Below are 68,530 nucleotides of genomic sequence, written 5' to 3'. Positions count from 1 at the left end.
TAGTGGTATTGGTTATCCGAGTCAAGAGCTAATTTGTCTCCTTGTGTAGGATTTTGGCCATGTAATACCTGTTATGCTGCTCTTTGGTTCAGAAGAGCTGCAAAAAATATGGCAAAAAGTGGGAGATGAAGAACAGAATTCACTAAAAGCCTGCATAGTCTGAATCACTAGGAAAGAGGTTCATGAGAAGAGGCAGAAGTGAATACTTCGGTTAAATTGTGAAAGTGAAGAGTGATTTGTAGGTAATTTGCAAATGTAAACATAAGGCAAAGAAATACTGAGAGGTTATAGTAAGGCTGAATGAGAAGAAATTAAGGGAATGGAATCTTGGTAAGAATATCAGAAACATCTTCCTAACATGGAAGTCTAAGACCCTCAAGGAGGCAAAGGAGCCATTGCAACCTGCTTTGGACATCTACAACTTGTTGGGCCCATGGAAATCATACAGCAGAAAGCTCTCTTGAACCATGCCCATGGGAATGGGAAAGGGCCTGGTGTTCTGTTACTATTAGGACATAATATATGATAATTGGGAAATGTAATAGCAGCAGGATGTGATCAGAGATCTGGGATTTGCTGGTAGGATGCTAATCTGACAGGGAGTCTCCCTGCCTGCAGCCCATAGCATCGTTTCTTTTAGCTCTCCTTGATTTTTAGTCTGCCATCTTGAAATTGTGATGTGCCATGAAGAGTCTGATGCTTTCAGGCTTCTGTTGGTGGTGCTGCTGTTGCCAGCTGATGTGAATTCTGCATCAATGTGTTTGGCAGGGCAGATGAAGGAGAGGTGGGTCAGAGCTGGGCAGTAAGTGGGGAAAGGCAGTAACTTGTCCTTTCAGGGACTACTCTGAACTTCAATTGCTTGCTTTCTCTTTTTTAATGTATTGTTTATATATATATATATATATATATATATATATATATATATATATATATATATATATATATAAAATGCTGAGCAGGACAATCTCACGTGATTTGATATACAGGCTATAAATGTTTACATATCCCAAGAAACACTTACAGGTAAAAAAAGTAGGGACTGCTAGCCTATCTTACTGATTCACTTTTCAGAGAGTATTAAATGGTGGTGATAAAAAATAATCATCTCTGCTTAAGCCTAGATATGCCAGTGAAGTTCTTAGATGGAAGAGCAACTTAATTTTGTGAGTGCCTGTCCAGTTTAAGTGAAGAGTGCTGAGGGAGAGCTGTAGTGATTCATCGGATCTCTTAGAAAATTTGAGTATTCCCAGTAGTACCTGAGCAGAGTAACTGCTGCCATTAACTAAGATGAACCTCTCTTGTCTTTCTCACTCATAATTACAGGAGGAAACCTCTACGATAAGATTCTGCGGCAGAAAGACAAGTTATTTGAAGAAGAGGTAATTTGGGCTGGTTTGAGGGAGTGGTGGGGCTGGCCTAATGTTCCGGGGATCTGTCTGGTTTCTGAGTATTTATACAACATTTTTTCCATGGTGCTGGTGGGGAATTTTTGTGTATATCTGGGGACTGATATGCTTCCTCTCCTGTTGAATACTGCAAGCATTTATGGACTATCAGGAACTTTTTATTTTCATTTTTGACTGTCTATAGGCAGTATAAACTTCCAAGGGAGAAATAATGAAAGAGAGCGCTCAACTGACATTGGTAGTCTTATTCGTCTTATCACCTTATCATTTGATCATTAACTTTAAAACTTCTTTCTGTGTTTCTTCCTGGTGGGTATTCAATTCCCCTCCCTTCTTAACCACTTTGTACGTTCTTTTCTGAGTAATTACCTTGAACCTGTCTCATCATAGTTTGTTTTTTTTTCTTGTTCCTTTTTCTTTATTTTTTCTGTCTTTTATTTTTTTTTCCACTTATTTTCTGCTGTTTGCCTCTACCTTATGCTGAGGTGGTTAATGATTACACTTATTTATCTTATATAATGACTGTTAAGGCCTTCTGGCTTATGGTGAATATTACATGGTCACAGTTCATATTCCAGAGAGCCCAACCGTAGGTCTTTCCCAGATGGCTATTAGCTGTCATTCCTAAGTCTTTTCACTTATTGAGTTCTGTGATACTTGTCAGGACAGACACCATGAATGGCACTAGAACAACCTACCTTTTGGAATATCTTTGCAGAGATTTCCAAAACAGGAAATTCTACATTTTCATACTCCCAAAAGAGCAACTAAATGGTATGGTCAGGCCCTCTTGCTGTGCCTCTGTGTGACCGGGATGTATGAGGTTTTGTGGGGTTTTTTTGAGCTTCGCATAATGTTTTTACTCCTACCTTTGCAGATGGTGGTTTGGTATCTTTTTCAAATTGCATCAGCTGTGAGCTGCATTCATCGAGCAGGAATTCTTCACAGGTAAGCATGGCATGAAGTAAAGCTGAGATAACCAGTGCAGTTCATGGATTTGAGTGCAGAACTCCTTTGAGTAGCCTTTGCTTTTGCGTTTAAAGCAAGCACTGAGCTTCTCTCCAAAGTGTAGCTGGACTGCCTTCATGTTAAATACCCCTTCTGTTAAGGGCTAGAAAGTGATAAATGTGCAAGAAATTTTGTATATGAAAATGGAATTGCTGTCTTTGTTGCAGTTTTGTGAACAAAGAGTTAATCCATGTAGGAAGGAAGTAAATTGGCCCTTTATTGCCAAAGCACGTAAGTAATGTTTGCTAAAGTGGGTAGGAAGAGCAGTTACCACAGGCCAAAGGTACTTCCTACCCACTCCACAATTAATAGCTTCAAACCAACACGTACATCCTTCTGTAATTCCTGGAGGCTAACAGTGATGAAAACTTTGCATTGGTGCATTGCTGTAATATAACCTGTGCAAAGATTTGTCCTGCACTTGCCTGAATCTCATTTCTTCAGCCTGTTATTTCAAGTAGTAATACAGCTTGTTAACTGATAGTGGTAATTTTGACATTGACTCTGAGATTTTAATGAGTAGCTAATTACCTTTTTCTGTTGGCCTTCTCTGTTTGGGAAGGATAAATTTAATGGCTTATGTGCTTCAAGGAGGCCATGGTGTTCTGGGGTGTACTGCACATGTAGACAGCTGTTTCCGGCATGGTTGGGTTGTGTGCTGTACAGCATCATTCTCTAACTAATGAGCACAGATATGTCAGGATGTTTCCTGTGGGATAGCATCCTGGTTGCTGCCATTCTGAATCTTTGGTAATTGGCAAGCCTTGCTAACGAAGGGTTGGTACCCTATACTCAATGAAGTAGTGCCTAAGTTTTTGACCTAAAGTAGATGTCGTGTCTGTCCTGCTTTGCAGTGATTTCCTGCTTGCCCATCTTCAGGGCAGGGTTCATAGTCTGGGAAGATGTGTGGCCCCAGATCGTTCCACAATAATGAATTGAACAGTTATTTAAATGTTTGCAGTGGTTTCCTTTTGCTGCAGACATTGTCAGAGTGACCCAGGACTTTGCGATGCCCCAAGTGGATGAATGCAAAGTGCTGCTTTACTTGATGTTGTCCTGATCTGCACTGGGAAGTTGTTAATGGTACGTTAGGAAAAGGGGATGTTATGAAGTGTTGGCCACGGGAAGCATATCGTATTGTGGGGGCGTCCTCTCTATTTACGGCCTCATATTGATCTGTGAAATGAGTTAAAATGATTTTGTCTGGAAGAAAGTGTTTTCAGTGAGTTTCATAATTCAGCATTTTTGTGGCCTTTTGATCTTCTGGGCATAGTAAGTCCTGTTACAAAGAGTTGTTCTTGAGCCATAAGGTAGAGGGATGTTATGTTTAAGTTCTAGAGTGGCATCTGTTTCACACCCTCTGTGTTTGTTTATATTTGCATACATACATATTCATGCATACGTTTATGTTTTTAGTGAGCTCAGTGACTCCTGGCTTGGTTCTATTTATAAAACAGGAAAAATAAGACCTGCTCAATGACCTTCATACGAGAAGAGACTGAGAGGGAGAAGTGAACTATCTTTGATCTGTGGCCTTTACATAGGTGTCTGGAGCCTGAACTTTTTAGACTGTGTTGTGCTTGTGTGGGGATGTGATAAAACTAACTGCAGTTACTGCCCCAGTGCTTGGGGTCAGATTGCCTGTGAAGAGCTCTGTGTGTGTGAGACAGTGCTGGCAGAGTAGCAAGTACCTCATTTTGGGGGGGAGGTATAGTAGTGTGTTGAAAACTGTGAAATCCAGAAATACATTTGAGTGTCTGTGTTTCTTCTTCTCCTTTCAGAGATATAAAGACATTAAATATCTTTCTAACCAAGGCAAACCTGATTAAATTGGGAGACTATGGGTTGGCAAAGAAGCTGAACTCTGAGTACTCTATGGCTGAGACTGTGAGTATCTGCCTTCTTTGTGTGCAAACCAAATGTGTTTTTCTTTCATCTCTGCATGCCTTGCAGAAGACCAGGGATGCTGTACATTCTTGCTGCTTGTTTTCTGTGGTTTTCCTTTCCCTTTTCCCTTGATTTCTCTCAACGTTACCTCACTAACATTGACATAGTTGCTGGTGTGTTGCAGCCTGCAATTATCCTTGCTCCCAGGTTACCTTTTGGATGTCTGTGTCTCTGCAAAGCAGCAGTAGACTAAAGATAAGTGCCACTGTGGGCATGGAATTGTGCCAGAGCCAGTGTAGCTGTATTAGAGAGCACTACTCTTCTTTCCCTGGTACCTAGGCATGATACTTCCAGAGGTGAACCTATGTAATATTAAGGCAGTGCTGTACTAAGGTACAGAGACAGCAGTATAGTCACATCAGTACAGTGTTCTCCCTCAGGACTAGCTAAGCCCAGCTTAGCAAGTTAAATTCATTTGGTCATGCTGCTGTGCTAACAGGGGCATTTTGACTCAGCTGGATCTGAGATAGCTTGGATGTGCCTGCCTGACATGGCACTGTGCCGTAGATACGTTCCCTTACCCTTTAATACTCAGGCTCTGAACTGAATTACAAAGAAGCAAGAAAGGCACTTGTGCTTCTTACGGTAACCAGGTGGATGGATTATTGGTAATGCTTTTGGAGGGGAGAAAAGTTTTGTAGGCTAGATTAATTCTACCAGAAGGCTGTCAAGCTTGGCTTTCTTCATTTCAGACCCTTCCAGAAGGCAGTTTCTCAGCCAGAGTTATGATACAGGGTAAGCTGTATTGCAGGTACCTGAAAGGCTCAGCTTGGATTTCCCAGCTCCATTAACTTCTGTGGTGAGCACTAGGCTTGGAAAGATAGACATTATCTAGAGCTCCTTTCTGCTAAAGGCCTTTATTATTGTTTGGGATGCAAGCCAGCTTGCAGTTCCCCTTACCAGGCCATATTATTAGATTTAATGCAAGCTGTTGGTGTTCTGTTAGGATGTGTCATAAGTACTTGCCAACCTCCTTCCAGAACATGAGCGCTGTTGTACAGTTGCACAGTAAGTGAGAACTGAAGGCTACTGCATAAAGCCCTTGCTAAGATGGGCTGCAGCAAAACCACTTCTGGTTCATCACCTTTTTCATGGCCTTCTGGCTTTCAGAGAAAGTGCAGGCTGTGCTGTGAATTTCCAGGTTTCTATTTACCTGTGTAGTGTGTCTTCGTCTACACCTGTGAGCTTTTTTTTTTCCTTTCTCACTTGTGAAAAATTTTCAACTACATACCTTCAACTGTATTTCATTCTGTATATGCTGGCTGTGTTCTGAGCTAGTTGTTCAATTTGTGCTCTAATGACCGGTGGTCTGGAAGGAATTTTTTTGTGAAACAAGTGCAAAACATGTTATTGTCAGTATTTGTAATTGTAACAGTCAAATTACAATTTTTTTAAAAAGTTTACCTTGCTTACTAAACGCTGATGTCTTTCTTTATCATTCTTTCTCCCATTTGCCAAGTAAGATATATAAAATATGTCTGTGTCTTTCTTACAGAAAGCTTACACTATCCTTTGCTTCAAGGACCTTTAGGTCCAGTATCCTAGTTTTCCATGTGATTCTCCAACTAGGTGGGCTTCTAAACCTTCCCGTGGCTAGGATTCGTGTAGCTCTGTAGCTGTCACGCTCTGTAACGGGAAGTGACAGGGAGATGGCAGATTCTGAATGTGCCCATGAGGTATCTAGTGTACTAGCAGAGCCTAATGAAAGGCAAGCTTTGTAATCCTAAGAGCTTTGCTAAGAGAGTTGAAAAGAAAGCACCTATGAGTATTTCCTCTTCATCTGAATTCTGTCTTTTTCATTTTATTTTGCTGTCTAGTTCCTTGCTAGGGAACAAGCTCCCTTCATCTAGAAGCTTCATTCTTGCACCTTTTATCATGTTTGTTCTGTGTCTTGTTGTGACTGAGCTGCACCACTATTTCTGTTGTAGCTGGGAGGGGCCTCTGTATTTAAATGCTGGGGTTTGGGATTTTGGGTGTGGTGGGGAGTGTTTGTTTTAAACCAATTGTTCAGGAAAGCCTACTTCTGAAGTGAAAGTCTTTCAGGTGGGATTCATGCCAGCTTTCTACTTACTGACCCAAAAGTAACCCCTCTTTCATTGGAGACAGAGTAGTCTTTGTCCTGGCAGTACCTTGTGATCAGACAGAGTGGCTCCACAGCCATGGGCTGGCATCTGTTTGGAAGTTTTGCCAGATCCCTTTTCCTTCAACCTCTTTGAGGATTTCCTATGCCTGGTTAGTACATAAGCCCTTGATTACATCTAAATGTAGTATATTTGAGAGGGGCAAGTCCTTGCTGTGCTCTCATGACTACTACTCTATTGCGAAGTACGTACCACATCAGGATGTGAGCAGACAGGTGTCCAGGGTCTTCGAAGAAATGCAGGCACAGGCTTGTGGATGAGAAGGAAAGAAATGTGCTTATTGTTGTTCCTCCAGAATGTTGGTGGGGTGTGTCATCTGTGTCACTTCAGTGCTGTGTCAGAGCTATGTCTAGCTCTGGTGCTTATGGGCCTCTGTGACCATGATGGATGCAGAGCTCCTGAATTGAAGGCTGATGATGGATCATTTCTGATTTTTAAATGTTATTTTTCCTAGCTGGTGGGAACTCCCTATTACATGTCCCCAGAACTCTGCCAGGGTGTGAAATACAACTTCAAATCAGATATTTGGGCCGTAGGCTGTGTCATCTTCGAGCTGCTTACTCTGAAGAGGACCTTTGATGCTACTGTAAGTCTGCAAACCAGATGGACTGAGTAACCTTATTTTTAATCACCCTGAGATTTGCCCTTGGCTCATAGCTTTCTTAACTCATGTTTTTCTTTCATTGTTTAAATCTACTGATGAAGAAAACAGTGGCCTGGCAGTGCCAACTATAGCCAGAGAAAATGTCTGCATGATTTTACTTACCCTGCACTGCAGGTTCCTCTCTGGCATCTGCCAAACTCCATCCTCCTTGTCTGCCGCCCTGGGTTTACCAGATGCAGAATACAAGCTTGTGCTAATTTGTATCATGGTTGTGAATGTAAAATCCTTTTCTCTATGAGGGGGAAGTTTGTGATTGTGTAGTCTTTTTGGTTTTTTCAGCATTACTAGATGTGAATTTTCTGTGCAGCATTCTGTAGCGAAAACTTCCAGCCTTTGGATTTCATAGGATTTAATACTGTTACCCTTTCTTAAAGTTTGGATGCAAGAGAAGTGTGGTCAAGCTGGCATGGAGAGGGTGAAAGGGAGCATTGCTGGCTGGCATATGTGACTTGCCAGCTTGTGCCATGAGATGGGAAAAGCTGCTAGCTGCCATGGGGCAAGATTTTGTAATCCTTAAAGAGGCACTGTGAAAATACCATCCTTTCCTGATGCCCTCTCATCATGGCTACTGAGTCCCCAGTAACTTTGCTGCAGTGCAATGTTTCAATGGCAATGTGCTACATAGGAGATTCCATGCAGAGAGAAACCTATCCTCTCTTCATTGTTAGGGAATTTGGTGAAAAGCTGGGTGTTGCGATCAAGTCCTAGCTATCAGAGGTACTGTTTCTGCAGGAATTATTACTAGATTTCTGGAGAACCTGCTAGGCAGGGAAGGAGGATGATGTGTCCTGATCAGAGGAGGAGGAAGAAAACAATTATGGCCTGTAGCATCTCTCCCCATTGGACTCATTGTCCAGTTCAGTTCCCTTACAGCTGTTTTCTGGTTTCTGCCTAGAATCCCCTGAACCTGTGTGTGAAGATTGTACAGGGAAATCGTGCCATGGAGGTTGATTCCACTGTTTACTCCCGGGAGCTGATCCAGATGGTGAATTCCTGCCTTGATCAGGTTGGTGAAATACTTTTTAATTTTCAGACATCCCTTCCCATCTGCCTAAACCAGGAATTCAGGGGTGAAGGGGAATGACATGATGCAGGGCAATTTCTGTGATGTCCGAGGCATGACTAAGATTGGGCTTCCTCTAGTCCTCTGAAAGCATTCTCTTAAACTGTTCAGTCCTGCAGGCTCTGGAGGGGTGCTGGGTTTACTCTGACAACAATTATTTAATGGCCTGGCAGAAGCAGTTATTTTCTAATGCTGTGCTGTGGAGGTAGAAGCATCCTCTCCATACAGTCTCTTAAAGTTCTGGCTCTCTGACTGTGACTCTGTCTTTCTGTAGGGAATTAATTTCTGGAAAGCAAACCTAGTTTCAGAGCATGGAAGTCCTCCTTCACATCCCTGGCATTTATCCCTATTCGTTTCAAATATTTGAATTAATTCCTTTCCCTTCTGAAGGGAGTCAGTGAAGGAGGTCTGTGCAGACTTGAATGAGGTCTTCTGGCCTAAGATTCTGTTGTAGATGATGAACACTTCCCAAATGACTTTTTACTCAATCCTTTCAGGATCCAGAGAAGAGACCCACTGCAGATGAATTGCTTGAACATCCCCTTCTCAGCAAACGCAGGAGGTAATCAGATGGTCTTGCCTGAAACCTGGACAGGTGTCAGGGAGTATAGGAGGGTTTGTGCAGACTAGTGGTGTTTATGCTTTTGTGGCAAAGTCCTTAAGTTTATTTGGCCTGACATGAAGATAGAGTGTACTTCAGTAACTGCCACTTTAGGAAAGAAGTGCATTCTTGCTGTCTTGTTTTCTGATCTGATGTTCCATTGGTGCATGTGTATGGTGAGAAGATAATCTGCTTCCTTTGTCTTAGAAGCTGTTGTATTGAGAACCTTGAGGCATCCTTTTCTGAGGCTCCTTTGAGGAATGCTGGTTCCTGCTCTTCAAATCTCTGTGAACAAAGGGTCACAGACATCCTCCTATGGTCACTGGGAAAGGCCTTTCAAAATATACATATCATGCAGTATAGAGGTCCCTGCTTTCTCCCTTTGTTGCCTCCCTCTTCTGGAGAGAGTTGCATTGAAAGTGCTCCATTTTAGCTTAGTTTGACCATCAGCCGGAACACTGTCTTTTTATGAAAGGTGGACCATAATTCTGGACTGTTTGGGGACAACAGACTTAGTCCTTCATACCAAAGTTCTATTACTTGGTGATCAGGAAAGTTTGAGTTTTGTCTTGTTGTATGCACTGGTAAAAGCCAAAATCCTGATAATATTTAGCTGTTTAAGGTCATTCTTGTGCAATATGGGTATTGGTTGGCCACATTCTGGTATATATGTAGTTTGTTGTCTTTGACTCTCCAGGAAGTTTGTTAGCTATATGGTACATTACTTCTGCCCTGCTTACTATGTATTGCTGTGAGCTGGTAAACAGCTGCCACATTTCCTCCAAGAGGGAGCAGCATTCTATTGGAAGGGAAAGCAGTCTCTGTGTGCTGCTTGTCAGTAAATTGCTTTGGGCGATATTACTGTTTCCTAAAATGCTTTTTCTCCTTTGGCAGGGAGATGGAAGAGAAAGTTACACTGCTTAATGGGCCAAATAAGCGACCAAGGTAATTATTTGGGCATGTGTTTGAAAGGAAGTCTGGAGAGAAAAAGCTCCCCAGAGAGGAACTTTGCTGAGAGTTAGTCTGTGACAACCCTAATGGAATAGTGTAGTTTAGAAGATCCCTAAATGCTAAGAATTGGACATAGTTGTTACATGGCTAGTGTCCCATGTTTTACTCTGCCTTCTATATCCTGCTTATATGTATGGCTGGAGCCTTAACTCAGCAGGTCCCATGCAGCTCTATCTGTCCTGTTGAGGATGTAGTCTTTACAGTCTACATATCTGAGGATGTAATGTAGATCCCTGCTTTCACACAGATTCCCTTGAGCAGGAGGAATATGACTGTTTGAATGTCGAATATTAAATAAATATAAATACCTTTCATAAAGCTGGATATATGCAGAGGTTCTCTACAGACCCCAGCAAGCCTGTAAGCAGGGTTGCTCTGTGAAGCAGATAGCTTCCTTGACACACATAGCTGCGTTTCTGTTGATTTGTCACATAGAATTTGACCTTTTATTCCTCATAAACCTGGAGGAACTATCTGAGCACTTTATGTGAAGTTGTTCCAGTTCATAAATTGCTTGCAAACAGTTTGATTACAACTTCCATTTTGCAATCTGCTTGTGAATTGATGTTTACCTACATCAAAGAGTTATATTTTTTCCCTCAGATGGAAGCCTGTTATTTAAATAGAAGAGAGAGGAAAGTTAGAAGCTTTTGGATACTTCTGTATTTTGAGGGAGATTTCATGACCATTTGTAAGGCTTTCATTTTTCACAAATTAGAACAGCTCCATGGCCGTTCAGTGAAAGCCTGGTCTTTGACATCAAATTGGATTGTAGGCTTTTTAAAATGTTTCCGGGAGGCTACTTTCTCTGCTGCTTTGGGACAGGTTTGTTATTCCGTGTCTATAGGCAATTGAGGCCTCGCAACCACTCAATTGTGGTTCAAAGAACAGTTCAAAGAACAATTCAAAGAACAGTTTGTGAAAATAAAAACCATGAATGGTTATGAAGGGGAAAATGATAGACAACAGTAGGAAAATGAGTGATGACAGTGAATGCAAACTCATTATTAAAAGCATGTGTGTTTTGTGCAGGTCCAGTACCATGAATGAAGCTCCCATTGCAGTGGTGACTTCACGCACTAGTGAGGTGTATGTCTGGGGGGGTGGGAAGTCCACCCCCCAGAAGCTGGATGCCATCAAAAGTGGCTGCAGTGCACGCCAGGTGTGTGCGGGTAACACTCACTTTGCTGTGGTGACAGTGGAGAAAGAGCTCTACACCTGGGTGGTAAGTGAGAGAAAAATCAGGAAGAGGGTAAGGGTGGGAAAGGAGCGTCCAGTCCACCGCTGACCATTCACAAGCCTGTTAGAATCAGATGGGCAAGCAGCTTGGGAAAGGGGAAATCTGATTGTAGTGGACACTGAGTCTATCTGCTTTGGGGCTGACTCAAGTTTCCCAAGGCAAGTGTGGTTTTCAGAGGAGTTTTCTATCATGACAGGAGGGGTATTGGAGACTTGCTCTGCACCTGAGGACTGTAGGTGGACTTGTAGGCCCAGACATTGTGTCAAACATCTCTTCCTTCCTTTTCTGACTACTGGAAATGCACCGGAGGCTTTGTGATGCTCTGTTGGCTTTGTGTGTTTTTTGAGGAAGGTTTTCTGAGATCAGAATGGGTGGGATGAGTGACCTTGTTGTAATACAGATGTCATTTGTGGGGCAACTTCTGGATGAAACCAGAGATTATACTAAACAACTCTGCTTTTTAGGATGAGTGGAAATTCTGTAATAGTTCAAAGTGAATAAAAAAAATGTTGGCGTATAACACATTTAAACAATTGAACCCAGTTTTCTCAGGCTTAGATGGTCAGTGATGTGGAGGTATTCTGTATCTCCAAGCTTCCACAGGCTTTTGTACTGATGATACAGAATCTATTAAAACAGATTAGAAAATAAGGGTACGTGGGTGATAGAAGAAAGTGATCCAAATGGAAGGAGAGCAAGTTGAAGTCATTTGCTGGATGTTCTTGCAAGAATGGCCACTGAAAACTTTCAGCTGACTAGTAATATTTTAGTTGTAGCTTCAACACTACTCAGAATTGTTTTGTTTTTCCTGTAGAACTGGTAGGTCTGGCCACTTCAGTGACATTTGTTTCATGTTATGGGTTTCTTTGCAGCCATTAGCATTTAGAAAAGTAGGTCAAAAAGCTGAAGGATGAAATTCAGTCCTGCAGCAGGGAGCGGGTTCTGTAGTCTGGCAGATGAGAGAGGAGCAGGGATTCCTCACCAGCTGGTGGCCTGAGACTGGATCACTCCTCATTAGTGTGTAACTGCCTGAAAGCTTGCGCTGCCATTCAGAATGTTGCCTGCTGTTACGCCACGTAGCAGGTAGCAGTCTCTTCCCTAAGGTGGCTAACACACTTTCTCTTGCTCTTTGCTGTCTTCTGTTGTTCATTTGAGGTGCTGTAATTACTGGCACCATCTCTGGAGTTACGCATACATAACCGTACCAGATGTTCTGTCTTGCAGAATATGCAGGGGGGTACCAAGTTGCACGGGCAGCTGGGACATGGAGACAGAGCCTCCTATCGACAGCCAAAGCATGTTGAGAAGCTTCAGGGAAAAGCCATTCGCCAGGTGTCCTGTGGAGATGATTTCACAGTGTGCATCACAGGTGAGAACTGGAAGGGCACCACTGTCCCTTACTTTGCTGTGCTGTGGAGATATTTGCCTTCGCAGTAAGATTAGCAGAGCAGCTTTGTGCACAAAGGAGAAAGTCCCATATGTTACCCCTCAGTTTTGAGGATGGTAGATACAGTAGTGGAGATAGATCAACATTATCAAATAGAGAAAGATCCTGGCTCCCAAGAAGGCTGGGTGTTTTGCTAAGGATGCTTTTTGGTGATGAAGCTGGGTGTTGAGCACAACTCCTTGTGGCTGTGCAGAGTTGCAGAGTCCCTGCTCTTACCAGCGCATGTGTTGCCTCCATACCAGTCTGTATTAAAGATGGAGTCTGAAGAACGTAAACATGTTTGAAACTGGTTTTGGACTGTGTGGGGAAAGAGTCACCCAGTGATAAAAGACAATGTGTATCTGAGATTTGCTATTTAATTCAGAAAGCTTGAGACATGGTAGCTGTCTCTAGTTCTAACCCTGCTCATAGATTTGTTAACTGTGGTGTTGTGTGTTACAGAAGAATTTGAATCGTGCTTTACCCATGAAAACCTAATTTTCAACAAGGTAGTTTCCAGATTATTTTGCCAGTGCTGGAAAAGCAGAGGTTTGACAGAAATAAGCTCAGATGCTCAGTGTGCTGGAGGAGTGACGTAGGGAGCCACAGGATCAATTTGAGGGTTTCTGTTAAAGAAAGTGTCAGGTTCAACCCAAGATTTTTTGACACTGGTGGCCTGAAATAGCTGCAGGTTGTGGTGTAAGGTTATCCATCTTAATGTGAAAAAGAGGACTCCATATTCTCCTGATGACATTCTGCACTAAAGAGGAGGGTGAAAAGAAGTTGCTCTGGCCGTGTCCTGAGATTAACATGCAGCCCGATACAAGCCTATGTGCTGACCAAGCTTCCCTTGTGTCCTTCAGATGAGGGCCAGGTGTATGCCTTTGGCTCGGACTATTACGGATGCATTGGCATTGACAAGGCTTATGGCTCTGAAGTGCTTGAGCCCCTGCAGCTGGATTTCTTTCTTACCAACCCTGTGGAGCAGGTCTCGTGTGGAGATAACCACGTGGCAGTGCTGACCAGGAACAGAGAAGTTTACACGTGGGGCTGTGGGGAGTATGGTAGGTAGAGTGTGCCTACTTTTAGTCTGGAACCTAAAGGCACTGGGGCATGTGTGCTTCAGAAAGTGGCTTGGTGCAGGTGGGTAATGCAGGGCCTGGGTGAGGTCTGTCTGTTATGTCCTGGGGGCAAGAACATTGTTTCTGTGGGGATTTCTTTCCCTGTTAAGAATGGGGAACTGGGGACTGAGTCCTTGGCACTTTACTCTGGGAAAGCTCTAGGGTGCTGCTTGCCTTCCCTGTGGGTAGGGTGGTTGTTCTGTGAGTGGGGTTGGATTACCTTGAGGACTGGCAGGCAATGATGCATGTAGGGGAGCAGGTTTCTAGTTCTGTAGGGAGATTCCTTTGGGACTATGGAGAGACAATACCATTTCTTAGGGGCAGGCACCTTGTGAGGCCATTTCTAACAGCAGTGTTTCACTGATGCAGGGCGCTTGGGCTTGGATTCAGAAGAAGATCACTACACGCCTCAGAAGGTAGGGCTGTGACTACTTCTCAAAATCTGCATGGGCATAAACCCAAATCAGTTGCTGTTTGGAAATATCAACTGTCTGATGTTCAGGTGTTTTTTCTGAGGTATCATAGAGTTTGTGGCAGTTTTAACTTTACTTCCTCATTTTATTTTGCTTCATTTGTCCATAGAGATCATGGCAGAGGGACATGTCACTCCCCAGCCAGTCAGCATTTTGATTTAGAACTTCATTGCTCTGATCTCCAGGCTGGAACTGGAAATGGCAAATTTAATTTTGTAGAAATCATAGTAGGAAACACCAAATTGCATACCTCAGGTCTGTAGAGGAAACTCGCAGCAGTGCAAACAACTGGGAGTCTTTGAATTTGACATAATTGGATTAAAGATGAGTGAAAGTAAAACCCTTTTGAAATACAGTGCTAGGGGTAATTGAGGTAATCTAACCCACTGAGGCTTAGAAACGGAAAAGGATGTGCCTGGAAGCCAAATATCTGTGATCACACAGTATCGCACAGACCTAGCCCTGCTTGCCTAACTGGGTCTGGTGCTTGTAGACTCCAGCTGGCCAAGAATGCCTGTGCAACACATTCCTGGTTCCTGTGCTGGCTCACTGGTGCCTGCACACAAGGTCTAGAATGCCTTGGATTTCTGCATTGTGACCGGAACTTCAGTGTGCTATAGACTTTATGATATTCTTGTACCTTTATTCAAAATAACTGCATTGGGTATTGTCAGTGCCCAGATGACCTGAACCTGCTCTAACCCCATATGTTTTTCATGTGCCAGCTTCTGTGTAGTAGATATTGGGATTTTGATTTTCCCGGGATATATTTCTTCCATGTAGGTGGATGTTCCGAAGACCTTAAACATTGTGTCCGTTCACTGTGGCTGTGATGGGACTTTCCTGCTCACCCAGACAGGCAAAGTGTTGGCATGTGGACTCAACGAGTTCAACAAGCTGGGCCTGAATCAGTGCACATCGGGGATAATCAACCATGATGTAAGTGCATTTGGGTCCCTGGCTCCAGCTCCCAGCATTCAGTAGTATATGGGGAAGTGGAGGTCCTGTGACAGTGACAAAGCATACATTAGCTTCATGCCAATTTGTTAGTTCAAATCCAAGACAATGGATACTGGGATTGTGGGCAGAGGCAATTTGTTCCTCAGTTTCCTGTCTGCCCTAAGGGCTTATGTCAGATCTGAGGTAGTGAAATGGATAGTGAGCTTCTCCAGGGTGACTTAGTCAGTGACATGGATTCTGGCAGTTCTTTACCATACCTGTGTTGGGACTATCTAGATTAATGTTGTGGTCTGCAAGACCTGATCGAGTAGGTCTTAGCTGATGAATGTGTGATTTTTCTCTCTGTGCTTACCCGCATGTCTTTTCTCAGACATACTGTGAGGTGCCATACGCCACTTCCCTTACTTTGGCCAAGCAGCTGTCCTTCTACAAGATTCGTACCATTTCTCCAGGGAAGACACACACAGCTTCCATTGATGGTGAGCCCTACATATTTAAGAAGTGAATACTGGTTGCCGGATTACTTTACATCAGCTTTGCCCTTTCAGCCTGGCCCTTGACATTGAGGATTGTGCTTTTGGTAGCAGAGCCCATGCCTGCTCCAGGAACCCAGGATTCCTGTTCCTTTAGCAGTGTTGCCTCCTGGCCAGCTAAAGCAGCAACATCAGCTTCTGGGTCAGCCTTGGTTTGTTTGTTTTGTTTGTTTTTGTTTTTTTTTTCAAAGGGGGAAAAAAAAAGTTGAGGGAAGAATCATGCTCTGGGATAGCAGAGGAATTGTTTATGACCAAGTTAGGCCTTACCCAGTTGATGCCAGTCAGAGGGCTGTGAGGAGTCACAGCCCCCAGCATCAGAAAAAGGAAGCAAAGGGAGAAGGAACTGGGGAGGTGTTTCCAGGTTGAAGCCATTCCTCTTGGCTGGTGCTGTCCCCTTCCAGCCTGGCTGGCTTCTTAGCAGAGTCCTTCCTGGTCATGGGCTGTCACTGCTCGTTCTCTGCATGCATGGCTGCTTCCAGAGTTGGGCCCTTGCTGTGACTGTCTCCTCGTTCCTCCTCTCAGAGCGAGGCCGCCTGCTGACCTTCGGCTCCAACAAGTGTGGACAGCTTGGTGTGGGGGACTATAAGAAGCACCTGGGAATTAACCTGCTGGGAGGCCCCTTGGGGGGTAAGCAGGTGATCAGGGTTTCATGTGGAGATGAATTCACCATAGCTGCTACTGACGGTGAGTGGGTCTTTCCAAACTTGCGGTGGGTTCCTTTGAACTAGATCTGCAGGGTGGTTATCTGGCTCCCACTGATCATTTCCTAGACCAACCCCGCAGCACTGCACTAAAATAAAGAAATCCTCCTAGTCTGGGGCTCTCTGTCCCTGTTAGTTGTCCCAGTGCAGCACCAAGCATTTGCTGTCCTTGGGGCTGCGAGTACCAGCTTGGTGGCTGCCTGAATGAATCTAAGATTCATTATCAGTTTGTTCTCTCACTGGCAACGTGGAGCTGGTAGATTAGATACTCTGGAATGGCAGTTACAGCAGAGAGGCTGTGATCCTTGTAGCAATTACAGGCCAAGAGGGAGTGAGTGAATTGAGGCTCCTGTATCTCTCTTTCCTCAGACAACCATATCTTTGCCTGGGGTAATGGCGGGAATGGGCGTCTGGCAATGACATCGACCGAGAGAGCTCATGGCTCTGATATTTGTACCTCGTGGCCTCGGCCAATATTTGGATCATTGCATCACGTTCCAGACCTGTCATGCCGTGGCTGGCACACCATCATCATTGTTGGTAAGTGTAAGTTTAGGATGAAACTGTGGGATCTTAGTTATGATGCTGTAATTGTTTGCCAGGACCTAGACTATAAATCCTGCCTGGGAACAGGCCAGGTTTCTGGGGGTGAATGTGGCAGGCCTCTCTGAGCTCTAGACCTGCAACACTGACTTTGCTGTGTGCCTTTGTAGGAGTTGCCTTGCTTTCCATGTGGCACTCTAACTGAAAGCATGGTTCTCTCCTTGCAGAGAAGGTGTTGAACTCTAAAACAATCCGATCCAACAGCAGTGGCTTGTCCATTGGTACCGGTGAGTAACCTGCCCTGGGGAGCTGTGGCTTAAGTCCATTCAGTGGTCAGTTTGAGTGGGTGCTGTTTGGTCCTGCAGCGTGGTTTCTGTGTGTTTGAAAGGCCTCACAGAAGAGCTCAAAGGCAGGAAGTCTAGTTGGTGCTGTGAATGGGAAGGGATGGCCCAAAGCTGGGAAGGAGAGAACTGAAACGGAGGAGGAAGAACATGAATGCAGCAAGGCCTTTGTAGTTGAGGAGCTTCAATTCCCAAACAAGGAAAAGCTGAGAGGAATTCACTGAAGAGAGTTGATAAGGGAAGTGGGGCTATGGGGCAGTTGCTGGAGAGATGGAGTCCAGTTTCTTGGACCTGTGGGAGGGTTGGGGCCAAGAAACTGCAAAAGACTACTGCACACAAGGCCTTTTGGAGAGGCCTGCAGGGAGTGTTAGGAGACAAGCTGTTGAGGGAGGTGCTGCTATCATGTGCTCTCACGTGGCCATACAGCCCAGATTTCTGCATCTTCTCTGTTCCAGCTGGGGTTTGGCAACAAGAATAGCAGAGGTAGGAAAAGTATAAAGTTTTCACTCTTGTTTGCCAGTGGCTCAGAGCTGCACAACTGGAGGAGGAGAGGAAGAGGATAATGAACAGGAAGCGGAGACCCCTAATCCCAGCGGAGGCTTTCGGGGAACCATGGAAGCAGATCGTGAGCTGGGAGGCTGGATCAGCACCACAGAAGCTAAGGGAGGCAACAGTGCTGACAGCAGCTCCTGCCCTGGCTGGCTGCGGAAGGTAATGGGGTATCTCAGAAATGCCTTATAAAGTGGGGATCTAGGCTGGGGAAAAGCGAGTGGCCCCTTCTGCCTTTAAGGGATTCTCTCAAAGGTTCTCAGAGCTGTGCTGCACTGGGACCCCTTTAGGCCTCGCTGCCTTTTTTACCACAAGAGGGTGTTAGTGCATTGGTTGAGGAGATTAAGTCAGCTGCGGGAAGGCAGGCAGGCAGGCCTGACAGTGCTGCTTTTGTGTATCCAGGAGCTGGAGAATGCTGAATTCATCCCCATGCCTGACAGCCCCTTTCCTCTGAGCATGGCATCTTCAGAGCCTGAGAAGGAGACTCTCCCTTACCAGAAACTTCAAGGACTCAAAGTGGCCTCTGAGGAACCTGTTGGACTAAACAAGCCCAAGACGGAGCCATGGGTAATGTTATCCAAGTGAATTCTTGGCCAAAAGTTTTTGGGGACCATAAATGGCAAAGTTTGAATTATGAGGAGAACTGAGAAGATGGTGTTGGATTGGCCTAATTCATCTGGTTGTGGAAAAGAGGGCTGCTCATAATCAGAGATGATGCTACAAAGAGAACACTGCACAGAAATCTAGAATACAAAGCTGGGGCTTGGTCAGATTGGAAATAATGAGATCAGTTCTGTGAAAAAATGTGGTTAATGCAGTTGGGGAAAAAAAAAAAGAGAGAAGCCTAAGGCCCAGGAGCCTAGCAGAGATAGAAATTTACAAAGCAGAAACTGCTGTGAGATAGGAAGAACAACTGATACAGGAAATCACTGAGAAATTGCAACCTGTGAGACTACCTTATTCCCGGAGTTTTCCCAGAAAAAGGAGGAAGTTAGTGGCTTTGTACTGAAGAAGTAATGACTAGTAGCTTGTTGACCTGGGCTGCTAGAAGTTTGGGAAGTTGGGAAACAGGCTGGGGTGATACTTTCTGTGCATGGTTTCTTCTTGTGGCATATACAGCTCCTGGCCTTGCACTCAAACCTGGCCTGACATCCCCCCCATGTCTCTGCAGCCTACTTGCCTGAGTCCAACCTTGCCATGCGGTGAAGGAAAGGCTGCGTCTCCTGTTGCGGGCTGCATGTGCAGTGCTCTGCAAGTGGAGGTGACACACCTCCGAGGCCTGGTTTTACAGTGTCTGGATGATCAGAAGAAGCTGCAGCAGGAAACTGTTCGTCTGAGTGCCCAACTCCAGCAGTTCTGCAGGGGGACAGAAGGAATACAGCAGGTGAGGACCCATCACCTGGGAATACATCCATGCTCAGGGCTCACTGCCCTGATCCTGGCTCCTGCATAGATTGCGGAGGCTGTGCAGAAGAAAGCAGCTCTTAACAGACGTCTCTCTTGGAGCAGAATGGGGGGACTAAGCATGCTGCCTGACTCTTGTTCGAGCTGCTGATGTAGGCTCTGGTAGTAGCAACAGGATTGAAGCCAAGATGGCAGTTTCCTGTGAGGATAGCCCAGTCCTTGAGGGACCTGGGATTCCCCTTCATTGCTTCTGATAAGAAGGGATGGGCAGATATTGAGAGAGTCCCATATGCTGTGGAGAATAGAAACTGCCTTTTGCAGCTCCTTGTTTCTTTGCAGCCAGTCCTAGAGTTGTTTGGATAAACTGCTTTGTGTTTTGGCAGGTGGAGATTCATTCCAAAGGAACACAGACAGCCAGAGAGGAGATGGAAGTGGATCCGAAACCTGACTTGGATTCAGATTCCTGGTGTCTCCTGGGAACGGACTCGTGCCGCTCCAGCCTCTAGTCTCCTGAGCCCACTGGGATCCATCTAACTTCACAGCACACTAACCGAATGCAGAGAGCGGCTTTCCTGGCTTCAGGTCACTCGCAGACAAGGAGCGAGGCCGGAGGCTCCAGAGCAGCACCCATGTACGTTTGATATGAACTAGGAGTGAGTTTGAGAGGGGAAGGGCCCCTGAGCTCTTGGCCAGCTCAGTGGTTGAAGCAGCAGCAGCTCCTTTGAACCTTATTCTGTCAATTCTGCACGTGAGGCAGAACGGCCCCATTATGGCGATGGCTCCAGTAGCGGCTTGTGGCCCTTTCATTGTTTCACTGCTTCCTGGGAGCTGCCTTTGGGACCCCAGTATTCATCACTGCATCTCTAGATGAGAGGAGATGTGTTTTGTACTGAAGCTGGCTGAACCCTAAGACTCACCACCTTCGCTTCAGAGGGGTGAAGGACTAGGGTCCTGTCCCTACCACATGGTAAGGCCCAGCCGGTGAGGCTGCTCCCCTCTGCTCAGGGGCAGAGGGAGCAGAGAACGTCTCATTCTGGAGGCAGTGGAGATCTTCCTGTTAGGGAGATAATGGTAGACAGCATGGCCCTGGCCTCGAGGCACAGCTTCTGGCCGTATGGCTGCATCCAATGGCCTGTATAGACAGAGTTTAAAGGCTTTATTCTGGGTGCCTAGAGCTTTCCAACTTCCAGGCAATGCACCAAGATGAGTGAATCAGGTGTCATTTCCAATAGCAGTAGTAGGGACTGTCGGAGGTGGGATCTCTAGTTCTCAGTTTCAGACTGCCTGCTTCCCAGCCAGATGACAAGCGTCTGGGCCTCAGACTAAGTAACCCGTTTCTTGCTCCAGCTGTTCAACTTGGTTTGGGTGCCAGAGCTTCTGGTTTCTTGGCATAAGCCCGTAGCTGCTCCCTGCTTGGCTTCTGTTCTGCTCAGCCCCTGGTGCCACACTCTGTGTGGGTGTGGGAAGAATCAGTGTTTTTCCACTCACTGTTTTGATGAAGCTGGAATGTGGTTTCTTACCCAGAATAGGTCATTAATGGCATGGTCACAGGATGCAGCCTTCCCCAATGACCATGAATGATCAAGTCTCTGTCTGGAATTCACCTTCTTTCTAGAAGCAAGAGGCTTTCCCAAGAAAATTGGAGATGGGAATAGTCATGGTCTGATGCTCAAGGTTTCCTCATTTCCTGTTAGAGAATGAGGTTAATTTTATTCCCCTTAAATTTATTAGCAAACTGACTGTGAACTAAGCTTTTGGGATGGGTAGGATCCCCGGGAGCAGCTAGCCTCCCCTGCCTTACGTGAAGCCTCTCTAAGGAGTCCTGAGTCCCTCTCACCTTTGCTGTGAGAGGGGGTTTGTGATTTCATTAGGCTTAAACCATCCCTGTCAGTGGCATGTCACCAGAATTGCCTTAGGTCTTGTGGAGTTGGATATCCTGTCGCCTCTTCTAGACTACTTCTTTTGAGAGACTGTTCTGGGGAAGCCAGCATTCCCTGTTTGTCTCTAGAGGTGGATGCCAAACCATTCTGCTTGTAATTTACGTTCCTTAAATACTTCTTTGATGCCTATTGCTAGTATCTTGGAGCTGAATCAAGTGCAGTCCCTCCAGTGCAGTGTCCAGGGCAAGGCTCATACTGGTGTGCCCACCCACCATTGCTGCAGGAAGGCTAGGAGGACAGCCCTCCTGGGAGGCGGTGAGTCAGGCACTCTAGTGTGGCCACGCCACTTGGTTGCCTTGTGACTCTGCTCTCCTTTCCCCATGTGCATTGGAGCCACTTCTCTCGGGTTAGGGTCCCGGCTTGAGGATTGTTGCAGTTGGAAACGATTGAGTTGGTCACGCTGCGGCAGTGCCTTTGAGGAGCAAAGAGTTGAGCCTGAGCCATGTCCAATAAGCAAGCACCAAGCTGATGGGAGTCGCTCTCCTGCAGTGCACTGCTATCCTCATCTCTCAATGCTCTGCAGTTGGGAAGCTAGGTGCACAGACTGGATTCCCCTTGGATCTAGTGGAGGATTAGGGTCCCTGACAGAGGATACCCTGTGCTCTGCAATCTCATATGTGCCTTAGAGGATTCATGCTATCCAGGTTGTGCCTGTTACAGACCACAGATTTCACACCAGCCAGCTATGCAACCAAAAAAGCAGTTTAAAGCCAGCACCTTCGTCTTGGGCTGAAAACGGAAGGGCAAGTGGGCAGAAGTGCCTTTGAGCAGTTTCAAACCCTTTTTACTTCTCCCCTTCTTGCAGTGCTAGCTCCATATGTGTTGGTCTTCTGCTAGTATTGCTACTGAGTTGTTATAGTGGAACACAACTTATGCCTGCTCTGACACTCTGGCTGAAAACTAGTTTGTCATTGTCTTTTTTTGAAAGGTTAAAGGGTGTAGTGGTTTGGAGTTTCTGTTTAAATAAATGTTTAAACTCATTCCCCTGTATTCAGAGTCTTTTGTTTGTTTTTTTTTTCTTTCCAAGAGAGGAAGAGGAAATATGCATATAGTCAGCTGGCTTCACAGCATTCTGTTGTGTGATTTTTTGGGGGGGTTTTGCCTATAGAAAGAGGGCCAAGTAGCTTGCAGGTTCTTTGCTATGGGAAGAAAAATGTCAGGTTCTGTGTCCCTTCATTTAAAACAAAAAACAAACCAACAAACAACAAAACTCTTTGCTGCTGCATCTGCTCCTGGTGACGTCAGGGGGCTTTTGTGTGCGTGTTTATTTCAACAGTTTGAGTGCCAAGTGGGAAGTGAGTAATGGGAAGAGAGAGGCTCAAAAGGAAGAAGTACCTGTTTCTCTCAGAACAGCTCCTACTGAGCTTTAAGGCCTACAGAAGAGAAAAGCTGCCTAACACCTGCTCGGCCAACTGCTGCTGCACACTGTACTTAATGCCTGTCACTTCTGACGTTTTATGAGGGTTTTTAGTAAATTGTGAAATGTTTTGAGAGGCAGAGCGGGGTTAAAGACTTAAAATTCGCCAGAGATTTGGATACTGAAAATGCAGCGTATCTCAGAGGGGGATTGTACTGCAGTAGCAGAAGAAGCTGAGCTGGTGTAACAGCTTGAGTAGTGCCAGGGTAACACTAACCCTCATAGCAAAGCAGCAGGGTACTTCTGTGCTGAGCCTGATGCTTTGGCTAAACTGTTACTAAGTTTTAAACCAGTTAGCAGATACTTTCTGGATACTGCTGTCTGTCTTGACCTAAAACAATAGCTCAGCAAAGAGGGATGAACTCCTTACGGTTAGCTCTGAAACAAGGATAACAAATGAAACCTGGTGGTTTAATTTCACTAATTTTTGTTTAATCTACAGTTTTAATCACAGCATTAGCTGTTTGCCTGTCACTTAAGTCCCAGCAGATGGATTTATTTTACAGTATCAAGAGGTTTTCTGTGTGTGTCTATTCCAGTCACCATTTGCACTTTGCTGACTTTTGGGGTCCACTAAATACAGTGAATTAAAACATGGTGCAAGGTAAATGGAGTTAATATTACAGGACAGGCAGTGGTACTGAATTTCTTAACTACTCTTTAATTCAGTTACGCTTTTCATTAATTCAAGGAGGCTGGCATAAAGCTTCCAGTTTACCCCTTTCCTACCTCTTGCAATCCCATAATTTGAAGCTCTGAAGTCAGAGCACTGGTCTTGCTTCTCCGATGAATTTGGACAGCAAATAATTTTCCCTTGTTTCAAGTCTGTTTTTTCTGTCCTCTCCAGGTTTGTACATTCATACCTGGCTGGCACAGTGCAGCACAGACCCTTTCTGGGACCTTCATGCTTTTCTAAGGCGTGCCAAGGGATTGGGATTTCTGCCTATGTATCTATAGGGCAGAAAACCTCCAACTTCTTTCAGGAGTCTAGTCCATCCATTGCAGGCTGGAGTGTTTCTTCATATTCAGCTTCTGACTAGTCAAGTTTAATGTAGTCACTTTTTACCTTTTTCTAGGCTCCCATGAGCTGCTGCTGTATTACTGAAGGACTTGAAAAGGGAGCTGCTGGAATTTTTCTGTTCCTCATTTGCTTCCTGTTGCAACTTTCTCATACAAAGTCATTCTTACTCTGATAACACAAACCACTCTGTGACCATTTAAAACAACTTTTACACAACAGAACTAGTCTATTTTATTAAAAATCAGAATCTGGAAAAATAACTGTTATAGAAATGTGCAGGAACTGTCACCAGTTATAAGCAGATGCTTCTCTAAAAGGGGCTGTAGGACACCTGTTTCCCTCCAAAAGGCACTTCAGCAGTGTGACAAAGACCTTTAGCATGAGGCCAAAATCATCAAGAACTACCTTACATCTCAAGAAAAAAGCAAATGAAGGGGTATGTTTTTGTCATAATTCCCTGCCATTGCAACAATGAAGATGAAAATAAGCAGATGACTCAAGGAAGGGTACAGGCCTTGTGTTTTAGAGGTCCCTAGCAACTTGGCCTGCAGGAAAACACCAGTTTTTTATATTAAATCTAATTGTTGATTTAATCCTGAACATATGAGTGAAACAGCTAACAGGTTTCCTGATGTGAAGTTCCTTAGTGTACTGTCTTGGGGAGCTGGGTGTTTGGCTTCTCTAACTGTAGGAATTCTTAAACATTTTGGATGGAAATTAAAAATAAATCAGAAGCCAAGCTAGGAATCAAGGGAAGGTTGCCATGGGAAGGAAATTCCTTCTCTCTTCCTGGAAGTGATACACTGGGGCACAGAACTGTCACTGATCTGTCCTTCACACTTTATACAAGAAGTCTGGAGACAGGAACAAATGCTCTGTATCATGGTTCTTACTTGCTAACTCCTGCCATATGCTCCCTTCCATGATCTTGTCCAAGTCCATCTTGAAACAATGTAGGTTCCCTGCCTGTGCTGATCTGTTTGGAAGGTTTTTCCATGACCTCACTCCTCTCCTACTTAGAAACCTAATTTCCAGTGTGAGCTTATTCATGACCTATTTTTGATTTTGATATTCCTTCTCCTGCCCTTTCCCAACTCTGAGTCCCAGCTATTGTACATGGTAACTAAGATGTTGGGATGGTGATTCTGTTGCTTCAGGGGCCTGGCTGGTTTGGAGTATCTCTGCTGTTCTGTGCACATAAATTGACATATGGACTCAGACAGCAAGTGCTTGCTACTGCTAGCCTTTCTAGCCCCCTGAATTTCTGATCCTGGGCTTCTTGTGTTGAGGAAGCATTTAATAATACTCGTGGTTCTTCTTTTCTAATTCAAACAATGTCACACTGGATTTCTAAATGGTAATGTTATAGATCTTCAGCTGGTAAGATGTAGCCCCAGGATTGTCACCAGCATTCTAGAAAAGCATCTAAATAAACTCTTAGGCTGCTGCAGACCAAGTGTGGAATAAACCTACCTACTCAGCTTTCATTATTCAAACAAACCATGCTATAACAAACGGGACAGCATAAGCAATGACCAAGCAGCAGCTCTGGATCCTGTTGTCTAGCACAGATACCAAGGACAGAAGACTACAGCAGTCTGCATGCTGCAAAAAAGTTAACTGCTTGTAGCTTCCTTCCCTCCCTTTGTCTGACTTTTCCAAATCCTTTATCTAAACTCTAAACAGTTTAGAAGACTGTAGAGTCGTTTCTGTGGCAAAAAAAGAGGCACCCGTTGCATGCCAATCTCTTGTAGGTAGCTATAATAAAAACGCTACACCACCGAGAACTACTGTCACTGTTAGCATGTCTAGAGGTGAACCTACAGAGCAGCAGAGCAAACAAAAGGCAGATGCTCTGTTTGGCCCAGCTCTTCTCATGAACAGCACTACTCTATGCTTTTGGAGAAGGAGAAAACCGGAGTCTGCAGCCACTGATGAGTTAAAGGAGAGCAGTTCTCTTCATATCAGACACCATTAGCTGTTACAAAAGAAAAAAGCCCAAGCATCCCTAACCTACAGGCAAAATAGGATTCTGAAGAACAGCTCCTTTCTGATGGCTCTTTTGCTCCTCGCTGTTGTCCTGCTGGCAGCCGGTAGCAATGAGCTCGCTGGATAGGAGAAGTGGCCCTTGGAGGAGCATCCAGGGCACATGTCAACATACACAAGTTCTAGAATTCTGCTTATACGTCCTGAGCTGTTCACTTGCTCTGCACACAAGCTCACAGGGTGTGCTGAGAGTAGGGAAAGTGCAAGTGTCTGTGGCTGGAAACCTGACAGAAAACAGGTAGGGAGGGAATCAGCAGCAGGTGCAGTTGGAGACCACCTCAGCAGCGTCTCCTCTGCAATGGGGGAGGGGGCCTGTTCTTGATGGTTTTGCATTTGGGAATATGTCTCTCAGCTGCTTGGGGAGCAAATCGGCGTCTGCAGTAGGGGCAGGCAACATACTCTGCGTTTTCGATGGGAGGCAAGGGGGGCAGGTCAGACAACTTCCCTCCTGTGGAGAGGTGCTGCTGCACCTGCTGGGCCTGGTGCAGGGTTTGGATGAAAGCCTCATGCTTCTGTCTCCAGTTGTTCCTTCTGGGTGGTTTATTCTGCAGAACAAAAAGGCAATCAGAGCAGCTGAAACCACTGCCAGCCTCTATTCTCAGTCTTACGCTCAGGGTCCAACTCAGGTCACCTGTCTCTGGGCATTCACTGCTGATGTAAAACCCTCCCTGAAAAGCTGGGTCCCATGAAAGGAATCAAAAAGACCTGCACCAAGGGGGATTTGAAGGAAATACTGGTGGATTCATCAATACTTAGAAAGAGCTTGAGAATAACCAGAAAAGCAAGCAGTAGGGCTGAGGAACTGGAAAGGGTTGCTGTAGCTGCTCTGCAAGAACAGAGCTGCATGTTTCCACTGTGCTCATTTTAATAGCCTATGTTATTACCTGGATTTTCAGTCAGTTCCCTGCAGCCCCTAATGCCACAGAGTTTTACTGCAGCAGACCCTGTCTGCATCCTGAGCACGTGACTACAGCAAGGAGTGAGCTTTCTCCAGGAGTACACCCTTGACACATTACAAAGACAAGTCAGTTAGGACCCCTGCCCTCCCATCTATTAGATTTTGAATAGATCTATTTATCCATTTGGCAAGAACCTTTCAGAGGCTATAGCTGGATTGTTTCCCTTAGACCCATGTACAGAGGAAGGCGCTCGCATCTCAGTCAGAATTAGATGTCAAGGTGGAAGGAATGTGAGCAGTAGACGTGAATCAAGGGAGGCAAAAGGACTACACATTACCTGAGGCCTCTCTGAGCTCTTCCACTGCTGATACTGTTCCAGTTCTGTGCCCCTAGCTCTGGCCTTCCTGGAGTCAAACACTTTCCTCTTGGAGCCTTGGCTCTTGCTGCAGATACTCATGTGCTTCTCGAGCCTGGTGCAGAGAAACTTACGTCCACAGAAGCTGCACTCTCCAAGCCCCCCCTGCCCCACAGCACTGTCAGCCTGCATGTACTGCACCTCTGTGAATGGGTGGTCACCAGAATCTCGGTCTGAGAGGGCAGAGGGAGAAGGGCTATGTTTTGGAGCCAGCACTGAACAAGAGGCTAAACACTCCATGGATATGTAGTCTCGAACTTTGCTGTTGCTGGCCACCAGACACTCCTTCTTGAGTTTCCCCATAGCCAGCTCTTGGGGGTGGAGGCTGGTGCCAGGCTTGTGGATAGTGACCTCTGCAGACTGCGCTCCCCCGAACATCCCATCACCTGGCCTGACTGCAACTCTGGGAGATTTCTCTTCAGGGTGTCTTGCAGCCTTTTGCTCAGGGGTCCTCTCCACTTCTCTGTCTCTTCTGTCCTCTGCCTCAACAAGCTCCTTCTCTCTTTGAATCCTCCTAAGCTCCTCCTTTGTTCTCCTCAGCTTCTCTCTGAGGAGGGTCTCTTTCTTTCGAATTTCCTCTTCCAGGGTCTGTCCCTCTGCCTCTAACTTTAGGATGTAAGCCAGCTCTCTCCTGTGTAGATATGAGGCTGACAGTTTAGGCTCTGCTGTCCAAGGAGACAGCCCTGTGGCTAGCTGAGACCTCCCTGCTGGAGGCTTCCCTTTGCTCATTGAGCTAGGCCTACTATTTGGAGCTTCCTCCATGTGTGGGGAACTTCCAAGCTGTGCTGTGTTGACCACTGGAACACTCACACCATTCTGGTGGAAAATTGGTTTCAGGGGATATGCACGGTCCACTCCTTCTTTCCGTCTGGCTACTGATTTAGCTGGTAGAGTCTTGGTCTGGCTGGTGAGATGCTTGCTCTGCAGTCCAGCTGAATAGATGCCTCCATGCCCGGAGCTGTATTGACTCTTTTCTGCAGAAAGAGAATACGAATAGCTTCGGCTCTTTCGGACGTACAGGTCCTTCAAGCTTTCCTCTTCATAATGTATGAGTTCATGCTGAAGGTTGTTCTTCTGGTGTTTCAGCTGGGAACTGGGAACGAGCTTAGTAGCTGCCATCACAGAATTCAGCGGTGGAAACAAAGCCATTCAGTGCCTGAGAAAGAGGCTGATGTTAGAAGCAAAGTCATCACAGACTATCTTATCCAAAACTGGACAATTTTTCTCTGAACAGTCTACACCCGGAGGCTACAATGAGGCTATAATAAATATTAGCAAAGGTTTTGTAACTTCACTGGATTCTGTAAATCTTTACACTCCTTTCATCTAGGGAGCTCCCATGCCACCTGTTTCAGACCGAATCGTTTACGCAGCCAGAAATAAGGCATGTTTTTATTTTGCTTGCTGTCTGAGCCCTGTCTTATCATGGTAGCACCAGAAATATGCTGTACCGATAGAGAAATTGTTATACTCCCCCATGGTGTTTCGCACAATGTGTCCCTTCAGTTTTGGCACTGTAGATCCACCAGTGCGGCACACAGCTCTGACACGCAGGCGTCCGGTAAAGCTCAGTACAGTCTTCCCGTGGCTCGTTCTACCATATCCCCCGAAGTGTGCCAGGTACCCACGCCGCGAGCCGGCGGCACGGGGCGAGCGGGGGTTACCTGCGGGGCTGCGGCCGGCGCTGCGCCCAGCCTCCTCGGCAAGCTGCGTCGCCACCCGTTTACGCTTATCGGCCCGACATCGCCCGAGAGACACGGCTCCTCCTCCTGCCCTCCCGCCTGGCCTCTGGGCAGCGCGGAGCTCTGCCCGCCGCCCCGCGCCTGCCGCCCCCGGGCGCTGTGTTGACGGCTGTTGCCTGGAGACAGGCACGCGGATGCCAGTTCCTGCGCCGCTCTGGCCGGAAACCGTCTTCTCTATGATTCCTCCACCACGCTGCCGTTCTGCTCCGCTCCGTGGAGGACCGCGCCTCTATGGCGGGCGGGTTGCTATGCATTATTCATGAGGCGGTGACGGCGGGGCCAGCCCATCCCCGGCCTCTCGCGGCTGTGGCTCCTCATTGGCCACAGGGGCGGGCCAGGCCGTGCCCCCAGCGCGGGCCGCGCCGCGCAGGCGCAGTCAGGTGTGCGGCGGCGGCGGCAGGAAGAGCCGGCTGGCGTCGCCATGGCGGAGGCCGAGGGCCTGCTCTCCGTGGACTATGAGGTGTCCGGCAGGGTGCAGGGCGTTTTCTTCCGCAAGTACACCCAGGTGCGTGGCGTGGCGTGGTCCCGCGGCGCAGTCCTGCCTGAGGGGCAGCTGCCTGCCTGCCTGCCTGCCTGCCAGGGCGTGCGGTGCTCCCTGCCAGTGCTGCCGGGGCGGCGGCGGCTCCTGTGGGCGCCCCGGTGGGGCTGAGCCACGGCCCGCCGGGATGAGGGCCGCGGCCTGGGCTCCGGCCGCCTCTGAGTGGGGGCTGTCGTCTCCCAGTGCAGCTGGCAGCCTGTGCTGCGTTATGTAAGCACGACTGAAAAGCGCGTTTCAGAACCAGCTTTTCATGTGAAAGAATATAACGAGCAGTCGAGTGAATCCTCTGCTCTTTCCTGTGCCTGAGCCACGGGAATTTCCTTAGAGGTCTGTGTCATACTTGTAAAATTGACTCCTGTATGTGAATGTCATTCTGTAGCTCTTTTGCAGTTCAGATTAATCTCATTTTGCTCTGCATTGTCTTCTCAGACGGAGGCTAAGAGACTAGGACTCGTTGGTTGGGTCCAAAATACTAGCCACGGCACCGTGCAAGGACAAATTCAGGGTCCAGCTGCCAGGGTACGGGAGATGCAGGAATGGCTCAGGAAGATAGGAAGTCCCCAGTCCCGCATCAGCCAAGCAGAGTTCAACAATGAGAAGAAGATCGTGGCGCTGGAGCACCAGGACTTCAAGATTTTAAAATAACTTTGCCCAGGAAGGAGCAAAATCTGGCGTGACCTGCCCTCACAGATCATTTCCCTTCTTCCCCATTCGTTCAGTCAGCCAATATTCAGCTCTACAGAAGTTTATTTTGTTACATTTCTAATTTATTTGTTTGTTGTAGTGTTAGTCTAACTCAGCCTTTCACAGAAGTTTGACAGGTAGAGGAAGAGCTGTGCTGCCTTTATAAAGACGCTGTTTAGGGACACAGCCTCTTTATTTGTGGATGTCTGTGCGTAGTGTGCTGTGGGTAGTTGTATGTGAGTAAAACTGGGAATTTTTATGATGTTGCACTCACGTGAAGGAAACTGTGGAATCAATGCCGATATGAAAAACTGCTAAAAACATTATTTCAGTGCTCTAAATGCCAGTTTGAAGCAATCTATTTTTTTTTCCAGAACTTTTACTTTTTCTTTAGAATAAAATTTCTTGAAGCTTGCTTCTTGTGTGGAACGGGCGTGTCGTGTGGGGCTTGAGTGGATCGCGAGCCTTCCAGCGTGACCCCGTTGCCAATGTCTGTCCCTGCGGGACCGCGTGGTGCCGGGAGCAGCCCCGGGCCCCGCCTGGGGGGCGGTGTGTGCTTTCCGCAGCCCGCCCTTCTCGCCGGCCGCCCCGGCGGGGGCCGGGGCCCACAGCTCCCGGCGGGGGCCGGGGCCCACAGCTCCCGGCGGGGGCCGGGGCCCACAGCTCCCGGCGGGGGCCGGGGCCCACAGCTCCCGGCGGCCCCGCCCAACGGCGCGCGGGGCCGCGCAGGCGCCCTGCGCTCCGCGCCCCCGCGCCGCTGCCTCCCGCAGGAGCTGGCGGCCTGGCGCCGCGGCCGTTCGGGGCCGGGCCGCCCCGCCCCGGGCCGGGGGTGCTGAGGGGTGAGAGCGGGGCCGGGGCACCGGGACGGGCGGCGCCGCCGCCCCGCGCGCCGGAGGAGCGGGGCCGCGTCCCGGCGGGCACCTGCCGCCGGACGCCGCTTCTCTCGGGAGCGGGCCGAGGCGCAGGCGGTGGGGGCAGAGCGTGCCAGGCCTCGGCTCCTGCGCGCCGCGGGGTCACTGTGGGGTAGCGAGCCAGGGCGCGGGTCTCCGCTGCCCTCCTCTGTCCCTTGGGGCCAGGGAGCCCCTGGGAACCTGTCCCGGGGGGCACCGGATCCTCTGAGAGTGTGAGCGGCACTTGCGAAGCCGCACGGGGAGCTCGGCCTGAGGGGTGCAAGGGAGAATTGTGTGCACACCGAATACCACCAAGAAACTAGTGGGCATCAAGGACTGGAAAAAGCGGTTTCTCTTTCACTTAAAGAGCTTACTCGGTATCCCACACCCATTCCCAAGCCCACTTTATTCCTTTCTTAGATAAATTGCAGAAGATGCCCTTTGGCCAGAATAAGGCATCGTGAACTTATGTGAGGACACAGGTAAAGACAAGAGGAAAGCAGCTCTCTGCCCCGTTCTTGGTGATACTTACTCTGTATTTTTGATACAAATGGAAACTCAAGCCTTTTGCTTGCATGTCCTTTGAGTTTTGCCTCGTGGTTGGAGTGGCTTGGGTTTGTTAAGTTTGATAGCCATATATGTTGTTAGTAAGGAGCCTAGGCTCAGATCTTGGCTATTTACCCTGAAGGCACAAACGTTGTGTACTTAAAGCCTGAGCTGGAAAGTGATCACAGACAAAGCCTCTGAATACCAGAAAAACTGACAGAAGTACGTTTATGAGGGTAAATGGAATAAATAATTTTTTTTCAGGCCTTTAATATTTATTTCTTTTTATTTTCTTTTTTTTTCCTCCACCCAGGGAATTGCTTCAAGGACCATGGATGAGTGAGCTCCTTGCAGTTTCTTAAGTTTCTTATCTATCTGGTTTTGACATGATCAAATGTTTGGTGGAAGATGTGCGAGCCAGGCTACGTTCTGGAGTGACTATCAACTCACTGGGGCAGTGTGTTGAGGAGCTTGTCCTCAATAGCATCGATGCCAAAGCAACATGTGTAGCGATCAGGGTGGATTTGGAAGCTTTTAAGGTCCAGGTGGTGGACAATGGCTCTGGGATGGGGAGAGAGGACTTAAATGCAATGGGAAAGCGGTACTTCACCAGCAAGTGCAGCTCAGTGGGAGACTTGGAGAACCTGAAGTTCTATGGCTTCAGAGGGGAGGCTGTGGCAAGCATAGCCAACATGGCCAGCGTAGTGGAAGTTTCATCTAAGACCAGCAGGACAGCAAAAACATTTGTGAAACTGTTTCACAATGGGCAAGCACTGGAAGTCTGTGAAGGTGAATTGAGCAGACCAAGTGGCGGAACTACAGTCACCGTGTGCAATCTGTTCCATCAGTTACCAGTGAGGAGAAAGTGTATGGATCCTGTGTTGGAATTTGAGAGAGTGAGACAGAAAGTAGAGGCTGTTTCGCTGATGCATCCCTCTGTTTCATTTTCTCTAAGGAATGATGTTTCTTGTTCTATGGTGCTTCAGCTCCCTAAGACAAGAGATGTATACTCTCGATTTTGTCAAATTTATGGGCTGGGCAGATCCCAGAAGTTACGAGAAATAAATCATAAGTCTGGGGGATTTGAGGTAAGTGGTTATATTGGTACTGAAGGACATTACAACAAGAATATGCAGTTCTTATATGTGAATAGAAGGCTTGTTTTAAAAACAAGACTACATAAGCTAATTGATTTTTTATTAAGAAAAGAAAGTGTCATTTGCAAGGCAAAAAGTGGCCCTATGAGCAGACAGGCTAGTTCAAGTCCTGGTCGCCATCGTTGTGGCCCAGAGTTGTATGGGATCTTTATTCTCAATGTGACCTGTGCATACAGTGACTATGATGTGTCTCTGGAACCTGCAAAGACTCTGATTGAGTTCCAGAACTGGGATGTTCTTCTAACTTGCATAGAGGAAGGAGTGAAAATATTTTTGAAACGAGAACATTTATTTATTGAACCATGTAGTGAAGACATCAGAGAATTTAATGAAGATAATGACTTTTGTTTCTATAAAGCTCCAGTTCCAAAGCCCTCACTCTCTGATGAGAAGAGCATCCAAGACAGTTTTAAGAAAGCATGTGATGAAATTGTGGATTCCTATGAAATGTGTAACGTGCAATCAAAAGATGTCAAGAGGAAATCTGTTACTGGAAAAAAGTCTACAAGTCTTACAGACTCAAAAAAAAATCCACAGGAAGGTGAAATTGCCCCAAGTCAGAAGACTACTGAACCATCTGATCCATGTAGAAACAATAAAGCGGAGATTCCACTGCCCAGCAAAGATGACACAGCTTCTGATGTCACTATATCAAATATCTCAGAGCAGGAGCCAAAAGACACTAAAAATTCGCAAAAAGCATCTGATACTCATCTGAAACCTTCCCAAAATCTTTGTTCCTCTTTCAGTGGAGGGAACAGATCAGAAATAAGAAAAATAAATGGTTACAGTGACCTGCAGCATTGTACAGAGAATTACACAAAAGGTGTGGGCAGCCAGCAAGGCAAAGTAGTGCAGAAAAGCAATACAGTCCGTATCTTAAATAATGATGTTATTCAGTCACCATCTGAGAGAGAAGACCATACCGAAACAGCAACGGGACCTGAAACTGTCTTGTTGAGTGCATTGATGAGAGCATGTAATGCAAGAAGAGGAGACAGGGAAACAGATGAAGTGATAGATGATGCTGGAGGAGGAGCTGATAGTTCAGTACCGTTAAAATTGTGCTCTACAGGCCTCATAACATGTGTTAGGCAAAGTGAGCACCCATGTGAATGTGAACAAACGGAAACAAATCTTGCATTATACATGCAGGGTAGACCTGGTCCTGTCAGTGACAAGGATATTTTTGGCCACAAAGTGAATTTTCCAATTCAGTCTTCATATGTTAAGGATATTTCCAGTAATAGAGATAAAGAATATATACGTCCTTACACCAGGGAAGTATGTGTGACTGATGGTAATGAGCGCTTAGAGAACAGAACTTTGTCAAATCAGGTGAGCGAGGGCATAGCTATGCCTATTGCCACCGGTAAAAGACATGATGAGACATCGAATGTTACGGAATTGACGCTGACAACTTCTTCGGTTATTCCTCACAATAAAGTTATAAAAAGCACTAGAAGACAAATAGCTCTGCCAAGATCTCAGCCCTCTAAGAAGCTGAGCTTGTCCACACAGCTGGGTTCGTTAGAAAAGTTCAGGAGATATTATGGGAGAGTCAAGTGTACGCTACCAACGCCATTGTCAGAACAGAGTGAATTTGGTCTCCCAGGTTTTAATTCACAAGCTAATTGTGACTTTTCAAAGGATGAGAATGACACCCATGATAACTTGAGTGCTTGTGAAACTCCAGCTGTGGAAGATACAGATTCTAGTAATAGCCAGATTTTTGGTGGAGAAATTTCACAGGACAAACAAGCCCTTAGTCAGAGTCCTTTGACATTGTCTGATTACTCTCAGGTTAGTAAAAAAAATACAACTTGTAGAAGATCTCTGGCATCTTTATCATCGAAACTGTTCAGAATGAAAAGTGACCAGAAAGAAGTAGAACAACTTGGTGAACAATTACAAACAGATACAAGTAGAAAAGATGACTACCCTCTTGATTTTGAATCTTCAAGTAATGATTTTTCATATAATGCTTGTCAAACATATACATCCTCAGTGGAGAAAATGGGGGAATGTAATTACAGCATTTCTAAGGGGGACACGTGCTGGCAATCAGACGATACAAGAGCAGAATCCATGAAAAATACTGTCAGCCCATCATCACTCACCAGCATAGAAGGGGAGTACACAGTCTCTTCAAGCAGCGTTTTATCATTACCTGCTAAAAAGGATTGTGCTAACTTCATCTGTAAAGACAGAAGTGCATTAGATGAATCCTCAGAACAAAATTTGAAAAATACTGAGTTCCCCCATATGACCTTCCTAAGTAACGTGGAATTCTCTGCAGACAACACAAACACAGGAAATCCCAGGAATGATTTGTGTTGTTCTGACTGGCTGCAAGATTTTGATGTTTCGTCGGGTAAAACAATATACATCAATAAAACAACTGGACTGAGCACCTATAGCACTCCTCCTGCTGGAGGATTTCAAGCTGCCTGCATTCAAGATATAACAACAATGGCTGTGAATGTTGTTTCAGAGAATGGTAAGAGGGTGGTGGTTGTTGTTATAAAAATGGGATGAGGAAAACCATTTGTATTCTGTTATGTGCATAAAATATCTTGCTGGCAGCACCTGACAGTTTACACTGAGATAGCCACTGCCTGACATGTAGTAGCTGTATGGAAACCAGGGAAGTGTTGGGAACTATGGAGACAGCAAAACATTAGCATTCAAGATATTAAAACATAATTTTTAATAAAACAGTAAAAAGAAATGTCAGCAACTTGTCAACGGGTAGCTGCCTAGTTTTCACTGGGCATCATGACATTTACTGTAATCACAGTTATATATAATTATTGTCATATATAAAGTGAGAAACATACTTAAAAATAAGCATACCAGAAAAATGTTGTGATTTTTACTATTTTGCCCTAAACAGTTATGTTTCAAAGAGTATGTTGTTACTGAGAACCCCATATTAAAATGATCTTTTTTCAACAAAATTTAAAACTTGGAAATTAAGTTATACATTATACATTTAAGTTTAAGTAAAACTACATTAGAGTAGTGTCAGTAACCCCACGGTATTGACGTAGAATTTCATAGCCACGGGATTTAAGAACAGCATCTCATACACGTATTTAGGGAAATTATACTGGTTGGTAACAGGTGGAAGGAGGTAAGAATAATCCATATCCTCTTTTCCATGACAGCAGTGGCCAGCTGCTATCTTTTCTAGTCACAAGCCATGTGCTCAACAGAAATGCTAGATCTGGTAGGCTAGACTCAGGCATCTTTGTACTAATTAAACTGATTTCCATGGGAAAATTTATCAAGCTTCATTTCACCATGAGATGCCTTTTTGAATAATCTAATGCTATGCGTTTGTAGTAGGTTATCATCCAACTCGGTCTTCATTGTTGTGCCAGCTATATTTGCATTTCTTGTTACTTTTATTACATTATTGACTGATATGTCTTTACACTAGTATATTTTATTGATCTAATTGAGGCAAGTGAAAATGAATACTCAAGTATGGTAATTGTATGTGGTTTGCATGTATGAAGTAGATACATTATTATCCTCAGCACCTTTTCTGATGTCACTTGTCAGAAAAATCATATTAATAACATCTCTGTCAGCTCTGAATTCTCACTGGCCTTTGGGCAAGTAAATCCTAGCTTTATGAACAATGTATATCCTGAACAAGGATTTTCCCTGCTACAAGAAGCAGGGAGATGACTCTTTGTTTATTACATGTATAAAATACTGGACTTCTGTTCAGGTAGATGATAGATGCTTCTGTGAACTTGAGAGATAATATCTTTCCATGATATATTAATACCTTAGCTATAAAAGTGAGTTCATCAGGGGTCAGTACTGGGACCAGTGCTGTTTAACATCTTTTTTGGCCATGTGGACAGTGGGATCGAGTGCACCCTCAGCAAGTGTACTGATGACACTGAGCTGTGTGGTTCAGTCAATACACTGGAGGGAAGGGATGTGCCATCCAGAGGGACCTGGACAGGCTGGGGAGGTGGGCCCAGGCAAACCTCATGAAGTTCAACATGGCCAAGTGCATACCTGCACACAGGTCAGGACAATCCCAAGCACAAATACGGGCTGGGCAATGAGTGGATTGAGAGCAGCCCTGAGGAGAAGGACTTGCAGGTGTTGGGTTGATGAGAAGCTCAACACAAACTGGCAGTGTGTGCTTGCAGCCCAGAAAGCCAACCGTATCCTGGGCTGCATCGAGAGAAGTGTGACCAGCAGGTCAAGGGAGGTGATTCTCCCCCTCTACTCCATTCTCATGAGACCCCACCTGGAGTGCTGTGTTCAGCTCTGGGGCCCCCAGCGTAAGAATGACATGGACCTGCTTGAGCAAGTCCAGAGGAGGCCACAAAGATGATCAGAGGTCTGGAGCATCGCTCCTATGAAGACAGGCTGAGAGAGTTGGGATTTTTCAACCTGGAGAAGGCAAGGCTCCAGGGAGACCTTATAGTGGCCTTCTAGTACCTAAAGGGGGCCTACAGGAAAGATGGGGAGGGTCTCTTTATCAGGGAGTGTAGTGACAGGACAAGGGATAATGGTTTTAAACTGAGAGAGGGTAGATTTAGATTAGATACCAGGAGGAAATTCTTCACTGTGAGGGTGATGAGACAGTGGCACAGGTTGCCCAGAGAAGCTGTGGCTGCCCCCTCCCTGGCAGTGTTCAAGGCCAGGCTGGACGGGGCTTTGAGCAACCTGGGCTAGTGGGAGGTGTCCCTGCCCATGGCAGGGGGTTGGACTAGATGGTCTTTAAGGTCCCTTCCAACCCAAACCATTCTGTGATTCTGTGATTGATTGAAAAGTTCTGTCAAAGTCTGAATTAGGCATCATTCTTCAGTGTGCCAGTTTCCCGGGAACCACATTAGGCCACCTTGTCCTCTGTTCTGGGTTTTGTGAAAATGGGATGCTGAGTTACTCTTCCATGCTGGGCTGCCAGTTTGGATTCTTGAAAGGATTCTCGGTCTCTAGGGTAGGTAGGACCATCACTGATCCTTACTGGAATGGAGCCAACAGTCAGGAGTCTACGGACTGGCCTAGAATCTCATAGAGCCTGTTCACACTGAGCTTATCAGCATGCAGCTGGTTTTCTTTGGCGTTATCACCCTGCCACTTTTCCTGAATGCACACCCTTAATTTCTCAGTAGAAAGGAACTTTATTAATTCATTATTATTTCACAAAGAATAGAAGTCTGAATTGTACCAAAGGAAGGGTGAAATGTTTACCACTGTGCTGGAAATCTGAGCCACTTTTCTTAATAATCTTGATAACAGTGCAGGTTTGTAATATCATTAAATCATTTCTGGGTGGGTAGGAACATGTTGTTAGGCTAACTCTGATATCTCTCGTGGTCTCACTTACTTGTAGTTTTCAGTTTTACAAGTTCCTGATAACTGTATTAAGTATTGATAGGAGTGGTGATAGACTGACAGCTTTGCCACTCCTTAATAGAGAGAATTCAAGAGTGTTTTGATATCTGTCAGACTACCATATGCCTCTTCTTTTTCTTTGGGGATAACACTTCTGATAGCACTAACTCTGGAAATAATTCTTACATGTTTAAAGCAGCAGCCAGTTTTTAAGGACAGTCCAGCAGAAGCCATGGTAATATTTTAAGATACATTTCCTGATGCAGGTGTGTCTGATAATTCCCAGCTTTTAACATATGTGCTCAGTGTTGGATGGGTACTCTAATTTATACAGAGCTAAGCACATGCTCATTTATGATAATATAATAATTGTATAGCTTTTTGTAATTTTGCATACTGTTGAATCTGCAGCAGTAAATTTATATTGTGTTTAGGGATTCAGTTCAGGTGCCATCCCTTTAGAAGTGAGCTTCTGCTACCCTTCCTTCCTAGACCTCGAAACAAGAAGACTCTAGCAAGCCAGGATCTGGGAGGTAGGGCCAGCTTTCCAGGACACAGTGTTCTGTGGTAAAAACAAATCAAAGAATTCTCCCAGATGTCCCAACAGGAACCCAGAATTACTCAAGGTCTGTTAACAATGGGACCGTGTGAGTCATCTCAAATCTAGAACTGGAAAAAAAAATCTCTTAGGGTTGAAGGCAGGTTAGGGGATACTTATTTACAGGATGAAATACCCAGTTCTTTGTTGAATTATGTCAGTAGTTTAAAGAATAATTACCTACTCCCTTCTTTGTACTCATTCCAACCTTGGAATGTGAAAAATAGCTTCAATCCTCACAATTTTTTTTGCGGTGGAAAGGATGAAATAATCTTTTTGGTATGTGGCTTTGTCCAGAGGGAGCGGGTAGCTAAACAGGTCTTTCTTTCCCTTCCCCCCTCCTCCCCCATTTCCAGGGCCTGTTGAGTTGTGCTGCAGCATGGTTAGGAATCGGAAAGCTGCAGTGTCCTTCCTCATTAAAGCAGACATTAAAGTCCAGTCTCATGTTCCATTACTTACTTATTTGTACATTCTCCCCTTTTTATGAAGGAAAAAAAATTAAATACTTGTGTGAGGTAGAGGTATGCACCTCCTATTGATGGATGGTAGTAGTCCCTGTATTATCAGTGTGTTCTTTCCTAGATAATGAAGGGGAGTCTCTCCAGTCCTTACTTTCGGAATGGGATAATCCTGTTTTTGTTCCCTGCCCAGAGGTAAGTGTTATCTCACATCTCACGCTAAAATAGCCTTCTATTTTAGCCTTCTATTTTGTTCTGACATGGGGACCAAAATTGCAAATATTGTAATCATTGCATATGAGTTATTCAGCTATATATTAGATTATAGACCTGGCAGTTACATGTTTTTATAGACTTTTATATGTAAGTCATTGTTGTGGATTTATTCAAAGTCAGAGAAGCAGGCATCAGGTTAATCTTTTCTCTCGTCATTTCAAAACCAAAAAATTTATTGTGAGCTGTCTTTCCCTCTGCAGAGATAGTAATCTTAAAATTAAAAGTTAAAGGATGGCAGAATTGTAATATAGTGTCTGTCCTGTTTGTGGACTGAGTGAAAATAACCCAGCTTTCTTCTCTGGGATGCAATGGGTCTTAGAAGCATATTTTACTATAGTTGTTTTTATAGCCTGGGAGGATTATAGCATGTGAGAGGAAAACAATGTTGGTGCTTTTAGAAAAACTTCCTTTGTTGTCATGAGGTAGTATTATCTTTAATCATCATGTTGTGTGTGTGTAAACATATCTGTGTAACCATTTCCACCTGCAAACAATAGGGACGGAGTAGCAAACCACCTGCTGGTGAGTTTCAGAAAAGGAACAGTTCTGTTCAGTTGTTGCTGTGACGTGTACTCTGACTCATTTAATCTTTTGTAATGCAGTAATCCATTGAGATCTCATGTAGGCTGATAATTCAGGTTTTCTGATGGCTACTTGAAATCAGCTGAATACGTTGAAGTTAGCAGGTAATATCCAGATGGGAAAGTGTATGGGGATGGGAACAGGGATTGCTGGATGGTATCTTTAGCTAGTGCTATTCTTATGTAGAAAGCTTGATTTGTCAAAATAGACTCACTTCCAGTTTTTCTTAAAGCTGGTTTGTTGGAGGTATTTTGTGCATGTTTGGGATTATTGCCCTATCCTTTATAGCCTGCTTGATCTGTAATTCTGTTTTTACAGATTGCTGTTGATGTGACCAGCAGTCAGGCTGACAGTCTGGCTGTGAAAATTCACAATATCTTGTATCCTTATCGTTTCACCAAAGACATGGTTCATTCAATGCAGGTACAATACGATCTATTACTAGTTTTCACCCCCAAATTCCCACTCAGCAGGTGGGATTTGCTGATGTATCTGCCTGGTGCGAAAGAGCTATCCAGGGAAATAGCTCATCTCCCTAATTTTCACAAGCACAAACAGAATTCTTGGTTGTTGTGTGATAACAGCAGATGTGTATGTCATGCCAGATCTTAGTATCATCTCATGGTTAATCAGCTATCTGCAAGTGACTCTCAAATTCCTTGATTGTATGGTTAAATCAAGAGGCGGCCCTATTACTGCTGCTTAGAAACACTCTTAACTAAATGATATTTCAATGGGCAGTTTTTTATATTTATTGTAGACATATACTTAGTTGGTATTCCTCTGAAATCTGTGTCCTCTATCTTCCATTTTTATTGACCTTAGAAATGTAATTCTTCAGCAGTGATTTCAAAAGCAAATCCCAGATTTCATGGAAAGACTTGAAATTTCACTTTAAGATTTATGTCTTCCCTGAAGTGATTCTTAAAAGTGGCATCATAGCATCAAGTTTTACTTTTTTTAGTGCTTCTTTATCAAATGTTTTGAATGTTAGCTTAAAAGCTAAGGTAAATGTTGAGCTTCAGCTTGCGTTCTTTGATGGTTTGCCTGGATAGAAATGCCAAGTGGATTCTCTCCTTCTCTTGCATCCCAATGATAAAGGACTTACAGGCCCAGTTAGCATTATTCTCATGCAGTCAGGTTGCTGACTTTGAGATTGCAGGTTCTGACTGTATGGGGCATGTAATGTTGCTCTCCAGGGTGGAGAAGGATCCAAATGATTCTCTTATTTATGTTGTGTGTGCAAGAATAGCAGGAGTAAATAAAGTTATTACAGCAAACATTCTGTTTCAAAAAGACAGGAGAGGTACCATTTTTCAGTTCGTTCATGATAAGAACTGTTCTTTAAAACTTACTGAGTGGTTCTGTGCTTAACTTTACCTGCATAATGTTTTCCTTTGTATGTTTTTAAGAAGGTAAAGAGAGAAGAAATTACCACTTCCTATCTCTGAAGAAGCTAAATACTGCCTTCAGTACCCTATAGAAATTTTGAGAATCTCTGTAGAAAAGATCAAAAGCACAAAATATTGAATCATGTCACAGGAAGAGAATAAAAGAATTATTAATGTCTTGCATCCCTGCAAAGAAATAGAATCATCTATTAATTTTTACCTAGGAGGTGAACAATGCACATGCTGTGGGACAGAGAATTCAGAGTGAGCTTTATTTACGTCACCTGGGGAGAAATTCCACCCTAACACCACAACTGCTAATTTAAATCTAGCAATAAGATACTGAAAGCATTGTACATCCCTGCTCAGTATTTCCTGTAGCTCTGGTTGTTTTGTGATGCTTGAGGGGAGGGTGAAATCAAGTCATAGAGGCAAATTCTACATCAGAAAATGAGGAAAAAAATGCTTCCTGGCTCCTACAGATGATCAGCACAAATCCTTAAACACAGGGCATGTTAAAAAAGGTTGTTTATATTCTCTTTTGGTGATATCAGCAAATCAAATACTCAGAGTTGCTGTGCACAGCTTTAATTCCCAACTCAAGGAGACTTCTACACAACTATTTAGTCTGTTCTGTAAATTTCCAGCTCCACCTTAGAACAATTAGAACTCATGCCCTTATGACTGTTTGAAAAAATTGATCTATCATTATTTTCTTGGGTATTTTGAAACTTTCTCTTAGTTCCAGACTAAACTCTTTCATGACTAATTTATGGTCATTTGACCTTCTGTCAGTATTGTCTTTTAGCTTAAATAATTGTTGCCTTTTCCATATTTAGCCCCCACTGTATTTATAAAGAATAATTATATACCTTCCCAGTCTCAGTTATGCTAGGCCAAATTCTTTAAACCTTTGGGATTAGAAAAGATGCGGTTTCCACCCCCCTGTCATCCTACTGGCTATTTGCTGCACTTGATCCATTTTGATTGTTGTCTTCTTTTGTTTGCCTTTATTTTTAAAATAATTCTACCACAGGGTGATGATTTTTCTGAGTATTTTACAGGTTCTTCAGCAAGTGGACAATAAATTTATCGCCTGTTTAATCAACACTAGGAATGAAGTGGATAAAAAGGCAGGTAAGAGTAGTTACTAACATGAAGTTGAATTGGCTGTCAAGTGCAGTTAGACTGCAGAGGGAACACTGTCCTGTTTGTATTCTCTTTGTGCTTTGGGATGATATTGTGAGTAGAGGAAAATGTTAGTCTTCAATTGAAATTTCCTGGATCTTCTTTATCTTTATTTTGGACATTGTTGAATGTTCCTACTGCCTTCAGATTAGTGTTATAAAAATAGATTGTACTCAAATTACTAACGTCTTTCAGACTGTTCACAGTGTCTGGACATACTCATTGTTGAAGCTTTCTGAAGCTGTACAAAAAAGGCATTCAAAACCAGTGGGTTTTGTAACATTTTTAAAGACTCTATTAAACAGAACAGTTTGTGGGTGACCTCAGCTCTCATTCTGAAGTTAGATGAGGATGTCAATAGAGAAGAGTTAACTCAATCTAATTACTTTAATTTAAATGCAAATTTGGATCACTAAATTTCTGTTCCGTAGTGACTTCATGTTCTGCCAACACAGCCGCCTCCTCACTTTATTTATGTAAAACTGTCTGATAGTTATCTTCTAAATGTGGCCTCAAGGGAGTGGTCATTCTTTCCAACCTGTGCAGTTGTCTGGTACAAAGTTGCCTGTTTCTCATCTGTTCTGGTTCATTTTTAGATGGAAACCTCTTGATTTTGGTGGACCAACACGCAGCTCATGAACGGATCCGCTTGGAGCAGCTTATTGCAGGTGATGATTCAGATGGTCTTAGGAAAAAAGATAATCAGAAAAATACAAATGAGCTGTCTGGGATGTATGGAATAGTAGGATATTCATTTGTCATCTTTATCCTGATTCTTAGGAGAGCACAGACATTCAGTATCTGTAGCAGTCATAGTATTGGCAGCTGAAAATTGTCGCAGTGTTTCCAAAAATAGAAGATACACTCCTTACCCACAGAACTATGAAACTAAAATAGTCCTGACATAATAAAAGAGCAGGAAGAGTGATAGGAAAAACAATGAAGAGGAAGTAAAGCAACATCAATAAGATTATGTGGTTATGCTGTGAAGAATAAGGCATGGGATGCAGAATAAAGAGCGTAGTTCATTGGGTTCTTTTTTGGCTGAATACTGTGCTTAAAGCCTAAAATTTCCACAATCTAAAACTGTTTGCAAAGGGATAATGGTCTTCTCTGTAAGTCCATTAGCCATTGGTTTCAGTGTTAAAAAGCACAATAGCCATCCATCAAGTACTTAAAAATCATTGACCTTCTCTTTCATCAATAAATACTGCACAGTTCCTGCAGAGGGTTCCAGGAACTTGCTCCTTTTGGTCAGGTACTGAAAAAAGTTAAAGACTGAAGGGAGAAATGCTTAATGAATTGTATTTTGATGCCATTTATGTCAGACTTCTTTGTGGAAAAATTGCTCTCTGTGAGTGGGACTAAATATATCAGTAGTTTTTTTAGCTATTTAGGGTGACTCTTTTGGAACTGGTGGGAAAATACAAAGTGGCATTAACCAACCCTTCCCCAGAGACTGGGTGTCTGGTTTGTGACATTCCCAGTCCTCCACAAGTTTCAGGAGAAGGCATTCTGTGGTCACTTTTTAATCCAAACAGAAGATTACATGCCAAACCATAAGGTCATTAAGGGTAATGCCTGCATAAATATTCTAAGAGTGGATACTTCTGAACGATTCATTCACAGATTCCTATGAGAAGGAAGCTGCAGCATGTGGCAAGAAGAAATTACTGTCCTCCTCCATCTCTCCCCCTTTGGAGATTGAAGTTACAGAAGAACAAAGAAGATTTCTACGGTTAGTAATGGCCAATAGCTCTAAACTTTTGGGGATGGCTCTGTTGACCAGAAACATGTCTATTTATTGCTAGGTTACCATGAAGCTGGGGAAGGAAGCTGTTGATTTTCTTTTCTGATCTGTGACCAATCGGCTGTATCTGTGCTGAGGAACATAGGTGTGCTTCTCAGGTGCATCGTTACATCTCAAGACAAAGCCCTGTGGTGTGCCACCTCTGCTTCTGCAGTGTGCTCTGGTTTCTCTGGGAAAGCAAGCCTTCATGTGTGGGCCAGGAGAGTGCCAGAGCAGGCTCCAACAGATCCTGCTGTCTGGGGCTCAGGACTTGGGAGTGCACATGGGAGTGCAGTGCCCATAGTGTCGATCTAGTCACTGATTTAACAGGCACTGCTTGAGAAGGATGGGGTATGGGAAGTTGGTGTTGTGAATCCTTCAAAAATGCATTCCTTAATCCTAGGTGCCTGCCAAGAGTAACTAATGAACGCTGTTTCCCAAATGTTTCAGAATGGTGGCCTAGCTACTATTGGGGTATTTAACTTTTGTACTGCAAGAGTTTAGATACAGATGTGTTGTTGAACTATTGCAGACCTATTGGACACTAATCAAAAATTTTTCCCCCAAATCCCTGTCTGCCCTGTCGTATGCATTTGTGTGGTTTTTTTCCCTGCATTGTTCTTCATTTTCAGGTGAAGTTCTACCTTAACATTCACAGGACTACCTCATTATTCTTAAACTGTTCTTTTTTCTGATGCCTGTGACAAACTCAACAGCTTTTAAATCACTCCTTGTTAAGATTGTTGCCTATTATAGGGATATACTTGTTTGGTGTAAAGCCCTTTTTGGGTGTATTCCAATCATAACAGTATCACTGCTGTATCCGTTTGGTAACTCTTTTGTGTGACAATGGCCAATACCAGAAATTCCAAAGGAAAGTGTAAAGCACTGTTATGTTCCACCTGCCTTAGGGTAAAATGTGAGAATATAACCATTGCTGTTCATAGTTCAGTAATATTTGGATGCCTTTGTTGTTCCCACCTCTTAATGATGTTCTTAGTAACATCACAATATTTGTAATGCCTCTTGTTCGACTTTGAATTATTTTTGCACTCATCTTTGATGAATGTCTTCCATTTCTGATATTTCTACTTTTGAGACCAGATGGCCAAAATTGAATACAGTATACCAAGTGAGGGTATCCTGTTGATCTGTACAGTAGCTTTGCAGTTGTGCCCATATTTTCTGCCTATTATATCCACACCTGATATGTTATGTGCTTTTTTGGCTACTGCTGCTTGCATGAACTGCTTGTTTATTGAATGGTCATAAGACTGAAACACAGAGTTGTGGGTGGTTTGGGTTATTTTAATTTATTTTTGCTATTTATATAGAAGGCAACAAAATGTACAAATAAGTCAGGTTATTCCTGACAATGTGCATTTATTTGTCTTCAGGAGCAGTAAATTCAGTTTTTCTGTCCATTTTTCATTACACCTTTTTCATTCATCCTACTGATCTCATACATCATTCTTCTACTTGTTTTAGGTTCTGCTTGAGTTCAAGCAGTTCATTTAGTCTCAGCTAAATAATTTTGTGTTTTCTACATATTTGCCTGCTTGTCCATGCCCCTTCTTTTCCACATCATTAATCAACAGTTATGAAGATACAGATCAGGTCTCATGTCATATTGAACACTGACCAACTGTTGCCAGCATACTTTTTTTCCATACTCTCTAAATCATGACAAATGTTACTTGTCTATACATGACAACTTTTTGCATTTGCCCTTCTAGCTACTTTTAAGAGATGGCATCGAAGGCTTTTTGAAAGACCAAATAAATTCTGTGAATTATTTTTCTTCAACAGCTATATCACAAACAGACTAAAAAAATCAGTAAGGTAAATTAAATCAGAGAGGCATGGTTTTCTTTTAAGGACACTGGTTAAATTATCCAGCACAGTGGGATGCCAGTTGTGATTTTCAGTTATCACTTAAGATGATTGTAAAAGCTTACTGGTGCTGGCATATGCTGGTGCTGCCTTACTGGTGCTTTTACTGTGTTGATCTTTATCAGTATTTATGGTCAGTTCATCTCTTTACAATCATTCTGTGAGACTATCCTTATTTAAAAATTATTATTTAAAAGTACTATGTAAAAATGTAAATTCTGTTGTTGCTGGCAGAGTATGACTGTGGTAAAGTTTGATGTAATGAAATAAATTAACTTCCCTAAAAGACCTTTCCATTCAGCTGTGCTTGCTATTTAATAGTTCAGTTGGACCTCTGGTTCACCTGCAGCTTTGATTCTGTTATTTGTCTACTAAGCATTGTAGTAATGCATTGTTCTGTTGACTCTCTTGAACTTCCGTCTTTTTTTACCCCCTTAAAAAAAAAAAAGGCCTCAGCGACCTCAATAGCTGCTTGGATTCTGTCAGTTCACCACAGTGGGCTTTTTCTTTCTCTGCTTTTGATGAAGGCTATACATGTCTTCTTTTTTTTGGTTGAATTTCAGAGGTCATCTTCATATGGAGACTAATAATTATATTCTTGTGATTGATTTTAGTAAATTTAGATTAGCTTCTTTTTTGTTCAAAGAATATTTTCTAAAATTGACCTTCACTGCCTTTGTTTTAAATGAATTTTCCCTGAGTTAATAAAATAAACTATCATTACATTTTTGATTTTGAAGACAAGTTCTCATCTGACTGTGAAGTACCATTTTTGTGTGTATTTTTCCATCCACAGGGTGACATATGTCAGATTAACTAGAGGTTGTTCTTTCCTGGTTTCCCTTTGCTTAAGGGACTTTAAAGTTTATTAAACCAACGTTCATTTCTTACAATATTTTTTCCATTGTAAGTATTTGCTATTATGTGTCAATTGAAATCACAGTTTTTTAGGTTAGACTAATAAGGTGTCTTTATGCTTCATAATTTCAATATTTGGAGTGTGTGTTGAACAAAATGCCTCATGCATCTTTAGAAAAGGTAGATCTATAAATCCACATAATACAGGAACTCGTAGATCTTATAGTTGAGGAACATTAAATATGCACAGTTGATTGGAGTGAACAAATATGGCTGAATGTAGGCTGAAAGGGCAAAATTACTTGGAATGTCATGCTGCATGGATTTTGAGATTGGAAACTGTTGCAGGAAGAAACGTATTATGGGGACTACAGAAATATTTACATATGCTCTGGAGACATAGCTACTGTGGTTGATGTCTTATTTCTAGTATTTTTTTCCTCAGATGCTGCTACAAAAATTTGGAGGACTTGGGTCTTGAATTATCATTTCCTGAGACCAGCAGCTCCTTGATTCTAGTGAGGAAAGTGCCACTGTGTTTTATAGAAAGAGAAGCCAATGAATTACGACGGAAAAGACAACCTGTCACTAAAAGCATTGTGGAGGTCAGCTGTGAATATGTGTGAAATTGTGATACTGGGTCTTGTTTGGTGTTAATGGCCCAGGGCATTAGAGTATTTCTGTTATGAGGGAGACAGTGAAGTCCCTTGGCAAATGTGGATGCCATCACTTTTAGTAGCTAAATAGTCCCACAACTGAAATCCCTGAACTATAACAGAAATGATAGGAAACTGTTTCAGACTTGGACTAGCAGAGAAGTTAAGAAAAATAGTCTATAGTACAGATGTTTCAACAGTTTATTGCTCATGAATGCTTGAATGAACAGTAAAATTGTTAATAATTCTGATACAGAAATAGTTGTTAGGATTTAAAGTTGTTTTCATGAAATCTCTACGTGGACAGTGCAGCTTTCTAAAAGCTGCTGTTGCAGATGTTCTACAGTTTGAGGAAGAAATTGTTGAACTGATTACTTGCAGTTTCCATTGTAAATAGTTTTCCACAATCATAACTGCTTCAAGGACTCCTTAAAAATTGATTCTGGAGTACCATATTCAGCCACTAGGCTGAGTCATTGTGAATCAATCCGGTCTTGCTCTACATCTCTTTTAATATGAAAAGAAGAAATAGAGAAGATAATTTATGGGATAAAATTTTCTTTTCCAACCTTGCTATAATCAGGAATAACTCAAACTGCACTCTCCTGGTGTGATATTGGAGCCAAGAGCACTAAAAGTGGCAGAGGAGGAGATCAGGTCTGTGCCTCGTGAGCACTCATTCTTAGCTGACACTCAAGATCTCATGAGCATTTTGGCAGATGTACTCTGCAGTCCTTTTTACTTTAATTAGGACTGATAGCACCTATTCGCGTTTGATTATGAATTCATTACATTTTAGACATTGGAAATTAAATCCACATGGACTATTATCCAAAGAAGAAAGGGCAGCTGTTCAAAGATAACACACATTTATTGCACTCTGAGGTATAAGAGTTCCATTATAGCCATTATACAGATAGGAAACTGATGCAGAGAGAAACCAAGTGATTAGTCTAAAGTCTGATGTTTGTGAGAGGTCAGGACTTGTACCTAGATCTTCCACATTGTGGTCAGTGTACTGGCAACAGCATCGTTTTTCCTGGTTCTGGCAGTTACACAGTAAATCACAGACAGATGTGGACAAAGCAGGGTTGGGCAATGAAAGGGAGAAATATCAACTGATGATACTACCTCTTTCTTTCCAGGAGCTTATTCAAGAACAAGTTGAGGTGAGTTGCTGTCTGCTTCTAAAGTTGACTAGAATAATGCAAAGCTTACTGCATGAGTAAGTGTGTTAAACCTCAAATGAGAGAGGTGGACTAGATAATCCACTAGATTTTCCTCATTTTTAGTTTCCTTTGTGTTACAGTTCTTCCTTTTTCTCATATTAAATGGAAAGTAAGATGATGTTCACTTACTACTTTTAGCTAGTGCAGACCACAGGAGGAAGAGCACGAGGGACACTGCCTCTGACGTTTCTGAAGGTGTTAGCTTCCCAGGCCTGTCATGGTAGGGAAACTGTGCTTTTCTTTTTTTTTTTTTTTTTTTTTTTTTTTTAACCTTTCTGTCTATACAACATCCTCCCTGGGGCAGTGGTTTCAGAATGTGTTTGCAGGAATTCCAGGATTACAAACTGTGTTTCATAGGGATGAGATAATGTTCTTCGTGGAGACCACTGTAAGGGTCAAGCAAAACTGCTCTGATTTATTCATGTATGGGCCTAACATACTTTCCAACCCTCACAAGAAACACAGGTAAAATACAATTCTGAGATGCACTCATCCATGTGAGCTCTAAACCATTCAAATAACAGCTCTGTGAAAGAACAAGAGGAGGTACTGGAATCTGCTTGAAAGCAAGCAGGAAAGAAGACTTAGACAGTCTTCCCAAAAAGCATTTGTTATTTCATATAAGTATCAAAAGTGATAGTTTAAGTGTGCCTGTGACCTTTCAAGTATCTTTGGAAGGAGTGCAGTAAGAATTTACATCTTCTAAGGGACTATGGCTTTCCACCACCTGGAAATGAGCAGACTTTACAGGTGTAGACTACAGCAGCTCTACCCTCTTGTGGCAGTTCCTCTGCCATGTACAGTATTGGCAAGATTACGCTGCAAAGGTAAATGTGAACCAAAAGCATCTATTTTCAGAGTGTCACTGCATTCTACAAATGGCAGATAATATACAAATTTTTTTTATATCTAAAAAAGTCCTATGGCTGAAAGGCAGATTGCACATGGTCTTGTGCATCTGTGAAGGCTAAAGATTGCAAACACCTCTGAAGTGACTCCCTAATGTTCTGCTTGGATTTCCTCTGGATGCCATGAAGTGCTCACTTGTGAGAAAGGACTTAGTGGCAGGGCTAGCATGTGGTCTTGGAACTGATGCCTGTCAGTGGTAGGCACATAGAACTCATAAAGCCTATGGAACTAATACTAGCTGTCGTCTTGGTTTAACACTTCTTGATTTGTGAACGTTGCATCTTCAGCTGTAACATACACACACACAATAAAAGAAAAAAAAAAGTCCATTTGCCTCTTGCAATATCATCTGAAAAGCCAAAAACTAACAATCTTACCATTCACCAGACTTGGGAGAGGTGAAAGTTTAGGCCATGGAAAGCTGATCCTTAGGTAGCAGCTTGGTTAACTGAGCTAAGCCCTAAATCTGCCATACTGGAGCCTTTGGGCTACCTTTGCAGCCTCCCAGCTAATCTTTGGGAGCTGCCTTGTTTTCTGTGAAAACTACAGCTGTGGAGGGAAGTCTGCTGAGTGGTTTGAATTCTCTTTGGCAGCATGTGCAAGAGCTGCTTTGTTGTTTTTATTTTTTTTTTTTTTAAGGAGCTATTAAGTTTAATGAGCACTTGACTTTGGAGGAAAGCTGCAGACTTATTGAAGCTTTGTCATCTTGTCAGCTGCCCTTCCAGTGTGCTCATGGAAGACCTTCCATGATGCCTCTTGCAGACATAGACCATCTACAGCAGGAAAAGCAGGTACTGTGTGGGACACAGACATGCCTCTGGTAATTCACTCTGGAGTGTCAGAGGCATTTCATGTACGTGTGTGTTAGAATTAGAATGGGCCAGTTTGAAACCATCACCACTGGCTGTATCTTACTTGAATTTTTACATAGTGGTTACCAATAAAATAAAACTTCAGAACATTAAGCCTTTGTCCTGCAAACACTTTATCAAAGATCTTGCCATATGTCATTTGAATGGTCACATTGACTTGAATGGTATCACTAGTCCTTAAAGTTGAGCATATAATATTAAGTGTTTATAGTTTTTAAGTGTGAAACTTGGAAAACATGTAAATTCTGATATTCTGCTAGGGGCAACGATGCTAATTAAACAAACGCCTCCTTCCCCAAAGTTTAAGATGCTAGAAAATGGGGGGGGGGGGGGGGGGGGGAAGCAAAGAAACAGCAACATTTAAATTAAAAAAAAAAAATCATTACTCCTTCTCTTTTGCTATTACTGTGCTATACTAAGTTATGAAATTGGATTCTGTTGAAAGTCAGGTGGGACTTTGAATTAGATATCAAAAAAACCTGGGAATGACTGTATTAGGGCAGAGTATGGAGGCATTGAAGCTCATTTACTTAGCTATGATGTAGCGCTTCTTAATTTTTCTCTCTTCAGCCTAAACCTAATTTGGCTAGACTGCGGAAGATGGCACGAGCATGGCACCTATTTGGCAAAAAAAGACCCTAATCAAAAAAAGTTAAAACTAAGTTGCAACTTAGACTAGAAGTGCTGGTATGATCCAGGTCCCCCTGTTGTTAAGACAATACCCTGCATGAAGCAGAGTCTCTGAGCCAGTGCAGTCACTGCAGTTCTGCTCCCAGTACTGACCTGAGAAGCAGAGACCGGCCAGGAGAACATGGCAGGAGCCCACCCTCACAGCCTGAAGTGTCTTCAACATCAAGGAATTACATTGCAAGCCTGGGCCTTCTGTCAGTGCTTGACCAGCAGAGGCAAGAAGTTGTAGCCACTCACAGTTACTAAAGTGCTTTTTCTCTGTAAGCACGGCATTAGTCTGCATAATAGATCTATTTATGTTAATGTATTTTGTCATGCTTTGAAAATGAGGAGGTATTTATTAATAAAATTACACTAAACCCTTTCCTTGGGCTCATGGCAGTGGTTGGAATGAGGACTGACCAGCTTCATAGTACATATAGGTAAACTTAGGATCAAACCCCATTCTTTTTATTTAACTAGACAATGGGTGACACACCCGGCTGTATTCTCCAGCTCCCTGCAGTTTGCATTCTTGAGAGATTTCTAAATCCTAGGATAGCCCCATGTTCTCAGGGTACGGAAACTTACCCCCACAGAAATAACTAGAGCCCACAGCATTTTTTATAATAGGTGAACTTTTTTTACATGGTCCAGTTCTATTTTGTGTCTCAGTCTAAGGTAGAGTTTATTTCAGAACAGTAAAAGAAGATGGTGTCATCTTAAACTTAAAACCACATCAGAGATATTGACATCTGCTAAAGCAAAACAGGAGCAGAAACTACTTTCATTGATGCCTTAACTGTGGTGTAGTGTATTGCCATACATTGATAAAAAGGAACCAAGGAAAGGCGATCTGACTGACCTGCAAGAGTCAGATTTTTAACATGTTCCACGCTGCCCCTCACAAAAATCAAGAACTTTCCAAATGAGACAAGACATCTACCCAGGAAGAATAATCAGTCACTCAGCACAGGAAACACACTCAGATTACAATAAGCAAAGCAAGAGCTTGAGTTCTGCCTTCTGACAGAGGTGGACAAGCTAGCTGACGGGACTTCTGAAGGTCTGCCTTTCATCAAAAATGGAATCTCCATTCTAGCACTGTACAAAGAGCTAGTTTGTATTTCAGCAACTCACCAAAAATTGTGAGAAAATTCTACCAAAAAAATTCACTGAAGACAATTACCAATGGATTCCTGTCACATTCATATGTGAAAGCACACCTTAAAGCCTGCTAGAGCATCAGAGGTGAGGGCAACTCACTGCATTGGTAAAACTCCTGCTAGTTAAAGAAACAAAATAACTGTATGTGGGAAACATGCTTAACAGTGTATTCATGGTAAACAGCCTTTATTGCAGCATACATGGAAGTAACAGCTTAGCTGCCCCAGACAGTTACATGTATGCATTGCTGTTACAGAATCAAAGTGGGTGTTCTGCTAATCAAGGGTGCCAGTTAAACTCAAGACACCAGAGCGAAAAGGGTAGGCTTATTTTACTGTTAATAATTAAAGGATGTAACCAAGTGATACAGAAAATAAGCAATAAGAAAAATACAGAATAGTAAGTACACTTAATTATTACTACATACAGTTGATTATAGAAAATAAGAACAAGCAAGATAATGCACCTAACCATTACTACACGATGGGGAGAACAGTGGTTAAGAAAGATCCCTCACCACTCGCACACGTTACCAACACCCAGACCCGCAGTCGCTGGGGAGCCCCGGTTGCAGCGAGGATTTGGAGAGCCTGTCCCGGCAAGTGGGAAGTCCTACGTGATGTGTCCACCCGTAGGTGAGGCTGCCAAAGTCGGCAGCAAGAGGGTCCAGCCTTATATACCAAAAATCAGCACGTCAGAATGACTTGCACCTTTCTTTGAGCCAAAACATCTGGTTTCATCCTCCTGTTGGATTCCACCCAAAGCCTGGCCAGGGCTCGGGGGGGAGAACCAAGGGAGTTTCTATCAAGGCCAAACACTTGGGTTCTCAGCCTTCAACACGGCTAAACAAGGGAAGGTGGATACACATTCTCATGACATTTCATCCTCACTACTGATTACATTTTGCCTAAGCTACATCTTTCACTAGTGAGCATATATATTTTGTTAACGACCAGATACTAATTAATAAACACTAATGGTAATACAGATTTTGCTAATTAGCAGATACTAATAATGGATAATGTTTGGTTGTGAGGTTCATCTAGAGGTCAACTTTGTTTCAGGGCCTATCATTCAGGCAGGCCCTAGCACTGCAGTGGCTTAGCAGCTCCATGTGGCTTCCAGCACAGGGATCAGAAGGTCTAAAAGAGCTCTGCCATCTCCTGCTTTTGGGTAGGAAGGATATTGCTGAGCAAATCCCCTACTGATTCCCCACAGCAACCCATCTTTGCAACACACACTTCAATTAGCTGTCATGTCTTTTTAAAGAGAAAGACAGGAAAAGTCCAGAGAGTGACGTGCTTCATGGCATTAGAGTTCATAGTCATCTGGGTGGTAGAGCTCACTCATGAGGCGGTAGATGTAGGAAGGTGCGTTACCCCCGATGTTGGAAATGAAGAGAGTAATGAGCTCTGGAGGGACGTAGTCAAACACTGGGCAGTGAACGTTGATCTTTGCCAGGATCTCCCCTGTAAAGTGCATAGCAGCAATATTAGACAAGGCAACTCGAAGTACATATAGTCTTCTGCTCATCTTCCCAAGCCCCTGAAGAAACTGGCAATACACATGCCACCCTGAAGTCAGTAGTGGAACATCCTGAATACTTTCCAAATTCCTTGCTGATGTCATTGAACTACAGGTATACAGCAATCTTGGGTGAATGGCAGCACTCTTCTGGTATTTTTTACTGAAAAAAACCCAGATCCCCCCAATACAGATTTACTGATTGCCAGAAAACCTGCCAGCATGTAATTATAATACAAGAATCCTGGAGCTGCCAAAGTTACTATTTAAAGAAAAGCTCAGAAGGCCAAAACAAAAAACCTGTTATCTTCATTTCAAAAGTCTTTGTCATATAGAAATGAGGCTTTCAAAGAGACTTTGCTACCTGAAAGTGGGCTTGGGAGCTGATGCCTTTCTAAAGACAGTGCTTATGTGGGAAACCCATTGCAGAGATACTGCATTTCAACAAGCAGATCACATAACGCAGTTTCAAGAAGTTAACATGAGTTGTAGGAAGGAAAGGGAGCTGCCCTCGCTTGTCAGGCATCTGCTCTGTCCCACAGGAAACTGCCACCTGCCTGGCACCATTATCACAATCCTACAATAAAACACTGACTATTTCAGAGTAGAAGCAAAAGTGCAAAGATAGTGTTCAAAGGAAATCCTTTCTCGGTACGTTCTGTAATAGAAGGTTACATATAAAATAGGATGTTTCCCAGCACTTCTTTCTGTTTAAGAAAACAGGATAGTATTTTCTGTATTGGTTACAGGACAGTCTTTTATGTGTTTAAATTTTGTGAACTATTAAAAAAAAAAAAAAAATACAGCCTGAATGAACTTGACCAGCCTGTATAAAGAAGAACCAGTACCTTCTGTGAATGGCAGCACTTCCTGTGGTGACACAAACTTGTGGAATGAATCTTCCTCGTTGGGGAACTGAATGAGAAAGAGTACAGGAGCGTCAGAAAAAAAGAGATTGCCTCATTATCCCGGTGAAAACAGATCTTGGGTGCTGTAAGGAACTAAAGCAGAGGAAGACAACTTGCTGCATGACAGTACATTTGTTTAATAGTGCTTGTGCCTAGAACCTCTGCAACATCTACAGGTGACAGGTTTTCTTCTCAGAGCTTTTAGAGCCACCTATGTCCTGGCTGACCTTTTGCAAAGCCTAGAGAACTGGAGCAAAGAAGTGACTTCCTCAGTCTGCAACTCCATTTGACAATACTGAAAAAGTACTGAGTGCAAGAAACAGTTCAGCGTATCTCCATCTACTTCCTCTGTCAGTACACAGGGTCTTGTAACACTAAAGATTAAGTTGAAATCTGCTGTGGCTGAAGAAAAATCAGTATGGTGATGTCAGTCTCTAGTAGGCAATTGTCTACATCCTTATGCCCAGTGCACTGCTTACTCAGCGCACGTGGCAGAGGAGGGTGCTTCAAGGAGACCCCGAGGCCTGCCATCGGGGCGCAGATCTCCTACCTGAAGTAACGGCGCTAGATGGGGGAGATGGCTCATTTACCAACCTCACCCTGGGCCAGGGGGTGCTCTCCACGCCAAGCTTAAAGTCACCCCCCATCTGTATGTAGGGCAGGTGCAGTCCTGAAGCACTGCTGTACTTACCTGCGGTGAAAGCTTGAACATGGGGGCACAGACGATGAGCGGGGTGGAGTGGTGTTTAGCTGCCAGTGCCAGAGTGTGAGTCCCACTCACAGCAATCAGGGCGCCATTGGCCAGGATTGTCTTGGTACCAATGATGACCTTAAAAGGCAAATCAGCATTAGATGGCATGTCCCACAGCAAACTGGGGAAGGAACGCTTCCTGGCTCGGACCCTGCCGGATGAGCTGGAGGAGTTTGTCAGAACACAGCTGGAGTTATAGGGCAGCTGGATGCCTGATCTGTTTCATCTGGCATTGGCCCTGCACTGAGATGTTCCTCTCTAACAAGAGCATGACTCCAGCATGGCAAGGCCAGCACAGAGAACTTCAGAGGACAAATGTATATTCTGCTGGAGGGAACACCAAGCAGAAACTGGGCTGTGTTCCCTGTTGTTCTACGAGCCTGCAAAGTAAGCTTTGTACAAGTAACTAGACTGCTGGCTGCAACAATTCCCTTGCTGTAAAAAGGGAATAATGTAAAGCAGCTTAAAATACATAGGTAAGAAGTGGTATGGCTGGATTTTATTGTATAACAAGTACCTTATTTTTTTTTTTCTTAGTTTGGGGTGCCAAGTCGTCATCTCTACAAAAGTACATAACAGGTCTGTTTGAAAAGACACACCTTGACGACTCCCTTCACCACCCATCTTGTGTTCCACACAAGGGTTGTTTCTCCCCTTTGGAAATGCTGGGGTTTTTTCCATCTTCTTTAAAAATCATGAAGTTAATCATGAGGCTTTGCTGTATTGGTTTCTTGTAACTGTTCTGCCTGTTAGCCACTAAGGCAGGAAAAAACCTATCACCATGCAGTTAGTCACTGTATTGCAGAACCTTGGGGTTCCACACTGAATCTTCACCCTAGCTGTAAATAGGGATTATTACAATTTTGAGTCTTCAGTGAAGAAACGCATCCGTCACTGCCCAGACCTGCAGCTGCTTTAGGAGGCCTAAGCTCCAAATTGCCATGAACTCCCTCCTACAGCAGAGCCCTCCTTACCTTGTTGACTCGAGACATGACAGCAAAAATAGCCGCATCACTCATGACAGTAGTTTCAATGTTCTCTTTAGACAGTCGGACAGCCATTTCATGACCCTAAAAAGAGGAAGAATCCAATTGGTCCCCTGGGACACACATCCTGCAATGCAGCTGTAGAGATATTAGCACTCAATTTTTGTCTGAACCACAAAAATACCAAATGATGGAGCACAAATACAGCCCTCTGACTGAAGGACGTCAGGTAGGATAATGAGCTGTCTTCAGTCTCTGCACTGCAGAGGAATTTCCAGTATGTTCAGCTTGCCGCCAGAGACAAGAGTTCGGTAAGAACACACGGGACGGTGCGGCGCCTGGAGAAGGCAGCCAGACCCAGCCTCACCTGGCAGAACGGCGCGCACTCCGCCACGATGACCTGGAACTTCCGCTTGCGGGCAGCTTCCTTCAGGAAGGCCTCAACGGTGCGCGAGTAGCCAATGGTCATGATCACCTCATTGGAGTGAATGTGCTCCAGCGCCTGCATGGCAATGTTATCAGTGGTGCCCTCTGTAACAGAAGGAAGCCATGGGTGGAAAAGCTGCCAGGAAAAGCAACACTGGTGCTGCTAGGGCTGTCCTCCAACAAGATCGTTTTTTACTAAAGCAATGCTATGAGCACTGGTAAGGCAGGAGCAGCTTTTCATACCAGTGGAGGGGGACCAAGAAGCTGGCCCTTGAATGCCCTGTGCTCCCCAGCTATTCATAGGCATAGCTGTATTGAAAATTCCATCATGAGAGGAGTGGATTGTGTCAGCACTACTCCAGATGACCATCATGCCCACACAACAACTAGTGACAGAAATTCAATGGTTTTACACTTCAGCAGCACTTAGAACCACGTGGAAAGGAGAGGCAGGGCAACCTGGGCCTCAGAAGAAGAGTCAGGTGCCTGATCTGTCACAAGACTGCAGAAAAAGGAACATGTATCACAGCGCTTTGTGACAAGGGGCAGGTTATATGTGCATAGGGATTAAGTCCAACTGTGGCACATTTTTGATACTCTTCTCCAGAGGACTCAGCTCAAGACTTTCCAGAAGACTAAGATAGCCTCCTCATTCCACCCAGCTCCCTGTAAGCCAAAGAGGACTTAAACTAAGTCCTGGGAGCAGCACAACTTCCGTTCCTTAGTTCCTTCAGATTAAGCCTCCCAGATCCCTGCTGTTTTCTTTCACATCCCTAAGAGGAGAAGGAAGCATCTGTCCCATCCCATAAGCAGCTGCACTCATGGGGCAGTTCAGACCCATCCATACCTAGCTCTATTAGCAGCTCGTTAATAGCTTCAATAACATTTGCTCTGAGGGGAGGATAAGGGGTGCTGAAATCCTCGCTCAGTCCTCCAGAAGTCAGGAGTTTGTGCAGGGATTCTTGCTGGTCGCTCTCCTCACTGCGCCCATGAAGCCTGCAGAGAGAAGCAGCCCTTCAGCCTCAGGAGAGTGCAGGGGCACAGCCAGGCTGAGTACCATCCCCACAGCACACCTGCATGTGAACAGAGAGGAAGGAAAACCACACGCAGGAGGCACACCACACCACAGAGCTTCCCTAGTTGTCTGTCAGAAAGACACTTGAAGCTCTGCTGGGAACTGCCTTCCTAAGTTGTGTGCAAATGCTGCAGCCCACAGATGAGAGGCAGGCTCAAGGCTACTGCTCCAGTACGATGGTCCCTCCTGGGAACACAAGGAGAGAACAGCCCGAGGTCAGGGCACAGACTGTTTTCACGCACCCACAACACATACGTTATGTGGAGTTTCACTAGAGGAAATGTCATCAGCTATCTGAAAACGACAGGTTTCGTTTGATGTTACACTTGCTGAATCCTTCTAGAGGAGAGGTGAAAAGGGGGTGATGTAAACTAAAGGGGTCCCAGAGAGGCAGCAAAACACACTGTGTGGGAGGGCTGCTCAAGGCTCTTAGGAGGGATACAGGCAGCAAGAGCGGGGCACTTCACCTGCCATACTCTTCCCGAATGACCTTCAGCACTCGCCGCACCATGTTGCCCACAGTTGTCTCAGATGGCTGGGCTGCCGTCATCCTCTGGCCCTCTGTCCGGATCAGATCCATGAGCTCCCCTGAAAAACGGGAGGGCCTTGGTTATTGCTGCCCAGAGCAAACCCGTGCAAATGTCAAACCAACACGCCCACTCCACAGCAGCCCTATGGTCAGAGCCTGGCTCTGGCACTAATAATGCAACACTGAGGAAAAGTACAGAGATGTGAGCAGAAAGGCACTCGCAAAGCACTTTGGTCCACTGGGGTTTCTATAGTATGAATCACTTGGTCACAACGCAGACTCAAAACTTACATAAGACCGTAAGCAGTGAGCTTAGTGAAAGAGGAAACCACCTGCTGCCGGAATGGTCAGCGCCGGGCCTGACACCGCCGACGCGGGTAACTCCTCACTCGGTGACACCGATAAGCCCAGCAGGCTGCGAAGGGCTGCGGTGCGGCAGGAACCCAGGCCCGCCGGCAGCTGCTAGCGAGGCTCCCAGCTCCCCCGACGGCCTCCAGGCGCCCCCACCACTGCTCTCCCACAGCTCCCCCCCTTACTCCCGGCGCCAGACGGGGCCCTGCTCGCCGCCGCCCGGCCCTCACCGGCTCGGCTCCATCGCCCGTGCGCGATGATCTTCCGCAGCAGCGACAGCGTTTGCCGCGCCGTGTCCTCTGAGCGCGGCCGCTCCCCGCCGCCCCGCAGCCTCGCCACGAAAGCCTCGATTTGCTCCGAGAGCTCCGAGCCGCGGTCGGCGGCGCCCGGCATGGCGGCAGCACCCCGCTCCAGCTGGGGCCGCGGCCGCGCACGCCGCTTCCGCTTCCGCCACCTCGCTGTCCCATTGGCAGAGACTGCCAAAGCGCTCCCACCCCCGGCGGCGGTGCAGCCAATCAGAAGTGCGGCCGGCGGGTCGCGCGTGGCGGCGGCGCGCGTCGTAACCTGGGTGATGGTCGGTGACCCCTGACCCCGCTGCCCGCACCGGACGCTGCCTGCCGCTGCCCGCCGCGCGGGGCGTTGTGGGACGGTGGCGGGCCGGGCCCGGAGGGCGGGGTCCCGCAGGGGCGGCAGTGATCGGGCCTCGCTGCAGGCCTCGGTGCTGGGGAGCGGGGGTGCTGGGGCCGGGCGAGCGCGGGGCGCGGGCGGCCTACCGGGGGAGGTGCCTCTGAAGTGGGCGCTGGGCCTAGCGTGAGTCTCCCCGGCCCAGCTCGGGGCTGTGTGCCGGCTGGGGCCCTCGGGCCGGCGCGGGCGGAGCGGTGAGGTTACCGCCCGCGGGGAAGCGCCTGGCCGGCACGCTGCTGTTGACGCCTCCGTGGAGGGGACTGCTGCAGGCCGGCGTCAGGAAGGGCCTACGCGGGGGAACACAGTGTCTGCACTGCTGGGCAGGAGGGAGGGAGCCGGGTCTGTGCTAAGCAGCAGGGAGAGCCCTTGTGCAGGGATTTACTTTGGACGGTGCCGTGTTCTAGATGCAAAGAGCCAAAGCAAATGGGGTGGGAAAGGCACAATTCCTGGCAGTCCAATTGTTCTTGCTGGCAGAGCCAGAACCAGCCCTGGATAAGGCAGGAATGTAGCTCCTTTGTGTCTAGTTCCTGGATCTCTGTGTCCAGGGAGCAGGCAGGAGCCACGGTGTAATTCTCATTGCGGCACTGCTTTATTCTGTGGCTCTGCTCAGTGTCCTATTGTTTTAGATTAGGAAACCAAAGCAAACTGGTTTATGCTGGAAGCTTTCAGTGGGTGCTTCCTGCAGGGACCTGTAGGGCCTTGGGTGCTCACCACATCTTTTTTGTGCTTGTCTGATTCTCTTAGGACTTTCACTACAGCCGGCTGCCATTCAGGGACTGTTGGGTCCTTAGTAAGATACCAACAGTTTGTGCACTGGGTGTTGAGGATGTATCACAGGTGATTTCTCACCCAAAGTCTGGGCTGGGCTGAGAGTTCTTTGACCCCTCTCTTTACCTGCTGCTTTCCCAAGTGCCCCTGCGTGCCTGGAAGCCGGAGCACTTGCCAGCCTTGGGAAGGAAGCTTGCTGCATCCCTCGAATGCCTGGCAAAAGGCCACACATCTGGGTTTGCCTGGATGTGCTTGGAGGGTGCTGCAGCCCGGTCTGGAAGTCAGAGTTTCCCTTCTCTGTGAGCTTTTCTCGTCCTTTGCCCCTGAAGAGAGTCACTAGAGGATAACAGGGTTTCCCCTGCTGTTGGCTTGGCTGCGCTGGTCTCTGCTGCGCTGACCAGGCACGTCCTTGTCCCCCACTGCCTTCTCTACCCCTTCTCCCTAGCTTTAGAGGTCTGTTTTCTTCCATTTAAAGAAATTTGAGGCAGGGCTATGCCAGGCTCATCCAGCTGCACGTTTGTGCAAGGTAACACAGTTCCCCCTTTTGCCCTTCCACACAGCTATGTTGTGGTCAAGGCAGGGGAGGGCTGCCAGTGCCCGTCAGCTGCCTGCCTCTGCTGCTAGCTGTGCCCATGCATTGATGCGTGCTGGTGCTATGGTGTGCACCCTGAGACTGCTCCCACGCGTGCACCCTGGGACAGGGACAGGCAGTGAATTGGCAAAAAAAAAATACTTTGGAGCTTTCCTTTTTTTGTTTACTTGTCTCACTAGTAAATAGAGCAGCTCTTGGAGATTAAGCAGGAGGGAGGAGAGGAAGGGAAACCGGACTCTGAGGTTATGACCTCCTTGTGGATGCTGGGCTGTTTACATTCCCTGCTCCAGTCCCAGCAACTATTGCGGGACAGTTTCTTCTCAGCGCCTTGCCAGGCTGCAGAGGCTTTCCCTACTTGTGCTGTTCCTGCCCTGTTCCCCACAGCATTTTGTGCCCAGCACTGCTGCCACAGCCAGCCAAAGACAGCCAGCAGCCTGGTGTCCCTTGAGGGGCAGAGTCCTGTGCTTGCTCTCCTGCTTTGTACTTCATGAATGAAAGCCTCTGAATGGGGATTTCGGGAGCAACTAGTCCCATGCAGCTGAGCTGAGCTAGAACCTGCGGCTCTCTGAAGGGCTGAAAGGGAAACCCCAGGCTCTGGCTGCTTGGAGGGACTGTGGCTATAAGACATCTGGTTGTCATTAGCCAGCAGCTGCCACCAGGACCCAGTGAGTTAGGCAAGGAGTGCCCAGAGAAACTGAAAAGGAGGGAGTGGGAAAGAGGAGTGGCAGTGAGGGCAGTGCAGGGAGTGTGGGACATGTGGGGAAAGCAGCTGGAAAGGAGCATGTTGGTGTCCTGCTGTACTTGGCTAAAATCTCACTGCCTTGCTGGCTGCGCTGGCTGCAGTGGCAGAAGCAATGTGGTGAGGGGTGCGTGTGTGTGTGGCATCTCTGGGGAAGCTGGAAAGACACTCACCTGGTGGTCCACAGCTGCCAGGTGTTTACAGAGCAGGACCTCGCTATCCTGCCGTGGTCACAGGCAGCTGCCTCCTGCACAGCAGACCCTCTTCCCCTTCCCTTCCCTTCCCGGGTATCCAGGTCACCTGGGGCAGGGTTGGCTGCTGCAACTTCCCAGCTGGTGCGTGAGCAGGCGAGGAGGCTGACACAACTTCAGGCAGCGCTGCTGCTGTGGGCAAAAGAGCTGAGCAGGGTATGAGCTGGCTGGCCGAGCAAGGCAGCACGTATCCTGGGCCTGCAGAGGAGCTAAAATCTGGCTCATCTACTCAGAGAACTGCCAGCCTGCCCAGGACGGTGTCCTGCTCTGTGCCGTCAGGGCTGGCTGCTGGAGACACTGTTTCCCCTCCACCCAGTGAATTCTGCATCCCCAGGGGCTGAATGTCATCCCCCAAGTGCTTGTGTGAGGAAGGAGAAGCCAGGACAGAGGCTGGGTAGAGCCTGGGAGCACTGGAACATCGTGTGCTGGGAGGCTGTTTGGATTAGAAACTCTCAGCGGATAAGTGGGCTGGATGAAATGCCAGGGAGGGGAATCAGAGTTTGCTGAACTCTGGTAATTGGACTCGTCTGCAACACCCGGGTGAGCAGAGTGAGCTGCTCATGCTCAGCACAGGCAAAGGGAAGGAGCCAGCAGGAACAGGGCAGGCTGTCAGCACAGAAGTCTGGATAGGAGATGTGGGAAAAAGCAGCGTAGGGTCATTGCTGAATGCCTGAGCCACTCACTGAGCACCAGTGTGCAAGAGTGGGGGGAACACAAAGCGCAGCCTAAGGAGAGAGATGCACCAGAGGTATCTCTGGTGTGATGTGATGGCTTTTCGGAAAGTCGATGCTCAGAGGCCTGAGACAAAAATGAAGGGGGCGACACACGCCCAAAGCTCTTACAGCCACAGATGTGGAGGGAGGGCTGTAAGGGGGCAGGAGTGAATCTGCTGAAGGGTTAAGGGAGCCTAAACCAGTGTTTTCTGTATGCTACAGGGGAAAAAGTAGGTCACTTAGTAAGTGAAGGGGATGGAAATGATGGGCTGAACCGAGTGCTGAATGCATGTTTAAAACTTGAGTTTCCAGGGAAAGAAGACAAAAAAACTCAAACAAACAGCCGGTGATCAAAAGCAGGTACGTGAATAGCTGGAAGGCTCAGCTCTGTGGGTCTGGAGGCGCACGCACACGTTGCCTGAGTCATCGGCAGTTTTAGCATGCTTGAAATTCATGGCTGACGCTGCAGGTACCAGGGCATGCGCTCTGCTGGTCTTCACTGATGACCCTGGTAACAACTGTCCCCTAAACTGGTCATCCTCAGGAAAGTGTGGCTGCCATAACCGCCTGGGTGGCCAAGAGCAAATGCAGGGCTTGCTATGGGGAGTCACAGCATGAGTTCGGTGTCTCAGGTTAGTGAAGGATTTGATGCAGCTCCTTGCTCAGCAGCCCGCATGTACATGTGCTTGTGTCTGCCTGGAAAATGGCTGCTGGCTCATCCTCGCGTCAGCGCAGCACCTGCGGGCAGGCCGAGCCCATAGCCAGACCCTTGCAGTGCCAACACAGCCCGTGATCCCTACGGGAAATGAGTGGGCGGTTCTGAATCCAGCCCAGGGACCGCCGTCCCCTGCCAGCAAGCTGGCCATTGGCACCTCTTTCCTTTTTGGAGCCTTAAAAATAGAGACCAAGGCTGGGAAGCAGGAGGGTTTTTCTAGAGCTCATTGTGGAAACAGGCCAGGCTGGAGCGCCCCTCGCCCTTCCTGGCCCCTGGGAGAGGCATGGGAAGCTGGTGTCCAAATGCCTCGCCTGGATGTGGAGCCTCACTCGTTGGCTCGTTCATTTGTGGCGGTTCCCCAGGTCTCCTCTCGGGATGCAGGCAGCTGGAGGCAGCCGGTTCAAAGGCCAGGCTGGTCAGGAAGAGGTGAGGGAAGTGTGGGAAGTTGCTGCATGTCATGTAGGAAAACAAGCCCCAGTGAGGGATGAGGGACACGGTGCAGGGCTGGGTGGGAGGTGCCGGCCCCAGCATCCCTAATGGTGTGCTGGGCCTCCATACCCGGAAAAGGGGTTGGCTTTGCTTGTGCCACCAAAGGCATGAGCGGCTCAGAAAGCTTGGTGGCACCGTGCAGGTGTTGGCTGTGACTCTGTCCCTGCTCAGAGGGCATGCAGCAGGCTGGCTGGGTTGGAGAGGAGGTGATGCCGAGGGGCCTGTCACTCCAGGCTGGCTTCAGAGAAACCCCTGAGCAAACCTGGCGCGGCTGCAGGAAGCCAGGCCCTTGGGGCAAGACAAAGCACGACCCGGACGCTTTGTGGTCATCAAGGGGTCCATGACACCAGCAGTCTGGGCTGCTTCCTGGTCACCAGCCAGCTCCCCACGGTTCCTCTGCTCACGCACTCCCAGCGCTGCAGCTGGCCCAGGACTTGCTTTCCTCATTGTCTGCTGCGGGTGATGGCAGCTATTCAGCGACTGCCGGGTTTCAGGGAAAGGGAGAGATGAGCCACTCCTCCACCCACGTTCTGGGAAAGCCTCTGGGATGAAGCCCTGCCGCTGCACACGTTCGCTCCTCGATGGGGAGAGCGTGCCGCGGCGCCTGCATCCCCCCTCCACCTGCGTCCCACATCCCCCCCTTAGCAGCAGGCGTGATGCCGAGGAGCAGAGTTTGGAAGCAGCCCAGGCTGCTGCCCCGTCCCGCACAATAGCAGAGCCTGCTGCTCCCTGTCTCCTCGCCTGTTTGCCTTCCAGAGCCAGGCAGAGTCTCGCCATCACTATTATTTTGCTTTGTGTCAATATTATGACAGCTAAAAGCAGGATAACTGCATCCACATGATAAGCAGCCAGAAGCTTTGGGTTGGGTGTGGATCGGGTTTCAGTTTGGCAGGAGAGAAAAGTGCCTGGCAGCCCCTGCCCACCGGCTGGCTGGGTCGGTGAGAGCTGGGAGGCGAGGGGCAGCAGCAGAGCAGCAGGTGATCCATGCCCATGCGCCTCTCTGTTCAATGCTCACTGCCCTTTTCCTAGGGAAGATGAAACATGATAGATGTGCAGAATATGGGTTCTCTGGTGAAAAAGTAACCTCCTTCTCTGGGGAGAGGGGCTGCTCTGCTCCTGCTGGGAGACTCCCGTCCCTCCTGGGGCTGCCATACCCTGTCCCTCCAGTCCCATGTGGGCCTGGGGTGTTTCATTTCTGCTGGTGGTGGAGCGTCACACACGCTGCTGCACCAGTCTGTCCTGGTCACAGCCTGTTTGGGCTTTCCCAAGCACAGTGCTCTGCAGCTGCCAGAGAGAAATTCCCACAGGCTTTCAGGGGTTTGGGGGCTCCTCTCCCACCCAGGGCTTCGGGCGAGGAGCTCAGGCAGAGCAGAGTGAGCTGTGCTGTGGCTGCTGCGTCTCTGTTTCCCGCTCCGGACTCTTGGCACCTCTGCAAGGGGCTGTTGTTTTGGCGCAGTAACTGCATGTCCTGCGGAGGCTGCTGACGAAATACTTACCTGTAGTCACCCACGTATGTTTGGGTCTGCAGCTCGGCTCTCCGGTGCCTCACCCTGCTCCAGGGCTGTGCTCTCCTGCAAACACCCACGGCCCGGCCAGTCCTTGCTGTGCAGGGCTGCCCGGCCAGCCAGCCGGCCACCAAGTGCAGTGCCTGGCTGTGTGTGCTCTCTGTCACCTCCCCACTGGATACAGCTGACTGATGGCTGGGCTGGGAGGTGGCTGGTCATCATTAACCCTCCCATCAGCTGCTGGCATCGCTTTGCCTCCTGCCTGCAGCTTTGCCCTGGTGAGGAGACTCTGTCCCCTGCCCTGGGCTCAGCCTCAGCTTTAAACTAGGAAGACAAGACCTTAAGCTGAGCAGTGCTGGCTCTGCCATCCGCTGACCTGTTCCTGGAGCACCGCCTGGCCCAGAGTCATGGCTTTGTGGAGCTTGGGCTCTGGTGGTGTCAGGGACCTCCCCCTTGGTGGTGTCATCTCTGGCCTCCATGGGGGATTTAAACCGTGACTGGGAGTAGCAGCCAGGTTTGCTGCAGGTTCCCTCACCTGGGTTTCCTGCTTTGAGCACTCTTGGGTAGCCCTGGTGCCTGTCCAGTTCCCCTCCAAAATTTGTCTGACCCAGACCGGCCTCAGTGACACCAACCCACAAGCAGTGCAGTATTGGGGGGCCAGACCCTGCTCTGCCCAGTCACGGGGATGACCATCAGGTGCCCGTGGTTTCAGCCATGGGTCCCTGGGGAGGCCGAACTCCCCTCCTGAGGAACCAAAACAAACAGCAGAGTTCCTGCCACGTGTGGCCGGGGCTGACTAAGGCCGGACGCTTCCGCTTGCTGCGGGCAGCAGCAGCCGGGGCTGTGACCCACCATCATCGGGGTGCACGGCACGGCCCATTTCCCCCTATTGTCAACCTCGTCCCCGGCAAACACATCCCCCTGTGCACCTGGGCTGGGAGGAGGCACTGACTCCACGGGAACCAGCCACCAGGAGCAAGGGATGTGCCGCTGCAGGCATCTCTTGGAGCTGCTGCAGCATGGCTCTGGGGAGTCCTTCAGGGTGCCCAGGCAGGTTGTCTGCAGGTTGTTTCCTTGAGGAGCAATGCTGACCATCCAGGAGTCACTGGTGCAGCCCTGCTTGCCTGCAAGGGCACTGGAGAGCGTTTCCCGGAAGAGATCAGCAGCAATCTCCTGGTGGAGAGGCCTGGGTTTCCCTGTGCAGAGAGGCTGGTGCTGAGGAAGCCCCTGCCAGACCATGCCCATCCCTGTTCCCACTCTGACATGCAGGTACATGCAGCTCCAACCAGCCAGTCTCCAGCCCTCTGCCTTTTGCCTTCCATCTCCACTGCAGAGACACAACCTGCAGAAGACTGAGCTGCTTTATCTCAGCATTATCTATGAACCAAGTCCTCCGCACTCACTGACAGGGGAGCTTAGGAGAGAGTCTAAGAGCCAGATCACAGGGCCAGGGAAAGCAACCGAGCAAAACACCGTGGGTGAAACACGGGCATTTCTGAGACACAGGGTGGGCGCAAGGAGCCCAGTACCTTATGTTTTTGTGCTGCTTTGTCCTTGGGAGTCCCATCACAGTGCAGGATGTAGGTAAGCTGCTGGGGGGACTCTTGCCCGCTGGGCAGGAGCAGCAGCAGCAGCCTGAGGGGTGGCTGTGCCAGGCACTGGAGCAGCGGGGGTTTGGCACTTCCCTTGGCAGAAGCCGCCAGCCCTGACTGAACTGCCTCTGGTGTCCTAAATAGCAGCAGCACAAAAGTAATGCCCTGAGGATTTCAGGGGTGTTCTCCAAGGGCTTTGGGGGTAACACAAGGAGGTCCTTGCTAGTTGGCTTAAGAGCAACACAGGAATGAGTTTTTGTTGGGCTCTTTTCATCTGAGAGGCTGAAGGTGGGATTTTGAAGGGGAAAAAATGCCCATGAAAGGATTCTGATGCTCAAATGGGGTCATTTTATGGAAAAGGGGACTTAGAGGGACCTTGGCTGTGGTGAGCAGGGTGAGGTTTCATGGGGGAAGGCAGCTGCCTGTGCTGGGCTACTTCAGTGCTCACCGGCAGCCTGGGCCCCTGCTCTTGCCCCTCACCCAGGTGTAAGTGAGGTGAGCCTGTTCCCTGGCAGGGCTGTGCTGTGGTGTGCTTGCCACCAGGTGCCGGGGCTGGCCATCCCTGCTGGGCTGCCAGGGCTCACCCCCAATAGGGATGCTCCATCCTTCCCCACTTGCCTCCCCCCCAGCACTGCGAGCAGGGCAGGGAGGTGTCACAGGCAGGCAGTGGCATATTTGAGGCAATGCTCTCAGCCTGCAGCCACCACATGGTGCTCACCACGGGGGAGGCATCTGCCCTTTAAGGAAATGTTTCTATTTGCCTTATGTCCCTGGCCAGTCCCTTGAGCTTCCTCTGTCCCTTGTTCCCAAAGTGTGTAGCTCTGGTCCCCAGAGCCTAGTGGCAGGCAGTGTGAAGGACACACTGGTGCATTTATAGCATCAACCTCCAGCCCTGTCCTGCAGCTGGGGAAGGGTAGGCTCAGCCCCAGGGAAGGGACGCAGCAGAGGGGAAAGCAAGCGGCCACAGCCACAGCCAGCTGGATGTTTCTCCCATTTGCAGGAGGGTGTTGCTGGCCACAGGTTACCAGTGTCCAAATATTATTTCTCTGCTCCTGTCTCTGCTCCATGTTGCCTAGAAAGGGGATGCTCATCCCAGGAATGTAAACTCTGCCCAAGGCCTCTGAGGAAATAGCTTCAGACCAGGAACAGGATTGCACTCAGCAATTAAGGGCTGGTCTCCCCAGCCACACAGCTCCCTGGGGGAGAGCCCTTTGCTCCAGCACCAGAAGCTGGCCTTGTGTCTGAGAGGTGGCCCCGAGGGACCTTCCTGCAAGGGCAGGCGTGAGGCCCTGTGTGGTCACGGTCTTTGCAATAACAGGATTCTGTCTGTCCAGTGAGTTGGCAGCAGCTGCTGCTCAGGGCGGCTTCTGGTCCAGACTCTTGGGTGGGAAGAAACACTCCCTTTGCCTCCCATCTCAAAACCGTCCCTGGGGAGAGGGGGGGTCCCTTTGCCCAAGAGGGTTTGTGGGGTGGCAGAGGGAGAGCACAGACATGCTCCAGCCATCGCAGTGAGGACGTTACCTGCTCCTTGCTGCCCAGCCAGGGGCGAGAGCATGAACAGGCACCAAACGCCACCCCAGCAGCCCCTGTGCTGTGC

At 46.3% G+C, this 68,530-nt stretch overlaps 5 protein-coding genes across 6 annotated transcripts in view; 3 read left to right on the top strand and 2 right to left on the bottom strand.

The window, feature by feature from the left end:
• The window catches only part of NEK9 (NIMA related kinase 9), a 25,488-nt gene extending 3,442 nt beyond the window's left edge, over positions 1–22,046 (top strand). For both annotated transcript variants that reach the window (XM_074909982.1, XM_074909980.1), the window contains 20 exons: positions 1,324–1,379; positions 2,284–2,354; positions 4,196–4,301; positions 6,957–7,088; positions 8,062–8,172; positions 8,727–8,791; positions 9,725–9,775; positions 10,874–11,066; positions 12,306–12,450; positions 13,371–13,571; positions 13,998–14,044; positions 14,885–15,040; positions 15,432–15,540; positions 16,117–16,278; positions 16,665–16,835; positions 17,066–17,125; positions 17,700–17,890; positions 18,131–18,295; positions 18,900–19,112; positions 19,516–22,046. In XM_074909982.1, the coding sequence (XP_074766083.1) occupies positions 1,324–1,379; positions 2,284–2,354; positions 4,196–4,301; positions 6,957–7,088; positions 8,062–8,172; positions 8,727–8,791; positions 9,725–9,775; positions 10,874–11,066; positions 12,306–12,450; positions 13,371–13,571; positions 13,998–14,044; positions 14,885–15,040; positions 15,432–15,540; positions 16,117–16,278; positions 16,665–16,835; positions 17,066–17,125; positions 17,700–17,890; positions 18,131–18,295; positions 18,900–19,112; positions 19,516–19,638 (2,528 nt within the window). In that variant the 3' untranslated portion in view covers positions 19,639–22,046. The remainder of the gene's footprint in view (positions 1–1,323; positions 1,380–2,283; positions 2,355–4,195; positions 4,302–6,956; positions 7,089–8,061; positions 8,173–8,726; positions 8,792–9,724; positions 9,776–10,873; positions 11,067–12,305; positions 12,451–13,370; positions 13,572–13,997; positions 14,045–14,884; positions 15,041–15,431; positions 15,541–16,116; positions 16,279–16,664; positions 16,836–17,065; positions 17,126–17,699; positions 17,891–18,130; positions 18,296–18,899; positions 19,113–19,515) is intronic.
• A 3,788-nt stretch (positions 22,047–25,834) lies between these two features.
• ZC2HC1C (zinc finger C2HC-type containing 1C) lies at positions 25,835–28,627 on the bottom strand. Its single transcript, XM_074909242.1, has 3 exons — positions 28,535–28,627; positions 26,793–28,026; positions 25,835–26,101 (listed from the first exon to the last, which is right to left on the bottom strand). Exons 2-3 carry the CDS (start codon positions 28,017–28,019, stop codon positions 25,835–25,837), a joined length of 1,494 nt encoding a protein of 497 aa, XP_074765343.1. The 5' UTR covers positions 28,020–28,026; positions 28,535–28,627.
• A 368-nt stretch (positions 28,628–28,995) lies between these two features.
• On the top strand, positions 28,996–30,249 carry ACYP1 (acylphosphatase 1). The gene is made up of 2 exons (XM_074909225.1): positions 28,996–29,117; positions 29,580–30,249. The coding sequence occupies exons 1-2, from the start codon at positions 29,034–29,036 to the stop codon at positions 29,793–29,795; spliced, it is 300 nt and encodes a 99-aa protein (XP_074765326.1). The 5' UTR covers positions 28,996–29,033; the 3' UTR covers positions 29,796–30,249.
• Positions 30,250–30,560: 311 nt separating this feature from the next.
• On the top strand, positions 30,561–51,547 carry MLH3 (mutL homolog 3). The gene is made up of 12 exons (XM_074909979.1): positions 30,561–30,673; positions 31,584–34,927; positions 38,981–39,051; positions 40,033–40,137; positions 42,170–42,242; positions 42,890–42,961; positions 43,923–44,031; positions 47,279–47,438; positions 48,635–48,658; positions 48,857–48,938; positions 50,267–50,418; positions 51,070–51,547. The coding sequence occupies exons 2-12, from the start codon at positions 31,657–31,659 to the stop codon at positions 51,139–51,141; spliced, it is 4,191 nt and encodes a 1,396-aa protein (XP_074766080.1). The 5' UTR covers positions 30,561–30,673; positions 31,584–31,656; the 3' UTR covers positions 51,142–51,547.
• Positions 51,548–52,648: 1,101 nt separating this feature from the next.
• Positions 52,649–59,315, bottom strand: EIF2B2 (eukaryotic translation initiation factor 2B subunit beta). The gene is made up of 8 exons (XM_074909978.1): positions 59,116–59,315; positions 58,473–58,593; positions 57,778–57,926; positions 56,872–57,035; positions 56,493–56,588; positions 55,459–55,596; positions 54,708–54,774; positions 52,649–53,804 (listed from the first exon to the last, which is right to left on the bottom strand). The coding sequence occupies exons 1-8, from the start codon at positions 59,276–59,278 to the stop codon at positions 53,647–53,649; spliced, it is 1,056 nt and encodes a 351-aa protein (XP_074766079.1). The 5' UTR covers positions 59,279–59,315; the 3' UTR covers positions 52,649–53,646.
• Positions 59,316–68,530: the final 9,215 nt, after the last annotated feature.

This window comes from Athene noctua, chromosome 6, assembly GCF_965140245.1.
Source record: "Athene noctua chromosome 6, bAthNoc1.hap1.1, whole genome shotgun sequence".
Classification (NCBI taxonomy): Eukaryota; Metazoa; Chordata; class Aves; order Strigiformes; family Strigidae; genus Athene; species Athene noctua.
Note: the sequence above shows the minus strand (reverse complement) of the source record. Positions and strands in the feature narration are given on the sequence as shown.

Coding starts and splice junctions, on each gene's coding strand:
- ZC2HC1C (XM_074909242.1), bottom strand. CDS start 28,019: ATGGCTTTGTTTCCACCGCTGAATTCTGTGATGGCAGCTACTAAGCTC. Junction 26,102..26,792: donor AGAGCTCAGAGAGGCCTCAG/GTAATGTGTAGT, acceptor TTTGTTCTGCAG/AATAAACCACCCAGAAGGAA.
- ACYP1 (XM_074909225.1), top strand. CDS start 29,034: ATGGCGGAGGCCGAGGGCCTGCTCTCCGTGGACTATGAGGTGTCCGGC. Junction 29,118..29,579: donor TCTTCCGCAAGTACACCCAG/GTGCGTGGCGTG, acceptor TTGTCTTCTCAG/ACGGAGGCTAAGAGACTAGG.
- MLH3 (XM_074909979.1), top strand. CDS start 31,657: ATGATCAAATGTTTGGTGGAAGATGTGCGAGCCAGGCTACGTTCTGGA. Junction 40,138..42,169: donor ACATGGTTCATTCAATGCAG/GTACAATACGAT, acceptor AGTATTTTACAG/GTTCTTCAGCAAGTGGACAA. Junction 47,439..48,634: donor TCACTAAAAGCATTGTGGAG/GTCAGCTGTGAA, acceptor CTTTCTTTCCAG/GAGCTTATTCAAGAACAAGT.
- EIF2B2 (XM_074909978.1), bottom strand. CDS start 59,278: ATGCCGGGCGCCGCCGACCGCGGCTCGGAGCTCTCGGAGCAAATCGAG. Junction 56,589..56,871: donor AGTGCGCGCCGTTCTGCCAG/GTGAGGCTGGGT, acceptor TCCTCTTTTTAG/GGTCATGAAATGGCTGTCCG. Junction 55,597..56,492: donor TCATGTCTCGAGTCAACAAG/GTAAGGAGGGCT, acceptor TTGCCTTTTAAG/GTCATCATTGGTACCAAGAC.